This window comes from Poecilia reticulata, chromosome 4 (assembly GCF_904066995.2).
Source record: "Poecilia reticulata chromosome 4, P_reticulata-male-v2, whole genome shotgun sequence".
In the NCBI taxonomy this organism is placed as follows: domain Eukaryota; kingdom Metazoa; phylum Chordata; class Actinopteri; order Cyprinodontiformes; family Poeciliidae; genus Poecilia; species Poecilia reticulata.
The window spans coordinates 29,264,750-29,336,838 of NC_088833.1; the positions used below are offsets into that span (position 1 = coordinate 29,264,750).

The 72,089-nt window shown below is 40.0% G+C and overlaps 3 protein-coding genes across 5 annotated transcripts; 2 read left to right on the forward strand and 1 right to left on the reverse strand.

Annotated features, from left to right (window-relative positions):
• Window positions 1-6,291: 6,291 nt before the first annotated feature.
• On the reverse strand, window positions 6,292-18,061 carry LOC103463971 (kynurenine--oxoglutarate transaminase 3). 2 transcript variants are annotated; one of them, XM_008407749.3, is made up of 14 exons: window positions 17,841-18,061; window positions 16,282-16,369; window positions 15,999-16,060; window positions 15,318-15,462; window positions 14,355-14,504; window positions 14,189-14,275; window positions 13,540-13,662; window positions 13,351-13,471; window positions 13,158-13,234; window positions 12,991-13,080; window positions 11,095-11,281; window positions 10,875-10,948; window positions 10,707-10,793; window positions 6,292-10,456 (listed from the first exon to the last, which is right to left on the reverse strand). In XM_008407749.3, the coding sequence occupies exons 2-14, from the start codon at window positions 16,366-16,368 to the stop codon at window positions 10,400-10,402; spliced, it is 1,347 nt and encodes a 448-aa protein (XP_008405971.1). In that variant the 5' UTR covers window position 16,369; window positions 17,841-18,061; the 3' UTR covers window positions 6,292-10,399. The 2 variants fall into 2 exon arrangements, with proteins under 2 accessions (XP_008405971.1, XP_008405972.1); XM_008407750.3 differs by having other exon boundaries at window positions 17,837-18,061.
• An 878-nt stretch (window positions 18,062-18,939) lies between these two features.
• lrrc8c (leucine rich repeat containing 8 VRAC subunit C) lies at window positions 18,940-37,119 on the forward strand. Of its 2 annotated transcripts, none has more exons than XM_008407752.3 (3): window positions 18,940-19,261; window positions 30,510-30,652; window positions 33,096-37,119. In XM_008407752.3, the coding sequence occupies exons 2-3, from the start codon at window positions 30,515-30,517 to the stop codon at window positions 35,346-35,348; spliced, it is 2,391 nt and encodes a 796-aa protein (XP_008405974.1). In that variant the 5' UTR covers window positions 18,940-19,261; window positions 30,510-30,514; the 3' UTR covers window positions 35,349-37,119. The 2 variants fall into 2 exon arrangements, with proteins under 2 accessions (XP_008405974.1, XP_008405973.1); XM_008407751.3 differs by having other exon boundaries at window positions 18,944-19,261; window positions 30,507-30,652.
• A 531-nt stretch (window positions 37,120-37,650) lies between these two features.
• Window positions 37,651-44,532, forward strand: lrrc8db (leucine rich repeat containing 8 VRAC subunit Db). The gene is made up of 2 exons (XM_008407753.3): window positions 37,651-38,628; window positions 40,445-44,532. The coding sequence occupies exon 2, from the start codon at window positions 40,447-40,449 to the stop codon at window positions 43,000-43,002; it is 2,556 nt and encodes an 851-aa protein (XP_008405975.1). The 5' UTR covers window positions 37,651-38,628; window positions 40,445-40,446; the 3' UTR covers window positions 43,003-44,532.
• The last annotated feature ends 27,557 nt before the right edge of the window (window positions 44,533-72,089 follow it).

A 72,089-nucleotide genomic window follows, 5' to 3' on the forward strand; every position in this document is an offset into this window, starting at 1 on the left:
GCGTAGCAACAAAAATTCTTATTGATAAAAAAAAAACATTTTTTCGCTCTTTTGAAATACCACTTAATTTACACTAGAAGGATTGTGCAGTGGGTGAATTTTGCAGAAAAGGTCTTTTTTTTGTCATTAATGGCAAATGTATCAAACACACATTCAACACAAAAGTAAAAATCTCGATTTATACTTCGTGGAAGTTCGTTACCAGAAAAAAACCCACTTATCTCTTAAAACCAAATTAATAACAAGTTGTTTATAAAACAAAAGCTCTTTCGAAATAACGCTTACCTGATTAGATACAAGACATTTACCGTTGGCAAATTACGCTAAAGTAAAAATCTGAAGTTCACTAAGTGGCTCTTGGTTACCAGTAAACACACTGAACTCTTAGCAACAGATTTGCAACAAAAATTGTTATTGTTCAAAAAACATTGGATTTCTTCTGCTTTGTCTCAGACGTTTACTTTATGGAACTTTGTGGAACTTGGTTACCAGAAAACGCGATCATCTCTAAGCAACAGATTAACAGCATAGCAACAAAAATTCTTATTGATAAAAAAATATAATGTTTCTCCCGCTCTTTTGAAATACCACTTATTTTACCCTAACAAGAATTGTGCAGTTGGTCAATTTTGCAGAAAACTAATTTTTTTTGTCATTAATGGCAAATGTATCAAACACACATTCAACACAAAAGCAAAAATCTCGATTTATACTTCGTGGCAGTTCGTTACCAGAAAAAAACCCGCTTATCTCTTAAAACCAAATTAATAACAAGTAGTTTATAAAACAAAAGCTCTTTCGAAATAACGCTTACCTGATTAGATACAAGACATTTACCGTTGGCAAATTACGCTAAAGTAAAAATCTTAAGTTCACTTCGTGGCTCTTGGTTACCAGTAAACACACTCATCTCTTAGCAACAAAAATGGTTATTGTTCAAAAAACATAACATTTGTTCTGCTCTTTTGAATTGGAGTGGAGCGGCAAAGTGAGAAGGATGGAAAAAAGAGAGAAAGGAAAAGCCAAAAACTGGACACATTTTGTTCGTCGTCTTGGAGATGAAGCGGAGTTTTTTGTTGGCAGCGATTCAGACCCGCCAAAACTGCCAGCCCAGCCAGGGAGCCAAGGTAGTTACAGGTAGCAACTCTAATGTTAATCACAATGTGTGAGTTAACTGATTATAAACTGTAGCAGCCCCAAGGTTTATAGTTAAGGTTTACATTGGAGCCGCCTGGGAGAGCGGCGCGCGAGATCCGCACCGAGTTGCAAAGATCCAGAGATGCACGAGGCGCTGCGACACGCTGCGCATGCGGCGGCGTCAGCTCGTGCCGCTGCGTGTCCGCTTCAACGCGCACAATGAACCGAGCTACGTGCTCATGATAAATTAAAACAAATTCAATCATTTCCATTGGCATGATTTATCACTTCTCTTTTTATTTCTCTTTCTTTCTACAAAAAACTGTATGATAAAAGCTTTCAGGTTGGTGCTTTGGTCTCAGCTAAACCTTTTTTTGAAGGAAAATTTTATTTACAAAGATTTCAAAATTCATTTTATTTGTCGTTTTGTTTATTTATTTTGGATATTTGAAATGCCTTCCAGTTGCAGTGCTAAATGTTCATTATAATTTTAAGTTTACTGATCTTCCAGATTGTGTTCTTGCATTATAATTTTCCCATTAACATTTATTGCTTAAAAATGGTCTAAAAACAACAATAATATTGTTTATCAAAAATCAAAATTTGTTATTGTGACAGGTCTACACACATATGATTTATAGTGTAGTTAGTTTATTGCCATGGATGGCATAGTTACTTTGAAAGAGTAATTTGATTAGTCAATGAAAAATTCATCCATCAGCTAGAAAATGTGCATCTCTTTTCCCTCCATCGTTTACGTTTGTGTCGCTGGTGTTACATATGAAACGTATCTCCCCAAGGAAAAAGAAGAAAGCAACAATATGTGTTTTCTAAAAATAATCACAAATACTTAACTTGGATACGTAATTTTAATCTGATTATTGGATTGTACATAGTAACACGTTAGATTACGCGTTACAAGGGGTCAGATTAGAGTAACAGTTGATGACACCATTGTTTGACATTTTTGCTCAAGCTATTTACGGATCTTTCAAGTTTCCGATATGTGTCCCCCCCAATGATAAACTTGTTCCTACGCCCTTGGCTCTGAGGACAACCACGGTAACTGTAGTAAAAGTGCTGATCCTTCGTGTCTGCTACTAGCATGTGCTAAATGAAAATGGGCGCCTTCTTCTTCTTCTTCTTCAGATTTCAACGGCAGCTTGCATCCATTATTGTTGCACTACTGCCATCTGTTGGATCCTAATATCTATACCTCAAATTCTCATAATGATCCCAGTATTATTTTTTTTTTAAAAAGAAGAAAAATCTGATTTTTCCCCTCAATGCTATTTAACTGATCAACAACATTCTCAAATTTCAATTCCCTATTAAAACCTAATTCCCTTTTAATGGGTGCTTTCTTCTTTTATTTCCAATTTTGACTTCCAATGATTCACTTCCTGCTAAAGAGCCCCCTGGTGGTTGAAGAAAAATCCACATATAAGCGGCTTATAGTCCGGAAAATACGGTATATGAAAAAAAATCAGAATGCTCTCTGGTGTTGGACTACTGCTTTAGACATTTTGATGCTGGATCAACAGAAATAAATGGGCTGAATTTACTACTGGCCCTCCTTGTGCATTGGGTGACGTCGGTGCTACGTCATCTGAAACCCAGCAAAAGCTGCTCGAGCTAAATTTGATATTGCTAACTCGAGATTAGCCTCATATAAGCACTTTCAGCATTCCATTTATGCACAAAAATCATTTACATCCAGTATTCACTCATCAGAAGATTGAACAGGCCAAAATAAAGATGTACACTCTGCATCCACAGATATGCTATGTCTGTTTCCCCTTAGCTTAGTTCTTTCAGGAAGCCTTCTAGAACAGCGTAGCAGAGGTATCATGACCTTTCACCTGCCTCACTTAGGTCCCGCCCTCATTTATGATGATACATTCGGTTTATATCTACCAATGAAATAAAAGAAAATACAACATTGGCAGCGTTGTGAACAGAACACTTTTTTTTAGATGTATGTTTGAAACAAACTGCGGCAAATAAATAGTATTTTTACCCCAAATAAATGACAAAGCCTCTGGCGGCTTAAAGCATTTTTAACAAAAACAACCATTAACAAACAAATGAACTAGATTTTACTGTGCTTTTAACCCGTGCTTCTAGTATGCTTATTCACACACTAGCAATTACTAATGCAATGTGTAATAGATTGAACATTTAGTAATTCTATTAATGGAGTTATCAAATACTATTGACTCCAGTAATAGTATTTATATTTTAGCCTCATTAGTCTGAAATGAATATTTTAGAGAGGGCTTCATGCTGTTACCAGCTAAAATAACAAACACAATTTAATACATTTTAAGAACTCTGGGGACCTATTCTATGGAGGGTTGAGGAAACCACAGCTAGCTTGCATTTATTGTAGGGTTAAAATTACTCATCATCAGTCCCTTACAAAATCTGTACCTCACAACAGATGGCATGTTTTCACTAAAGCAGTTTTAGCACCACACACATTGAAATACACAATCGAAAGAAGAACATTTAAGTTGTTTTATCCTAAACTAATTCCATCTCTGCACAGGCTCTAGGTATTACTTGAACTGTTCTTGTCAACAGGAAATATTTTTAATGTAATAAAACACACACATTCCAAAAAGATTCAGTTTTGTCTTGTTTGTCCTCAGAATATTTTCCCCGAGTTCTTGGGAGTCATCGAGACATTTTAGGGCAAAAATTGGATGCAGCATTGTGTTCTTTGATGCCCTTATAACTCAGTCTCTTTCTTATTGTTGAATTATGAACTTTGACCTTAACTGAGTCAAGTGAGGCCGGTTGCATTTTAGATGTTGCTTTAGGTTCTTTTCTGACCTCCTGGATGAGTTGATTGTCTCTTGAACTAATTTTGGTTGTCCAGTCATTGTTCCATGTTTCCCCATGTCCATGTGTGGATAATGTTTTTATAACACTTTTAACACATTTACACTGGTAATTACTTAAAGTAATTACCAAGGTCAGCCTTTGTCTGATATTTCAAACGTCTAAGTGTGACAAAACAGCAACAGTGGAAGAAATCAGAAAGGAGGCAACTTTTTCGCAGCGCCGTGTCTCGACTGTGACGTAAAGAAGTAACTGATAAACTGACACTAAACATTTCAGATCTTCCCCAGCTAATTATTTCACATGTGAGCATTCTGCCCGTTTTCATTATTCACAAAGGAAGAGCTGCGTTTAAACCTAATACAAACTGAAGACCTAGTTTATATTCAACATTTCTAATTAACAGTTTCTCTTGATGCACATTCTCTATCTCTCTGATCGCTCAGATAACAACTTTCATCATCATCTTTTGATGTTTACACAACACAAAAACCAGGCATTGAGGAGATTTATGCCGCACGCTCGCCTTCCTGATAACATTTGCATTTACTAGTCAATTAAGTTGATTAAATTCATATTCCAAGTGTGATTCACCACAGTTATTGCTTGGCAAATTAAAAGAAGGAGGGGAAAAAAAAGAGAAGAGATTGCCACAGAGAAAAGCAAGTGTCAGCTTGCATTAAGCTATAAACAACACAGGACAATAGAAATGACACGTTTTGACAGTGTAGCCTGGCATGTGAGTTCAAAGACGTGAGGCTCTCCTGCTCGGGCGCCGCGTCTCCTCCAAGTGACAATTCCCGTTTTAGTTCCCCGCCACGCGGCCACGCCGAGTTCTGTCCTCGGCGTCCGTATTCCCACAAGCCAGCTCTATCTTGTAAATCCCACGCAATTAGCAGCCTTAACATACCCAGTAACATTCGCACGATGATCCGAACCTCCTTTGTCCAATTAACAAAATGTAGGTTGGAAAATAAATGGCAGACGCTGAGGCAAATTAATTATGTGTCCACCAAGCTGTTAGCCTGCGCGCAAGAGAGAAGGGGCTGGCAGTAGGAGCGGGGCGCACACCCACCATATGGCCTGTGTGAGAGAGGAGAGAGGACATCATTTGTGGATGGAGGGGTAGGAGATGGGGGGGTCGGCGCGGTGGTGCACCCTTGATATTCTCACAGATATTTACGTCTCTGTCACAATGGGGCGTAATGTGCTGGGCGACGCAGCACAATTAGTCTACCAGAAATGTTTTAATGATGACGGCTTACGCGATTAGCACTTTATTTTTGATCCATCTGTAATCCCCTTGAGCGCATTTTATTTGTCCGTGGGAATTCTGCTGCTTTTGTTTCGGAAATGGTTCTCGACTCAATTTCGTTTCTTATCCGCAAGCTGCAGCAAAAAGGGCCTCTCAAGGCCCTGTACAGAGAGGAGAGCGAAATCAGTGTCCGGTGAAACGCTGTGCAGATCGCTCCAAAATACAATCCAAGCTCATAAGTCTGCTCCTTCAACCATCCCTTTAGCTTCCTTGGAACATTTGTGTTTTTGAAGGGGGGGTGGAGGGGCACTCCACCAAGTCTACAAATTGATTTCAGCTCGTGAAATCAGCCTTTTTGCAGTTCCTGATCATGTTACAGTGATGATTATCTTGGCCCAGGCTCTTTATAACACAGAGCTGAGGAGGCACCAAGGTCCTAATGAGGGATAGCAGAGTGCAACTCTGCCATTAAGAGGACAGATAATACTGGAGAGCTAATTGGGATGTATAGGGTTAAGTCATTTTTTACCCATAGTGCCTTACCACAGATGGAAAATCAGGGTAACTGTACCTTTGCTGCAACAACTTCATTGGTTGTAAAAATGTAAGTTTGTTAAGCACCTATTGACTTTTTTACACTGAAATACATTTTGGAGGGCATTAGATATTAGCCATTAAAATGATTTTAACTATAATCAGCCATGTTGGTTTGTAAATGTAATGATTGTTAATCCAACTACCTAAAGGCTATGAACAGAATTTACCTGAAGATGTTGGGTCAGTCAGTCATTAGTTATCCTTAGTTATCATGTCCAGGTTTCAACACAGAATGCTAAGGCTGGTATATTTATATGGAAAACTTTATTGTGCAAATTAATATATCAGCTAAGAAAACTACAATAGTGGTTAAGAAAGTAGGAGTAACAATATAAGTTTCTGCGTTTAGCGAGGTCAGCAATATTAATAGCATGCTGAGCTTTTTAACATCCATTTAATGCTTATTGTTTATTTCCTTTCAAATGGCAACTTGTGATAGAAAAGCCAGCACAGAACCTGTTGCGACTTTGATTTTATTCGGTCGAAACATTTCTGCAACATTCCATGCACAATGTGAGTGGCACTCACCAAATAGGAGAAGTAGCAGGGCCCCAGTATTAATGCTTACATAGAAGATATAATAAACTTGCTAGAATAACTTCCGGTTTAGCATACCTTCCATTGTGGCCTCTTGCTTTTGTGTTGAGGCTGCTGTTTGATACATTGCTTTAAAATTAAAGTTTTGTTGACCATAGAAAGGCATGACTGGACACACACAGAAGGAATATTGAAAACAAAACGTTACATGCAATACTAAAACAAAACAAAACTAAATGTTGAATAAAGGCAGATTTTCTCTCCAGCGACATCTACTGTATAAAATAAGAACTGCAGTGGATGTCGTCCACCTCAAGAGGCAACATGAACTTCAGCACGGAGCTGTCGAACTCATTTTCCTCTCGGGCCACATCAAGATCATGAATGACCTTAGAGGACCGGTTGTGGCAGAATCTATTCATAAAACTAACTATTAACAAGCTATTAAAACATTATGGCTATAGTTGCGTTCAATAAACTTACTTCTAAAAATAAATGAACATTCAACATTGAAGCAATTCGGCGCGACGCAAATAAAAACTGATTTGATTTGAGTGATAAAGTAATACTGAAGCACACGACTTGTTATTTTGACATTCTATTTCTGTGGCCCCAGAAATAGCAGCAGTGGGCTGGATTTGGCCTGGAGTTTGATTTTGATGTTGGAATTCCCTCAGGACATCTGTTGCGCCCTGCGGCCGGCGTTGCTATGAGCAGCCATCTTTACTTTGCTCGGTGTTATGCGCCACAAACAAAACGTGTGCAGACACCAACTCCCAACATTAAACTCTAGCAGTTCAGTTCAATACCAGAATATTTCCATCATTACTCTTATATATAGCATAAAGTTGTGAGTTTTGTGCACAGTTTGTGTCATGGCTCTATTAAACGACTCAAAGTAATACCTCCCCCCCCCCTCTCTCTCTCTCTGGCTACCCGAATGCATGACCAACAGAGCCACCTAGAGGCAACACGAGGTAGCACAAACATCTGGTGTGATTTTTAGGGCATCAGTAACCTAAATCCTGCTTCATAACGGGATTGTGACATTAGATTATTGGCACGGCAATCGTAATTAACATAAATTATGTGATGGTGTTCAACCTAATCCAGGAGAATCTGGGAAATGCACATTAAAAGATGTCTGATAACAGCAGCTCGCATGATAATCCCACTCCGGATTTTTCTCCTGCAGTGGTGTTTCCCAGCACCGGTTCTCACGCTGTATTAAGGGTGCAGACCGTTATTTGTATAGGCCCCGCTGGAGGAGAAGTTCACCAACACGTCAAGCTGACTGCGGACACTTGTAACCATGAGGCCTTGGACTCAGGACTGAGCAGCAAAAGAAACATATCTTTACGGCATGTGGTTATTTATACCCTCCCTTTGGTTTCCGGTTCACTCAGTCCCGACATGCTGATATTAATCTCCGGGGGGTCTGAAGCTGGGGCACCTCCTCACTTTCCAAACATTTGTCTAGCAGAACACAACACCTTCCTCCCTCCCAGCGGCACAATTTCACGCCAAGTAGCTTGGAACGCTAACTATTAACTCTGAAGCTACAATTAAAAGCATTTCATCAGATAACGCTTCCTCCACCGGATTAAGGCCAGGCATGCTGCTGCTGACTGTGACAGCTGGAAATGGCTTGAAGTTGGCTATTTACTACTGCAAATTTACAGAGCACACATTCCACGCTTCAGGCACGGAACACCTTCATTATTTGTCTGCGTTCCCGTCAGGCAGCACAGGCCGCACGCCAAAGAGAAAGATCCATGTTCCTCATTACTGACTGACAGAATGGAGCTTTTATTTGTGGCTGCTAATAAAATGTTAACATCTTGATGTCTGCCGTAGGTACGTTTTCAGTGCAATCACTGGGTCTTCAAAAACCGAGCAGCAAACTGGTTTACATATTTCACTGTGGTTTTGGATCAGGGATTCCTAAACTTTTTCAGGTCATGGGCTCTCAAACCAGCACACAATGCTACAAAATATGTAAGGAAACATCAACTTGTCACTTTCATTCACAATTCAATAAGTATCACATTCACTTAGCATAAATGCTGCCTCATACTTTCTGATTTTAGTCATGAGTTCTTAGCATTTTTTTGTAGCGGTGTCCTCTACAGCAGGGCTGCTGCACAGTTGTTTTCTGCTCGCTGTGCTAGTTATGTGAATATTATGTGTTCAAATAATGAATCTAGGCCTAAATCTAACTGATGTCCAAAGATGTTCTCCATTTAGCCTGAGCTAAGTGGAGAACAGGTTTTCCATGAATGTGCAAAGCTGGTAGAAACATACCACTGAAGACTTGCTGCTGTAATTGGTGGCAAGGATTGTCCAATTCAAATAGAATTAACCCTTAAGCCTGAACACGAGCACCTGCCACACTTTTCAGAAATATATTTGTAAAATTTTGAATCATTTTCTTCCTCTTCACTATTATGCACTACTTTGGTTTAGCTCTGACACATAAAAATGTAGTAAAATCATTTGTGACCTTAACATGACAGGTTGAGGTACTCATTCTTTTGGCAATGTAATTTTAAACGATATATATTTTATTAAATCAACATAATCTTAGTTCTACTGTAAATTTGGAGCATCTTCTGCTGTAAACAAATAGGTTTTTTTCATTATTAAAAGTCTCTCTGATGCTTCTGTGCTGTTTTTCCATCCAACAGCCGCAAACAGACAACTGAATGCAAAAGTAGATTTCAGTTTGTTTTAAATCCACTAAATGGTTTTCGTCCTGTTGTTTCCTTTGCTGCAGGATTTCAGCAAAACAAACCCTGTGCCACAGGACGACGGAGTTCTGCCGCAGTGCTGTGTACTTTGTCTCCCTCTAGTGGTTCAACACAGCAGTTAACTTTGCACCAGCTCTGGTAGAAAATATGACAGTATACATTCATTTCTAATTCAGAAATGTTTAGATTTAATTTTATGAAAACGTGATTTAGCTTTACAATACATTTCCTAGTTTGGTTTATTTATATAATTGGGTTAATAAGATATGCTTCTCCTTTTTAACCATATCAGAGGTTTTTATTTCAACTTTTTCAGTTATTTTCCCACCAACCAGTTTTTGAAGCCCTTACGAATCTTTTAAATAATTATGCCTCCACTTGTAGCTTTTGGTTAGGACATTTAGATGAATTCTAATTATGAACCTTTTTCTCTTCACCTTTAGCCTTTTCAACACTAGCTTTTAAAATCTTGTTGGCGTTTTCTATACCAATCCTTAACCTATTTCTACCCTTTGTGCTATTGTACCTTTTTCTTTTTTACAGCCAACTTTTAAATGGCTCCATGCCATGTAAAACAGAGCTTCCTACTGGTTCATGTTGAAGGTTTACTGGGCCTCTAAAATGAGCAATTTTCATACCTTCAAGTCAATGTCAGTGGAAAACAAGCTCTGCAGCTTACAATAAAACTGCTTAGAGAAAGATATTTAAGAATTCAACTTACAGAACTTTGCTAACATTCTATGAACAGTTTTTTTTCTTAACATTTTTCAAGTGGTAGCCGTATTTTACTACATTTACAGCTGCACGTCTCAACCAGCTTCGCAAAATAGCACAAACTCAGACTGAATGGAGAGAACCTGTGAACATCGTTTTCCTAGTCCTGCTGCCACAAGTGAAAAAAATGTTACCCAAAGCAACCTGCCCCTGAGAGAAAGTTATTTGCCTCTAAACCTAGTAACTGGTGATGCCACTATTTATCTTTTTTTTTTTTACATTTAATGTCCCGAGTTTAAGTCATGACCTGATGGTCGGCCATTCAGTTTGAAAGCCTACTTCACGTTGTCAGAAAGGTTCTACTTTATACATCTCTTAACCCAACAGGTCTGACAGAAATCATAGTCAAACTGAAATTAATTTAAAAAAAAACAAAACAAACCCAGACAGTATTAAGATGTCATTGTAGTTAGTTTGAGTATTTCTTTTTCTAATATGGCAATTGCCTCTAAAAATGTTCTCATTTCTGGTTAATTCCCATTTGTTCAAACTCTACATCCTGCTAAACGTTCCTCCAGTTTTTTAAGATGTCCCCTGCTGCTTCCAGAGTGCCGTCTTCCTGTAAAACAAAGAGAACAAAAACCTCAGGTTAGAAAACCTTCCACTGCTCTGTGTAACAACGCTGACCAGTCACATTTTATATTTTTCCTTCAGATTTTTAAAGATAAAGCAGTCTAGATCTAATCCTTCTATTGATCCACAGAACTAAGTTTCTAACTTTAAAATGTAATAAGGCTGGTCTCCATGGTAGCAAACCAGAAAGAAATGAATGGTGGGACATTCTGCCCCATGGACATTTTACAGTCTACCTTTATGAAGCACAGGCGAATATATTTCTCAAACTGCTCCTTGGACTCCTCTCCGACAAACGCTGTGACAGGAATAGCAGCTAATTTCTGTGGGAAATCACTTATCAGGACTTTGATTTATGATAAACAATTTCCAGCATGAGTAATCTCACCAATAACTATTCCTACCTTTTCTTTAATCATCCACTTAACAAACTTGTAGTCGTAGGCTTCATCGTCGCCCATGTGGGACAGGTCCTGATCTAAAATAAATCCAATTTAGGGTTAGAAACGTTGCTTAGTGAAGTAAGAACGAGGAAAAGCTACAGAGCTGTGGTCTGTGATGAGGAAGTCTGACTTCATGTTATTGTAGGGACTGATGCTGGAGTCAGTTTGGTCAGTAACTCACTGAGAGGCGTGACGTCTACCAGCATGAAGTAGCCTCCCTCTGGGATGACTGGACTCATCCCAGCCTCCTGCAGGATGGCGGCCAGGCGGTCCCGCTTTCCCTCCAGTTCCTCAGCCAGTGAAGAGAAGTAACAGTCGGGCTGACCCATCAGCTTATAGTTCAGCAGCAAACCCTGAGCCACTGCCTCCTGAACGGCAGCACAGAAAAACTATCAGGTCCTTCTAAAGTCTTGATATTATTTCACATTTAGTCAAATTACATCCACAAAATTTCATTTCTTGTATTACGACTTTATGTTCAACTGAGAACAAAACTGCTCTGCAGAGCAGAGAGGCAAGCAGGTCAGAGCCGGTGGTAGCCACCTCTAGCTAAAAACTTAGAGTAACGCTTAAGTGCTAATCAGAAATATTAAATCTGCTAATGCTAAAATGCTATACCAACATGATACAAAGTGGAAGCTAATGCTAAAGAATGCTAATGTCAACCATTTTGATTAGCACCATGTGTCAATTACATAATGTGTTTGATACAACAGGGTCAAACTTGGCATTGCACAGCTTTATGCACGGTTTATAAACGGCTTCGGTTTTTAGTTGTTGATTTTTGCTAAATCTGTTGCCGATTTTGCCCAAATGACCCCAGCATGGCTTCAGTCAGGCAGCACACAGGTCGTCATCTTGAAGCCTCACACGGTGTGGCTCATTTTCCACCCTCATGTTGTTTTTCTCATGTAACGACAGGGCAGTGCCTCCCATGGTGGCTGCAGCCTCAGGCTCCTGCCTACATCTTATGTTGTTCTCTTTGTCTTTATTTTTTCTTTATGGGTGACACTGAAACACTGAAACAAATTTGGTTGCATTTCTGTACAATGACAATAACGGCTGATTCTGACGTCGGAAGATGTACACGCTATAGTTCTACAGTGATGCATTCTGGGAACAGAATAAACGTAATTTGTTGCACCCACAAAAATTATCTCAAAATAATTCATATATGTTACACTTTGCATATTAATTTAACCCTCCTGTTGTCCTCATTTTCTGTGTTTAGGGAAAACACATACAAATCTCGGTCATTTTGACCCGAGGACAACAGGAGTTAACACCTCTGATTGATCTTTTATGTAATTGTATTTTTCTATGTACCTCATATGCTTGCTTCTTGCATACTTGCCACTTGCTCAATAAAAATAAAAAAGAGAACTTCAGAAGAGGAAATTGAACTGCGTTAACAGTCTTCATCCACTTCCAAATAGGAACATGAATATAAATGTCTAACTACTTGAAGTATTTTTAACAGTCGATAAAAACTTTCAACATAGTTGTCAAACTTTATTCAACTGAAAGTTTACATAACAGCTGAATAAATTAGTACTTTAGAATGTATCCGGAAAAAATTCTTTGTTGGAAGCTAAGTCTGCTAAATGTTTTCAGAGTTAGTGAAACACTAAAAAATGTGTTTCCCTATTAGCGGAAATGTGCCCAGAATTCTCCCATCAGCTCTGAATCATGTTTGTTAACCAGTTCAACCTCATTTCCTTCCGTAAAACATACTTTTACAATAAATATCTAATGTTTTTATTTCCCACCACATTTGCTTAAATATCCATCCACTTAACAAACTTGCATGCTTAAATATAAAATGTTAGTACATCCAGAGCAAACTGGAACCAAAGTGAAAGTCTTTGCATTCACAAACTCGGTCGGCGAAAACAACAAAGATTTGCTTCTGGAAAACAAAGCTTCCTTTTTCTTCCACTTTGAGACTTTGCAGCACCGTGTGACAGTCAATCACAAAAAGTCTTCCTAAAAAACATTGAGGTTTGTTGTTGTAACCAACAAAACATGAAACAATTCAAGAGCCGTGAGTTTTTGTAATTGGCTGTGTGTGACGTACCTGTAAAGGTGTAGGGCAGGTGTACAGAGTGTTCTGCATGACGGTCTGCAGGTGTTTTATCAAGTGCTCAGGTCCTATAGACCAACCCAGCTGGAACAAACAGGTAAACACAGGTAAACAATGGACAAGATGAAGGAAACCAAACTCTTGATGGAGCGTTTCCTCACCTTCCAACCGGTAACACTAAAGGTCTTCCCTGCGCTGCCGATGGTTATCGTTCTGTCCCACATTCCAGGCAGAGTGGCTGCAGAGAGATGATCCTGTTCCAGATTATTATTTACTTTTATTACAAAGCATACACCCGATTACTTTTTGTCTTTCCTAACTTCTGTCAGTAAGTGAACCAAAGTGGAAACGCACCAATCTTGACGTGCTGGTGTCCCTTATAGACGAGCCACTCGTAAACCTCGTCGCTGAAGCACAGCGTGTCGTGTTTAATGCAGAGGTCTGCGATCACCTGCAGCTCGCCTCTGGTAAAAACCTGTGGGAGAAGAAGTACGGTTGGCGCAACAAGTACCACCAACTGGTGGGGCTCATGCGGGTACTCACCTTCCCTATAGGATTGTTGGGCGTATTGATGATGATTGCTTTTGTCTTGGAGCTGAACTTTGCAGAGAGCTCGTCTGGGTCGAGATACCAGTCGGCACTAGAGACTGCCTTCTTTCCAGATTTCTGCAATATGGGAGAGAAAAATGTACATTATGAATCCAAACAACAACCCCAAAGAATAAAAGGAATCAGTTATGCATTTATCAATGAATATTTGCAAACTTTGCAGAAAAAAGGCTCTCTGCTGAAAAATTGTGGTAACTTTGCCACAAGAGAATATTATTGAAAAGACAACAACATACTGCTGCTGACTTTATATAGAAAAGGGCTCTGGATAAATCTGAATTTCATCTTTGTTTTCAACTTTTGGGCTTATGTACCCTTTTAGTATAGATCCTACGCAATATTTTATAGACGAGACCCCAGGACTGTCACTAAACATAGAACTGGCTCCCTCCTCCAGTGATGCTGTGGACCCCGTTTCTCTTCCAAAGCTCTTTGAAACATGTGAAGTGCGCAACGTGTCATAAGAACGTATAAACACCCAGAGATTAGTAGAAAAATTCTACTGTTTGGTGGGACAGAGAAGAAAGCAAGTCTAATTTCTAATTTTCAACAGTTTCTGGCATCGACTTCCAGATGAACTTACAGGCCGTAATGGGATCAACACAGGCTTGGCTCCGGCCATTCTGACCATCGGTACGTAGCAATCAAAGAAAGGTTCCACTATGATCACCTGTGGAAAGATTAGATGATGAATAAATCTACTATATTGTCACACATACATGGTTATAAATGTACATATGAAAGCTCACCTCATCTCCTTCATCCACCAGGCCCTGCATGATGCTAAATAAGGAACCATAACCCCCGACTGTGACCAGGATTTCTTTAAGAGGGTCAACCTGGCGACTGTAAACCTTCCCATACACCTGAGAAAGGGCCTTCACTAAGGATGGGTGACCCTGTTGAAACAATGGAGGGGAGAATATAAGACAGTTAATATTGAATCTATCAATATCAATAACTGATAACACAAAGAGTAAGGAGTTCTATCATAAAATATGTCCTGCCTGCAAAATCAGTGTACCTGCAGCTTTCAACAAATCAAATTTAAGGCTTGTTAATGCCACCTGGAATGAAATTTACGACTGAAAAAACTAAATATGGAGAATAGAAAGGGTGGATCTTGCTGCATTACAATATTCATTACAATATGCATTACAAAATTCTGTAAAATTTCTGGGGTCTGTTTGTGGATCTTGGCAGCAGCTTTGAGCTTCTCATACTGCATATGGCGCTAGACAGCCTTAACCCCCGTAGTGCCTATAGTTAAAACGTTTTTTTCTCTTTATATCGTATGTGTTGGCAGCTCAAGTGAGCCTGAGGCGAAAACAAATCTCATCCAGCCTACTGGAGATAAACTTGTACCGATTATAGATGCAAACAAAGCTAGCAGAGGTATGTTAGCAGCAAGTTAGCGGTAGCATCAACTGCCTCGAGTCACAGAACGGAATCAAGATGCTTGTACCAGAAAAGTCCCCAGAGGAAAAAAAACAAAAAAAAAAAAAACATTAAACATACATGCATAAGAACAACTTATATAAAAAAAATAAATCACTTTAAGATATTATATTTTAAGACCTTAATTTTCTACACACAGTTTAATACTTTTTAAGGAATGCTCGGACACGTCTTTGCGCCTCCGTTGTTTTTATATTTTAGATGTGAGCTTCTCTGTGACCACCACCAGGATTTCAGGAGTTCTGTAAACCTACAAAGCCTCTGGTGTACTGGTTCATGCGGTCCACTGACGCGGCCTTCGCCAAAGCATCCTTGACATAAGAAGGCGGGGGGATGTCTGGAAAGCCCTGGCCGAGGTTGACGATAGATGGGTCGGCTGCTACCGACGTGAACGCCACCCTGTGGACAAGGGGACTCTGATTTAAGAGTAAAACACTGTGAAATACTGAATCTTTGAATCAAATTCCCATTCATTGACTCTGTTTATTTTTTGTTTTAATAAAATTTGCATAACCATACTCATCTGTTTGACATCCAAAAGATGGCATGTATTGTTTAGTGATATCAGTAACTAAAAATCACCAAATCCAGTTAAAAACCAACAACATGAATACATCTGAAGCTGTGGAACTGTTGACTTTCAGTGACAGACTGCTTCAGAGCTGAAGCTCTTCAGAGCTGAAGCAGCAACAGAAAAAGGTTCCACCTCTACTAAAAGGTCACAAACTGGAAGAAGAGGAGAGGAGTTCGCATAAATAATCAGGCATCAGCCAACAGGGCTTTAGAAAACAAGAAAGAGGAACATTTTAAACTGAAATCAAAACCAAACGGGTCAATGTATACCATAATAAGCTCTAAACAAGCGTTTTTTAATATGAACACAGTAAATAGTGCATGTAAAGTCGCTTAAATGCTTTTAATTCTTCTTCACTTACCAAACATTTTTGTCCAGTCCCTCAATTCTCTTAGCATGAGTGTGTCTTGACGCCATTACAGACTGTAAAAGAGAAACAAAATGCATCTCACTGCTCGAAGTGCTAACTACATTAACGTTTGGCGCATCCTGCGTAGAGACTCTTAGCCAGGCCACAGAGTGCACTCAGAGAGCAGCTCAAAGTGAGTTAATCATCAACTGCAGGAGTCGGCTACGGCTACAGCTTTGAGGAGAGTTTATTCCACGCCACCAATAGTGCGCTGGTTGTGTGAAGCGTTTCCTACCTGTGAAGTACAAAACCTCCGGCAGTTTGTGGGAAATGAACGACATGTGAACCTGAAGGCATTCAGGATCCGCCGTGTAAAGCTCATCCTGGAGGAACAGGGAACAAAAGCTCAACACAAAGCTGGAAAAATGAGGACTTCTTTTGGATACTCAACTAAAATGTCAATCTCTGATTAGATATTTCCAATTTTGTTTATTTTACATATTCAATAACTCAAAGTATTATTTATAAAACATGACTCAGTAAATGCCGTCTCCAATAAGTCAAGAAGATATGGGACAAGAAGAACATTAAAACAAGACATACTTGGATAACTACAAGGTTTCCCCCAGAAAACCTGCTAAGCCTGGTGGTTGGGCGTCATTCATCCAGCGGTCCGTTGTGTTTTTGAGTTACATTTTTTTTTTAAAGTTGATAGGAAATTTGAAAATATTACTTAATATTTATGTTACTGAAAGATTGGAATATTAACGCCTAAACACCAACTATAAAGTCTTTGAAAAAAATGGAAACATTTTAAAAAGACAAATAAATGAGCAATGTTTATCCTGGTCGGGGCACAAGTAAAGCCTGGTGCCCTGATCTAAGTTGCTGCAACGTTTCTTTGTTTTGTGCAGATTGTAACAAATATTTTTGTTTTCAACAATTCTGAAAAGAATAGGCGTCATGTTGTGGAAATTTTAAGGGATTTTGCCTTCATCTAATTTATTTTAATTATAATAACCTGCCACTTTAACAAGAATGTGTAGCTTTCAATTATGTATGGAATAAAACAGAAATTAAATAACAAAAAAAGTAGCCTTAAAGCAATTTATCAAATTCCTGAACATAGACAGCTAAATAAGGTGTAAAGTTAATTTAATTATGCATTTCATAATTTTTTTATGAAAATGTGGTATTTGTGGAGCACCATAAAAAATTACATATAGATTAAGTGAATCATTAATTTGTGGATAAATAATTAATAATTATGTGTTTTGGTTTTTTTTTTACAAATAAAATATGTAACTTGCAGTTTAAACATGAATGTTTCTGTCCCTTGGCTGTTGTTAAACTTTAAACACTAGTTGGCGCCAATGTGCGTTTTAACATTCAAGGGGGGGTTCATGAAAAAGGGTCAAAGTGTCAAGTCAAGTGCACTGAAACAAACCATCAGACTCACACAGATAAAAACCTCTGTGGAGTTTTTCACCAACATGCTTGCAGCACAGAGGCGTTTTCCGCCACTGGCTTGCATGCGCCACAGACAGACAACTGCTGATTGGAAAGCCAGTCAGGAAGCTAGCTAGCACTGGCTAATTCTAGTTAATGTTATGGCTGCAGGACCTATCCTCTGCATAGCTAACTCTGTGGAGTTAGCATAAACTCCACAGTTAGCATAGCTAACTGTGGAGGTAGCTATGCTAACATATCACAATATGCCTCTAACATATTGTGATATGTTAGAGGCATATCACAATAAATGCCTCTAACAACAGTAAGCCCATAAGATACGTGTTCCACACTCTGACAGAGCTTAAGTTAGCAGAGCAGCAGCAGCAGCAACAACTTACTTACAGTAGCTGTGCTGTTCAAACTGAGCTCCAGTGTTCCAGCAGGAGGACACTTTTCTCTTCACACGCTGGGGGAAAAAAATGCTGCCTTTGTAAACATCGGAAGTGGTGCTTAGGGGGGCGAAGTAAGCGTATGGTGAAATAGTCTCACGAAAAAAAAAAGTATTTAATGATGAGATTGTGAAGCAAATAGAAAGACAGTCGTGTTGACCGTTAATGTCACCGCAAAAAAAATAAAAATAAAAAAAGGTCGCGTTTTTTCCTCGTCTTTTTAATTCTAAATGCAATATTGTACCTATTTCTGATATAGTGACCCGTAAAATAGAACCGAGCATAAAAGGAATCATACAAGTTAGTAACTGTAAGGGCGGTGAATCCTTTTTGAAAAGAAGTATTTATTTGACGTTTTAAAGGAGTCTAGGAGTGATTCTTGTATCGTCCATGAAGGCAACACTGCCCCGAATACTGACGCTCACTTCGTGTATTTTCGGAAAGACTCGGCGATGAACGCTTTAATCTACCAAAATGAATTTGTGTCGAGACTTAACTTAATAATATCAATTCTACTCTTGTTCTTAATAACAGCCCTGTTGTTTCAATGCTATATTTAAAAATTCTGTCAAAGTCAAACAACGCAGTCCACTGAACGTTTAATGGTGTTTCAAATTGACGTCGGGATATGTTGAATCTTTCTGGTAAAGTCTCTGGTTTTTACATTGTTTTACCTTTGTATGAATTTGCATGCTCTTGCTACTTTCTATTGCAAACCTGATGCCCCACTGTGGAATAATAAGGGTTGGTTATTCAAATTGAATTGAAGTATACATTATTTATCCCATAGGGAAATTAAATTGTGCTGTAACTCATATAATTTTCTTCATTATTGTTGTAGCAGTACACCATCTTGCCGCATTAAGAAGCAGGTGAGCTCTATTTACTAATATGTTGATAACCTCCAAAGGCAACTCTGGTTGGAATGCATTATATTCAAAGGTGTCAAAGTAATGTGAGCTGAATTAATGTGCATGCCACACTTCTCAGATGTTTCGTCTGTAAATAAAAAAGTTACAAAAACACCTACTTATGGCCCCTGATTTAAATGCGTACTTCATTTTTTATTAATAATAATAATAATAATAATAATAATAATAATAATAATTATTATTATTATTATTATTATTATTATTATTATTATTATTATTATTATTAAGATAGATCGTATCCCCACCCATCTGAGCGGTACGTGCATCATAAACTGTAACGTGAGCTCGGTTTCTTTTGAAGTCCACGCCCCTGCAGCTGACGGTCCATGCCCGCGCGCTCTGTCGGGACCGGGATCCAGGAAGGCTCATTGGTCAGCGGGGACAGAGGGAGCCCGAACCGCGTGAGGAACACACCGCGCTGAAGCTCGTCCCCAGAGAAAAGGTAAGCGTTTCAACCGCCGAACGACTATCATTTTTCCATCTCAGAAAGTCGCTCTAAGCTGCTGTAGTGTTTGTTGTCGGTGGAGTACGTAGTTGAACGGCGTTACCGTTAGTTTTCTCATCAGACATGTAGTGTAGGAGGGGGTGGGGGGAGCAGCGCAGAGAAAAGTGGCCGCCTGTCAGCCGCAGCAGGGGTCTCTCCTATATTTATCCTCAATGCTTTAAGGACTACTACGAGTTCCTACTCCCGAACTTTTCAGTGATTTCACTCTGAATCACCGCTTCTTTCCAACTTACTCAGCACTTTATGTGATGCCATGTTTTTGTAATGATGTATCCCACTTAGAAAAGAAGAGGAGGGAAAAAAACTACTCCTGCATTGCGGCTTGTTTTTTTCCACCTCTCTAGCGAGACAGTACTTTTGTAACGCTGGAAGTCTGGGTGTGTTCCTAACCATGTCTGTTTTTGGATATCTGGATATCTGGGATTCTGAGAAGTTTCCTGTCAGGAAGGGACCAGGATATGGCCTGGTCAGCTCAATTCAATGGCTGACTCATCCAGCAGGACAGTGTTTTTCCTCTACTGCCTACCTGAAACAAGCTGCATGGTCTGCTTATTACATGTCTGCACACACGTTCTGACTAAGTACTGTTCCCATTATTTCAGCCATGCTCCCCTTCACACATATGTACACCTTGTTATTAATCGGACATAAACTGAACATGCCTTTGTCATGTTCCAATAACCATACTGATATTACATGGAAATCTGAGTAGGTCTGACTTAGTAACATTAATAAATCAGAGAAATGATGTCCTCCAGACTGACATGAACATTACTGCAGAGTTCTGATTGGTGGTGCAGCTTCTCAACTGACCAATGACAGAGACTCAGGGAAGTCAGAATGCATCATTTTCTGTATTTTAACAACAAAGTTGAATCCAAACTTCAACACTAAACATATGACTGTATTAATGTGCATGCCACACTTCTCAGATGTTTCGTCTGTAAATAAAAAAGTTACAAAAACACCTACTTATGGCCCCTGATTTAAATCAGCTAAATATTATTTAGCTGATTTAAATCAGCTAAATATCTTGCCTGGATATTTAGTCCAGGCAAGATATTTAGCTTTTCATGTATATAGCACAAAATCATAACAGAAAGTTAGAGCTCAGGGCACTTTTAAAAATAAAAATGTTCCAGTTTAAATTCATGTGATCAATTAGTTGAGTCACACCAGTTCTCTTCACATTAAGCTAAACAAAGCGAAGATTGAAATTTAAGCAAATTAAATCGTAATTCCAATTAATCTGATTCAGTCCGCATAATAAAAAAGTTTTAGGGCTTTATTCACATGTAACCACTATATGAATCTGTTATAAAATAGGATTAAAATTTCATCATTATATGAAATTCTGATGTAACAGCAACAAAGTGACAGGCAATCAAAGCAAGTAGGTTCACACAAAGATGGAATATAAAATTAATAAAATTAGAATAAAGAATGAAAATGGTATACAGCAAGGGCACCATTTGAACACTATATTAGGATATATTAGGATTGATCTGAAACTTAGAGTTTATTTGTTTAGTCTAGATGTTGCCCTTCCGTTTCATATTTATCCCCCATGACTCATATTAAACCTTAAAAAGTTCCAGTTTCAAAACCACAAAAATATTCTGTAATAGTGTTATGAGGATAAAACGTTCCTCTACTGGGATGCCAGACAAAGTTCTGTTTTAAACAGTTTTCTCCAGTTGAATGGAACTAAAGCCGCTTCTCTAAGTGTCACTAACTGGTTGGGTTCTGCTCCAGTTTGGAATGTCTCCATTACGGTCTGTTCCTCACTGATGTGGCCGTAAATGTGGGCTAGAACGTGGGCGGGCCGTGAGCGCTCCTGATCTGTGGTCGTTGCTCCGGTGATATTTTTTGCAGCGACTCTGAGCAATGGCAAACCTCAAACCTGTGGTTTTCATGGACTCAAATGAACCCAGATATTTAATTTTGTCTTCTAAAAATTCATTGCTGGCCCGTGGAAACAATTCAGATTAGCTAATTAGTTTGCTACACATACAAATATACTGTGGCACTTTAAATTTAGTGTTTTAACCTTATCCAACCTTTTGGATTTAGGCAGTGGCGCAAAAAGTGGGTATGCAGGGTATGCAACGCATAGGGGCGCAGCACCAGAGGGGGCGCCAAAACCCCGTCTGGAGGGGGCGGCGCGCCGATGACGTTTTCCCATACACTTCAGCGCGCCTTACGCTCCTTCACCTCGCGCACATAACGAGGTGAATGTAGAGTTTTACCCTTCATGTATCGTCACCTCGGGGGGTGGTAGAGCGAGTGAGCGTCGCTCTTTCACCCTGACGTTCCTTCCCTCGGGGGGTGGGGGGGCGCCGATCTATGTTTTTGCATCCACCTGAATAATGTGTAGTTGCGCCACTGGATTTAGGTAATGCATTCAAAGGATTTACACCAATATCCACACATGAACTTCATTGAACAGAAAATTCCAAATAGGCTGAGCAATAAATCACCAACATATATTGCAATAGACAATTGATCAATATGAAAATACATTCTATACATTACTTTCACTGAACTCTGATCCAGAGCCACACAGCATTCTGAGGGATGTAGGCAGAGGAATGTCTTTAGCTTCTCAACCTCTGATAGCCAGCTAAGCATGGCTGGTGTCATCAACTAACTCACTTTTACATTGGTTGCCTAGCAACAACCTGTTGAGTAATTTGAGCAGCTGCTGCTTCAGGTTTCGCCACTGTGCCTCTTAAGAATAAGCAAAGACAGGGAGTGAAACCTATGAAGAGGACATGTCACTAGTAGTTCAGATATTTAAAACAAAAACTCAATCAATAATTATTAATATCGACTGATATAAATTGCTTATATTGTTATACGTTTTTCAGCCATATTGTCCAGCCCCAACCCCACACAAAGAATAAAATGCACATTATGACAAAGGCAGTTCTTACCTCCAGGGACCGTTTGGCATGAGGTAAGGTACAACCTGGACATGTCACCAATGCATCACAGAGCATACAGGAGAAATAACCATGCTCACACACTTACTTGTAAAAGCATTTTATAGGGCCCAGCAATCTTTTTGAGCCGTGTGAGGAAGCCAGAGTAGCAGGAAAGAGCCATGCATACAGATAAGAGTGAAAACATGGCAATTCCATGCAGAAAGTCAAAACCTTCTTTCTGCAGGGCAACAGTGCTATCAACTGCACCAGCAGCCAGGGAGATCATGTCACATTTTTGCTGAGTGAAAATGTCACGCATGACGACATCATACGAGACAATTATCGCACTGTGAGACAATGGGACTCAGAGTCACAGTAGACCAGGCATAGCAGCCTGCAGCCAAAATTTTTTTCTTATTCATCTTTACTGAGCATTAATCATACATTTTTATGAATGTCTTTCTATCTCATGGTCTCGCATTCCAAAAAAAAAAAAAAAACTCCACCACCACCACAGCTTCTGGCTTTCTGGTTGCTATTTTAGAAGATGAGTTTGCTACATAAGTTAGAGTTGCATGAAGAATTGACACCAAACTAAACAAAAAAAAAAGCTTAAGCTTATCTAAACTTAAACAACGAAAAAGTTGCGTTACCTTTTCAGTGTAGAAATGTGTCCAGAATCTGGCCTTTAAAATGTTATCAAAATGTCTTAGCAGACATAAGAGTTTCACGCATATTGAAAGGTTTTGTAAACTGATCAATTCTGGTTTTCATATGCAGATTTGTGGAAACCCTTGAGCAAGATATGTGATATTCTGAAAAATAAAGTCAGCTTTTTATGCAGTAGCTTAATCTCACACTGCAAAATGTTTCTTTGAAAATCCAACCTAAAATTTTTCATCTATTTTTGTGGTATATCTATATGTTAAGAAATTACTGTCTGTTGATGTGGTTCTGTGTATTTTGTGGTCGCCTTATTCAAGAGAGCATTTCTAATGTTGCCTCATTAAACTAGTGTGACAACAAACTATCACTATTATGTCTTGTGCTTGTCGCAAGCAGTGACGTCTTCTTTTTCCCCAATCAATGGATTGTGTTGTGTGTGATGCTAGTAGCTACGCCCTAACAGTACAATACCATTGTCCTTTGGACTTGCAACAAAGTGCTGAATTTAGTAGAAGTTTTTAAATAAGTGTGGTAATGACCCAAAGCATGCACACATCATAGGGTTCTGGACTTTATAGAGTAAAACTGGGAGTTTAACAATATTTGTTGGTTAATTGGTTGGCCCGTTGGCTTGTTTACAGTGCATCCAGAAAGTGGGTAAGATCAGCTACAGATAAATATGTGCTTTTTGATGCAGGTAGACACCCCATAGGTAATTTCCCCTGACGTAAAATAACCACAGCTCAAAATTTGAATGATATCTGGAGAACTGGATACTTACACCAAAAGATGATCCCAGGACAATTCATCCCTTATTTCATGCTAATCTGATCAAGGCAAAAAAAAAAAAAAATCCAGTTAAAGACCCTATAACGTTTAACAAAATCTACATGTCAACATTTGTGATTGTCGGACAGAAAAAACTTTTTTTTTTTACTGGCATCTCTTCCAACAAACCAGCTCAGATGTAGATATTTTATAGGGCGTTATGAAGACATGGAAACCTCAAGTAAGAAAGAAAAGCATTTTGTTACATTACAAAGTATTCATAAGATCCAGAGTAAATGTGTACTGGCTTTGAACATACTTCAACAATGTGTATCTTGATTGATGAGCAAATTGCTTCGAATCACTATGTAGAAAATTGTCCAAGCTTGATACTGGGAGGATGTTTGTATGAACCTGAATAATGTGATGAAACTTGGAATGTAATTATGGTGAGATAGCATCCTTGGCAAGCCAAAACTCCTCATGGCTATCTGCAGCAGGAGCTGTTAGACTTCCATGACCCATTACTGCGAGCCATCAGTGGACATTTGAGCACAAACATCTTCGTAATAGCTTTTCTAAACCCCTGCTGTCATTGTGATGCTGGGATGGAAGAATCAATACTGGCTTTCTAAGAGAAATGCTAATTGATGTCTGAAGAGCAAGATCTCCTAGGTAGCCCTTATGCTTTTAGAAAGCTACTCAGCAATTACAGCAAAAATGTATAAATAATAATAGCTGTACCAGTCAAATAATGATTATTTCTATGACTTTTAAACTCTCAGACATGCACACACATCGTGTATTTTTCAGGCCTTTGCAGATTAAAAAAAACTCTGCTTCTGAGATCTAACCCACTGGTAGGAGGAAACAGGATACCTACAGCCGCAGCGCTTTCCCTGAAGGTGACCAGAGACTCAGCGCATCAGATGTGCATGTCTTGCTCACACTCTCAACAAAGTCGAATTTTAACAGCCTCTAAAGAGATAAATAGCTCTGAGGCCACAGTTTGTGTACTCAAGCAAAGTGCTGAGGTCTGGTTTCTGTCCATTTTTCCATTATTGTGTTACAGGTGCAAAGACTCTTTACAAATAAGTGGGCTTCATAAGATATGGTGATAACTCATTACATCTTTCACTAGATCTCTAGGAAGAATATTTACATTTTCTATTGATGGCAACGAGTTTGAAATGATTACATTAGCAATGTTCTTGTGTATGAAGTCAATAGGTTTAACAAAAATGTAAATGTCATTAGTAGGCATTAGTTGGTATGACAGTTTTATGGCATTTGTACCATTACTGTAAAAACAACAACAAAGTTTTATGGTGCATTATTGCACTTCTGCATTCCAACTACATTTGCTTGGGTAAAAGCCAATTATCAGATTAGAAATGTACCCCAGAAATGGGTTCTAGGAAAGAGGTAGTAATTTGTTTGGATACATGGCTTATGTCCAAGTAAGGGGGAAGTGTACAAGTGTTCTTCAGCCACCTGTCTGGCAGAGTGCAGCTGCACACACTGACCTCCATAATGCCAGCAAAAAGTTGAGCCACTCCTGGACACTTTCCGGCATGTGATTAAGATATTTGAACCATAGCAAGAGTAATATGAAAACCATACGTTTTTAAAACCTTTGTATCTGTTTATGTTGCCAACTGCCCCTCGTCATTGGCTTACCAGCCAGTCACACCTGCAGCCCATTTACCCACACCATACTCAAACACAAAGGACTACCTGCACCACCATTGATATATCTACAACCCCTCCACTCTAAAGACCACTGAAGAAGATTTAGTACACGACAGCACCAGAACCTGACAGTGCTTCTCCATTCTGCCTGAAAGCCTGAGCTGTCCAAATAGCTCTCATCTTCACTTAGATCTCCACCTGTCTCTGGAACTGCGTGTGGCTCTTTACTGCTTCAAATGTGCCACAAATAATCCTGGTTCTCAAGAAACGCCTCATACCAGGAATGAATGAATACCAACCTGTCATACTGACCTTTGTGATCATGATATGCTTTGAGAGATTGGTGTTCAAGCATCCAAAGGACACCACAGCTTTGTGCTGGACTCCTTGCTTTTCATGTATGGGGCAATTAGGTCACCAGTTGATTTAATCCAAGTGGGACTTCTCTTCATCCTGTACCAGCTCAACCACCCAGGGTCCTGTTTGTGGACTTCAGTTAGATCTTCAAACCACCAACTGTGACATCCTCCACCAGAGGATATTCTTTTCCAACATTTTTTTCTCCCCTGTACACAAATGACTGCACCTCAGAGTTTTCAGCTATTAAACTCCTGATATTTGCAGATGACACCACTGTCATTGGTCTGATCAATAATAGCCCAATGGCAATTGGTCTGTCAGATGTCATTGACAGACCAATCAGTAGACACCAACACTGTCTACTGATAACTTCCGTTTTCATGGAACCAGCCTATCTTGGGACCTCAGATGATTCTCACACATCGACAATGTTCAGAACAAGGCCCAACAGACACTGTACTTCCTATGGCAACTCCAGATGTGCAACCTTTCACAGGAGCTGCTGGTTATCCTCTACATGGCCATTTTTAGTTCATCCAGTACACATCCATCAACATGTTGTTTGGCTCAGCAGCAGAACGGAACAAGACCAGACTGCAGCAAACATTCAGGTCTGCAAAGGAGGTTAACAAGGCTGACCTTCCCTTTACCCAAGACTTGTACAGGAGTAGGGTCAGGAAAAGGGCAGCTAACATCTCTAGACCCCACACATCCTTGATTCAAACGGTTTAGACTAGTGGTTCTCAACGTGGGCGGTACCAGGGGGGCGTTCAGAGGACGGCAGGGGGCGCTGGCGGACATTTTTACAAAGGGGGGGCGCTGGGATGCCTTTGGGGGGCGTTTGGTCGAAGGTAAACTTTACACCTTAAATGCACAACAATGCCAGTTTAAACTTTGAGCAACTTGGTAAAACTGTATTGTGTAACATTAAACCATACTTGGCTGCAACTGTATCGATGGCAGCTCTTCTATTCTATTTAGCTTCTGTTAGCTTCTTGGCGCAGCTCCGTTCTCCTGCTACTGGTAGCTAAAATCACGATACTCTCACTGTGTATCCTTCTGAAAAATGAACCCATTTAAATAAAGAAATCAAGAAATCCCTCCATGGGTGATACCACGATAAAGAGCGTTCATTTTATAGCGTTAACACCGGTGCTGTAAGAATTATGAATTATGGCATAAAAACAGAGAATCTGTCACCGAACAGTGAAAAAATCAACACATGATGTGAAACACATGACGATTAGGCGGCGCAGCAGGTGATGAGTGAAGATTGATGGTCAATAAATGATAAAATAAATCTAGCAACAGGAAATAAACAAAAGTGGACATAGCAATAAACCAAGAGAGGATAATATTAATCAAATGAAACTAAATGGAAATGACTGAAGAACAAAATGCAAGAATAAACTAAGAAACTAAAGTAAATACAGAAGAATAAGCTGGTATGGCAAGACCTTTCGAGCAATAATTAATACAGAGGACTGTATGGCAAGAATAAACGGACACTATTTCCAGATAAAAGGTAAAATAATATTGTTGAAATGTCATGAGTTTGTTGAGACCACATGTAGTACTGAGAATAAATAGATCTTACAGACCATAACAGTAAAGAACTGATCACTTATTTGTGTTTTTAATTAGATTTTATATATTCATTTCTTCAATATTATTTTTCATGTCAATGTTAATGTCATGAGCAGTGGCGCAACTACACATTATTCAGGTGGATGCGAAAACATAAATCGGCGCCCCCCCCCCCAGGGAAGGTACGTCAGGGTGAAGGAACGTAGAAAACAAAAGCTCTCTCTAACCTCCCCCCCCCCGAGACGAGGATACAGTGAAGGGTAAAGCTGCTAAAATCGCCTCGTTATGTGCGTAATGTGAAGGAGCGTAAGGCGCGCTGAAGTGTATGGGAAAACATCATCGGCGCGCCGCCCCCTCCAGACGGGGTTTTGGCGCCCCCTCTGGTGCTGCGCCCCTATGCGTTGCATACCCTGCATACCCCACTTTTTGCGCCACTGGTCATGAGGCTGATGAATCCATGACACTTTCAATTTGACTCATTAGGATTTGATTAAGAACCAGATTTGTTCTTTGTAATTTCTGTCCAGTAAAACTATTAACCTATAAATCAAGACAGGTCTACATAAAGATATAATCCATGTTTCTGTCTCATATTTGTATGGCATTAAAAGGATCTGGAACTTTTGTTTTTCCACTGAAAGCTCTGGTTTGCACAATAAATGCCATGTGGGTGAAGTTTTATGGATGATGCTCTGATGTCCCATTCTCCTGAAGGCAGCACAGAGCTGCACCACCAGAAACTGACAAACACTGAAGAGAAGAAGAGCTATGATTAATGTAGTTACAGTTCTATCCATGTTTTAATGTTGCAGAGTTCAGTCGTTATGCAAATAGATCAAAGTTTAAACTGGCATGTTGAACATCTTTTATCTGGTCATTTGTGCAAGATTTAACAACTAGAAAATGGCACAAAATAAGAATATTTTTTCCACTCTGATTGGCTGCTGTTAGGCCTACCAATTTTAACTTGAATGTTCATTGCATTTTTTGTAGACGCCTGTATTATTTTTATATTATATTATATGTATTATTTTTGATGACAAATACAGCAACAAGCATAAAAATCAAAACATCTACAGTAGTGATAGTGATATTAATGATAACATAATGGTCAGTGGAAAGTAGCCTGCAAATTCTTTGGTGGGGGGCCGTGAGGGACCTGGATAAAGGCTAGGGGGGCGCTGGCCCAAAAAAGTTTGAGAAACACTGGTTTAGACGTTTACCTTTGTCAGTGTTAGAGAGCGCTATTTGCGCACTAGTTTCTTCCCCCTGGCTGTCTGTGATATAACACGGCGAACACCTTACACAACTACTCTGATATGAAACTAAGCATAATTCACTATCACAACCTTCTTTCCTTTTGTCTTTTCCATTAAAAGAAAAATGGGTGTATATACACAAGTACGTGCTGATCTACTGTATTTTCTCTACTAAAGTTTATATACTGTGATTCCTTGAAAGTGAAGTCAAATTCTTTGTTTGCCCACATAATCTTGTCCAATAAAGCTAATTCTAATGAAGGGAAGCATTTTTTCCTTTTTTGTCCTTGAGGTAGAGTGAAAGCTAAGTCTTCATTCCAACACCAGTAGCTGTGAATTATAAATACATAAAATAGGTTTGAATTTTTTCAATTCAGATATTAGGTCTGTGTAGCTCAAGTTGTAGCAGTTATAGCAGTTGTAGTAGTTGTAGCTACTTTGGTATCTTGTTCTATAAAAAAAACACTATTACTGTGTTAATACAATGAAAAGCATAATCTGTGTTTGTAGATATATTTCTACAGTTAATATGAACTATTTCATGAAAAATCTCATGTAAAATCTAGTAAAAAAACAAACTGAACCCTGGGAGGTTCAGACCATCTCCCTGAGGAGTATCATTAGGATTTCTCAAAGTCTTTCCACAGCATTTCTCTTGGATTACGTTTGGGACCTTGATGGGATAGTGGATTTGTAAACATGGACATTCTTTTGTGATCTCGCCAAATGTTACATGCCTTCCTCTTAAAGGGATTTTTGGTGGATCGCCACTATTAGGGGAGTTAGCAAAAGTCTTGGATTTCCTTTATTTCTTTATTGCACTGCTTGTAACTTTCTACGTCCTGATGAGCATGACTAGATGCTATTTTAAGGTCAACCGTAATTCCTATTTTTCTTTTGTCATATTGCATTTCTGCTAACATAAGTAGTGAGGCCCGCAGTTTGATACATTGCTGTTGTTTTCAGAGGACAGGCATATAAGCTACAACAGTGAGGGAGACCTCCTGAAAACTCTCGAAGGGGGGCTACTGATATTGATTTCAGAGGACAAAAGAATCCTCAGAATTCATTTTGTTTTTCAGTAACCTTAATTCTCTTCCGTATATAACTAAGTGCATAAAGATTAATGTTACTAGTGTTCCTAGGTGTGTCAAGATAACACATTTTGCTGGATGATAAATTGTCCCAGAAGTTACAGAGATAAACGGTAATATTGTTTTGAGACCATTTTGAACTAATATATTGGTGATTGCATAGTGATGAACACATTCTCAAATTCTAATGTGCATTTAACATTGGGAGTGGAAGACAATTTAAATGACAAAAATAAACAATATAACAGAAACAACAAATAAAACAAATTATGAGTCTCAGTAAAAAAAAAAAACAACAAAAAAACTTGCCTTTCAAAATAAGGACTATTTGAGACCAGAGCACAAGACTGAAGGGCTATTTGTCATCCAGTTTTTGGTATAAAGAGAAAAATTATAGATCATTCAAATGGAAATTATTGAACTTGTTTTAATTTATTATGCAATTAATTGATTCAGTGTGACAGTTTTAAATCTTACATCAGACCAATAAAAATAAAAAATAAAAAAAAAAAACATTTCTGCCACAGAAAAATCTGGTCAATACCTAAGTAAAAGTTTTTATTTTCAAAAGGTACTTGTAATCTGACAAGCCAGCCTCAGAATAAGATTCTAATTTAGCAAATAAGACTATTGGGATTTGGGCTAAAATATTGGACTTTAATAATTCCATCTTGTAATAAACAGTTCATATACAAAAAGTTCATTTTTTTCCTGAATAAACCCTGAACAACGTTGCAAGCTATTGTAGCAATTAAATGATGCCAGTCTCAATCAACAACTTCTTTTAAAATGTAAAAAGATCGACTTTTCCTTTGTTGTTTCCTTTCAGCAGGCATCATGATTCCTGTGATGGAATTCCGGCAGTTCTCTGAACAGCAGCCAGCGTTCAGGGTCCTGAAGCCGTGGTGGGATGTGTTCACAGAGTACCTGTCTGTCATCATGCTGATGATTGGTGTGTTTGGATGCACTCTGCAGGTCAGTTGACACGTATTCATGTTGCCTCAATCTAAAGGTAGAACAGTTTCTGGGTTTTTTTTCTCTTCCATTCCAGCTAGAATGAATGAATTCCCAGGTAAAACTATCAGCTATTGGAACATAACTTCTCTGCCCTCTCCACTGGCACCAGTTCAAAAACACTGCTTGTGTTCTGCTCCAGTCTGGCCTGTGTGCTGCAAGGGAAGCATTGAGCCCATCAGGGGTTTAGCTGTGGAAACATTTCCCCACCCTGCCTCTTTTAGTAAACAGAAGATTCCAAACCCCCATGGCCTGGCCCATGACTTCTCACTCTGTTTGGGATGAGGGACATTTCTTGGCTGCTATTAGTCACCGTAGTGGAAATCCTGGAAATAGTACCAAAATATTTTATGTAAATCTCCTAACAGGATATTTGTCTGATGGTGAGCAGCCATTGTCTTCCCTCTCCTGCCCCAACTGTTTGGATTCATGCGGAGGTTTTCCAAATTGAGTGGGCAATTATTTGTACGGCCAAGTTTACTTTGTGGGTCGGAGCTGTATCAACATGCAGCTTTGCCTAATTACTTGTTATTACTATGCTTGTCAGTTAACTAACTAATTCAGACTTTGAAGTAGAAACAAAGATTTAAAAAAAATGGTGCATTTGATAGCTTATCAGATTTTGTCTGACTTGACATTTCATGGCAGTATTTCATGTTTTTTTTTGTTTTTTTTATCTACTTCATTACTTTTTCTATTATGCTGCACAGACATCCCTGACTATATGCATTTTAGAAAGCGAAGTAGAGTGCCCCCAAGGCCCGCCTCTCCTTTTAAAAGCCTGCTACCAGCAATTTAAGTGCCTATTTCCTGCTATTAGCATTGCAGTCCAACATCTGTTTTTTATTACTTGAATTTGAAGTAAACACCACAGACTTTTGTTCTGTTTACTGATGCTAGCTACCACTCAGTACAGCACTAGAGAAACCACGTTAAAGTCATAATCTACCCAACACGGGTAAGTAGGTGTCAATGTATGTTCATGCTTTGAAAAAGTACTTATACACTTTGACCTTTTCCACATTTTGTCACGTTTCATTCATTTAATTCTAAAGGTTAAGTTACGTTTTACTGTATCAATCCAGAGGGAGCTTTGTGGTAGTCTGTTGCATATGCATACGTAACCATGCAATAACATACTAAACTAAAATGCTTTAAAACATAACGAAATGCTGCAAGATGAATAAAAGCGACAACAAAGACAATAGAGGGAAACGAGTGGCAACATAGGAACATGTGTTTAGTATTAATCAGTGCTATTCACTTTTAACACATAACCCACTAATAGGGCTTCTGGTAGCATGACATATTGAATTCTATATAAATTATAAAATGCCAAACAAAACAGAGTAACACTACAAAAGACAAAAAAAATTCTTATTTTGTCCTTTCCTGACAATAAATTAGACTAAACCTTTCTTGTTTTTAGAGCATCTAGGATTAAAAATAAAATCTATTTGATATACATAGTAAGTATAAATAAATATCTAAAGAGGATTTATTTAGAAAATTTTTGCTTCATTTAATTTTTAAGTTGACATACATGTCCTTAGTATTTGATCTGTTTAGATCTGCCCAAACATTTTCCGCTAAACTGGGCTTTGTTACAGCGAGTGCAAAACATCGATTGTTTCTTCATAAGTCACTTTGTAATAGTTGTGGGTAAAAATATATACTATTCCTCAATGCATTGTAATTGATTTTTTTGCAATTTAATAGCAATTCAGAAAGCCATTTGAAGTGATTAGATTCCCTGGCCAGTGAGTGAGAAACATTTTTGAGAGCCGTGCTCACTGTCCAGAGACATTTGAGATTTCACCGTTGAGCATACCGCCTCCTACATTACCCACTATGTCTGCCAGCGGGATGAAGAAGGGGACTGGATACTTACAAGCTTATCAAGCTAGTGGAGCACCTACAGTAGCACCATTTCCTCTCCACCAGGCAGCCATTGCACATCTGTTAGTGCGGCGCAGACAGTGTCTGTTACACCAGGCATCCTCACAACTGCCCACTCTGTGAAGCACACTGTTTCAGCTTGGTTTCACATATAAAACACCTGGACGTGAATTTATCGTCTTCTTCTTCTTGAGTTTACTGGTGGTTGGCAAACAGCTAATATGTGGGCATTACCTGAGGAGAGAGACTCAGAATGGCAATATTGTTCAAATATGCTTAAAATTATAAAAAAAAAAAGATGTTATTCATCTCAGTTTCCATAAGGAGAATTATTCACATTTACATATACTTTACTTCAACTCTTAATAAAGTACTTTCATGTCTTAACTGTTGGTAGCAGAACTATTGCCGTGATAACAAACATTTTTATTTTTTATTTATTTATTTATTTTATGTATGTTTTTAAGTGCTTACATGTACCCCATTTTCTTACATCTTGTTGCAGGTAATGCAAGACAAAATCATATGCCTTCCTCACAAAATATCATCCGGCTCAGAGAACATTTGTGAAGTGAACAGGAGCTTCTTCCTGCAATTGCAGCCCAATTTCTCAAATGGGCCGAGAGAAATGAGAGGAGTGAAAAATGATCTGGATCTTCAGCAGTACAGTTTTATCAATCAGATGTGTTATGAGAAGGCTCTACATTGGTATGCCAAGTACTTTCCCTATTTGGTTCTCATGCACACACTGGTTTTCATGGTGTGTAGCAATTTCTGGTTTAAATTCCCCGGCTCAAGTTCAAAAATAGAGCATTTCATCTCAATGCTCAGCAAGTGCTTTGACTCCCCATGGACCACACGGGCATTGTCTGAGGTATCTGGAGAGAATCCAGAGGAAAAAGACCAGAAAAAGAGCGGAACATCTAGGTCCACTACTCCATTGTCTCCTGAAGAAAGCAGTCTGGAGAAGACGCAGTCCCTCAAGTCTATTCCGGAAAAGATTGTGGTGGACAAGCCGTCAGCAAGTGTCCTTGATAAAAAAGAAGGTGAGCAAGCCAAGGCTCTTTTTGAAAAAGTAAAGAAGTTTCGACTACATGTGGAAGAGGGAGATATTCTTTACCTAATGTATGTTCGTCAGACTGTATTTAAGGTCGTGAAATTCCTTGTGATCATTGCTTACAACAGCTTTCTAGTGAATAAAGTGCATAACAAAGTTTGTTGTGAAGTCAAGGAAATTCAAGACGTTACAGGATATACAGTGTTTGAATGTAATCACACCATGGCTCATCTGTTTTCCAAGCTGTCTTACTGTTACCTGTTTTTGGTGGCTATCTATGGATTAACAAGCCTCTACACTTCCTATTGGCTGTTTTACCGCTCACTTAAAGAGTATTCCTTTGAGTATGTGCGTCATGAAACCGGCATCAGTGACATCCCAGATGTTAAAAACGACTTTGCTTTCATGTTGCACATGATTGATCAGTATGACCCTCTCTATTCCAAGAGGTTTGCTGTTTTCCTCTCAGAAGTCAGTGAGAACAAACTGAAACAGCTCAATCTGAACCACGAGTGGACCCCAGATAAATTGCGTCAGAGACTCCAGACAAACCAAAACAACAGACTTGAACTTCAGCTTTTCATGCTCCCTGGTTTACCCGATACTGTCTTTGAGTTGACGGAGCTGCAGTCGCTCAAGCTTGAGATCATCAACAATGTCACCATCCCTGCATCAGTATCTCAGCTGGAAGACCTCCAGGAGCTGTCTCTCTACCAGAGCTCTTTGAAGCTGCACACAAGTGCTACATCCTTCCTAAAGGAGAACCTGAAAGTGCTTCGTGTCAAGTTTGATGACAATAAGGAACTTCCGAATTGGATGTACGTTCTGCGTAACCTAGAGGAGCTCTACCTGTCCGGATCACTAGGTCCTGATGCTTCAAAGAATATCGTTCTTGAGTCTCTTCGTGAGCTTAAGTGTCTGAAAACTCTCTACCTTAAGAGCAATTTGACAAAAATTCCACAATCAATCGTGGACGTGTCAAGTCATTTGCAGAGGCTGTACTTGCACAATGATGGAACAAAGCTTGTAATGCTCAACAATCTGAAAAAGATGACGAGCCTGATTGAGTTGGAGCTTGTGCGTTGTGATCTTGAACGCATTCCACATGCAATCTTCAGCCTGACAAGCCTACAGGAAGTTGACCTGAAAGAAAACAACCTTCGCTCCATTGAGGAGATTGTCAGCTTCCAGCATCTCCGAAAGCTCATTTGTCTCAAGCTGTGGCACAATGGCATCATGTACATCCCAGAGCATATCAAAAAGCTCAGCAGCCTGGAGCGTCTTTACTTCAGCCACAACAAGATTGAAATCTTACCCTCACATCTATTCTTGTGCAACAAGCTGCGCTACCTTGATGTATCCCACAATGACATCCGATTCATCCCTCCCGAAATCGGAGTACTTCAGAGTCTGCAGTACTTCTCCGTCACATGTAACAAACTAGAAAACCTTCCAGATGAACTGTTCTTTTGCAAAAAGCTCAAAACATTAAAGCTGGGCAAGAACTCACTGTCCATCCTCTCACCAAAGATTTCTTACCTCACTCTGCTGACCCACTTGGAGCTCAAAGGCAACCACTTTGAGTTCCTGCCACAGGAGCTGGGTGGCTGTTGTGCTTTGAAGCGTAGTGGCCTTATAGTGGAAGAGACACTGTTTGAAACTCTGCCTTCAGATGTAAGGGACCAAATGAAGGCTGAGTGAGATGCCTTACTACAGCCCCAGTGCCTGTTGTTTGCTCTATCAATTCAGAGCATTTGTTTTATATGAAACCATTCTAAACCCTAACTATTACTCTGCTTGTAAAAATACATATATCGCCGTATTAGTGTGGCAGCTACAGGGATTTTTCAGCCACCTGACATGGAAATAAGGGAAAACTAAACGTACTTCTTTTGCTGCAGTGGGAAATGTATGAATAATGTTGCTGTACATTGAACATTGATTAGTCACTAAAAGGGCTTGTGGTTTGCAGGTCAAGCAAACCCTCTAGTGTCTTATACATGTGTTATTGCAGTATTTATCTTCTGATTTGTGTCATTTACTGAATTAAGCATATTGTATTGTGTTGTTCTTCTATTGTCATGTCCACATACAGTTTTTGATAAGGAAATGTAAATCTAAAATGAAGAAATAATTTACTGCAAATGGAGTAAATGGAAGCTAAAAACCCACAGTCCTTTAACTATTTTGTAACTTTTGGAAAATTATTGTGTTCAATTGAAGTATTTTTCAGCGCTGGATAAGTATGGAAAAAGAAAGTTGATGGAAAATATTTTATGACCTTTTATTTGTGCCATGTTCTACATGATAAATATCCAAACCATTTTATAGTTAAATTTTAAGTAAAAGATGCACATCCATCAACCTATCAGTTCGTCTATTCATTCATAAAACCATTTATCCATTCATGCACGCATCAGACTCTTCATTAGTTTTTCAATCCATCAGTCATCCATTCATTTCTTTATCCTTGCATAAATCCATCAGTTATTATATTCATTCATAGACTCATTCTATCCATCGTTGAACTGCATATTCATCAACTCACATGTCCGTTCATTCATTCATTTACCTATCAGGCAGGTCCATCTGCCCTCCATTGACCTTCAGTTTGTCCATCTGTTGGATTGTCCATTTATCAGTCTTTCAATCCACCCATAAACCCGTCTGTCTGTCCATATAATCATTTCTACATATCATCCACCTTGTTGTTCTTACGCTCATCTATCACCTACTAACCCTTAAATACATTCAACTTTCTCTCTGTCCATCAAGCCATCCATCCATGAGTCAGTCTGTCCATTCATGAAAAAAAAAATACTTTGGAAATATTGGGAATTTTAATTGAAGATGTACAAGAGCCCTGGTAGCCTTAAACCAACCCCAGTTCCAGAACGTTTTGCTAGTAAAAACCTATGTAACTTTTGTTAAATCCATCATGTTAGCTACTACTACTGAATAACCTCGGGACTTAAGGGGTCACATGAATACGTACAAAACATTAATGATTGGATAAAGTCTTCGTATTATTTAAAATACTCTCACTCAAACCTGCTTGCTAGTGATCTGTCGACTGCATAACTTTACATTTTATAGATATTTAAATTTTTCCTTCACCCTCTCAATTTTTCCACTATGTCTTTTTGGACTGATTTGCTGTCATCCATATCTAAATGTATTTATGTCTTCTATTGTGAATAGAACAAAAGGAGATGATTAATAAAGCAGGTTAAAGTGAATTCATTTGCTGTTGTCTCTGTTAAACAAGACTCAAACAGCTTGATATTAAGCTAATCCCATTTTAGGTCACTTGCTTTTCTGGAAATGGGGTTGGTCTTTTACAAACCTTTCGTGTGACTTATTTCACACTGGAGTAAAGCAAAGAAAATGGCATAAACTGGTCAGGACTTGGCTTCACTTTTTGCAATGTAGAAATTTGTCACTTAAAGTGCATTAAACTTGGCAAATTACACTGATGTCTTATTTTGTCTTCCTTGTTTTATAATTATGCATTAGCTTCTACTTCAAAACTAAAAAAATGATACACAAATTAAAATATCACAAAAGAGCAAAATTAGATCAGTTCAGTTCAAAAAGTAAAACCCACTTATCCAGTTTCATTAAAGTGAAGTTTTCATCTTTATTTCTGTTCATTTTGATGGATATAGCTTACAGCTGATGAAAACCTCCAATGTAATTTCTTTATATATTTTTAGAAATATAAATATTGCAGTTGTCCATGTTGCTTGTAAATACATGGGCAAACTTCTTTCTTCCACTAAACATTCAAATATTCTTACGTTGTAACTGAGGTTTTCCATGTTATCGCAATAACATAGCTTTTCTGTGTAAAAAATAAATAAATTTATTGGTCACTTATTGGTTTTTATTTGCAGTGTCAAACTCGTTTTCATTGAGTCATATTAAGATTATGAATATCCTCTAAGGATGGGTTGTGGCAGAATGATGGATAAAAGCTATTAGCAAACTGTAAAAATATTAATAAATAGCCATTTCTGCATTCATGAAATAGATGATATTGAACATCCTTTCGCATTGATGCAATTTGGCACGGTACAGATAAAACATGTTTTTTTTTAAGTTTGTTTTTTTTCATGTGGCCCTCTAAGCCTTGAATTTGGCCCCTGGGCCTTGAATTTAACACTTTTAACCATCACCATTGAAAGTAACAGAAATATGTGAAATACACAATACGGATGTTTTCTTTGTGAATTGAATTGCTAAAATGAGTCCATTCTTTCACTGTTTTATTAAGATCTATACAATCTTCTGTGTATGGACCCATTTGCTCATGTGTTATGGTATATTTGTTCGTTTTTGAGATCTCAGCGAATTTTGTGTGTGAAAGGCATAGAAGAAAAATGTAGTTCGTTTTTTAAAAATGAAGAATGACAAGAACATATCATTTTTCTTTTGGGTAGTTTACGAAGTAACATTTTTTACTAACATTTTACTATCACAGCATGTCTCCAAAGGAACCCAGTGGAGCTTTTATGTGATGAGTTAATGATCTGGGGATTTTACTTTAAATTCAGCGTTGACAATTTGCCGACCGTCCCTAGAGTCAGCAGGCCATCTCTGTCTTTACTGTCAATCGGAGCGGTGTTTCCACAGCGCTGCGTGCTGTACGATTGCGGATTAACTGCATTTTCTGCGCCACCATGTGAGATTTGCGGTCCTGACAGATCGTGCTGCGGGTCATCGGTGAATTCGGAAGGGACGCGTCCAGCCGGATCCACCTCCAGCAGCCGGTGCTGCGTCTACGGCAGAGGACCCGACCATCTGCGGCCGAGCGGGGGTAGTCTGCTAAGCCGCTTATGCAGCACCGCACACCGGGGGCCTGATGCGGGAAAAAATGCGAAGAAAGGACGACTTCATGGGCTCGGCGAGGAGTGAGATGTAAAATGGGGCGTTGTTCGGATCATCTGGAGTCCAAATAGCGGAATCAGCCCGCCTGAAGGTGAGTACCTGCCTGGACTGGAGGTCCTGATCTCTGTTTAGTAATGTCTATTTATGGCTCTGCAGCGGTAGAGAGACAGATGGGGCTGTTTATTACACAGGGTAAACAGTTACATTTAGAAATCAGATGCATTGATTATGTGAGCAGCGTGTTATTATAATAAGAGCTCCTCCTCCTTTTCTGCGTCCATGGATGCGCCTTCCTGATGGAGCCGGTCTCAGCCTGCTCTGCTGCCGCTGTGACAAATACTGACCTTGATGTGTTGCAGGATAAACAACCAACCAGATTTTATGGTTTTCTAAATTCTAATAAGTCTTTTCTTCTTCTTCTTCTTCTTCTGCATTTTAACCACAGTGAAACACTTCAATCTGCCAGCAGCATCCTCACTTGGCCTCCACTGTTGGGTTTGGGTTGAGGATTTACCGACCCATTCAATAAATTACAATATTATCGAAAAGTCCATGTCAGGAACTTTATCGTAAAGTGAAACACGTTATATAGATTAATTAAACACAGAAAATATTCATTTCTGTTAATCATAATTTTTCACTTAGTTAATAAACATTTAAAATTTCAATATTACATTAAATCAATAAAAAAAAAACTATTTTTAATACAGAAATGTGGGTTTAATGACATATATGTTATACCTCCCTTTTCATTTTTAAAAGGTATTTTTATTCTGATATACCATCGGAATGCATATTCTAATTTTTGGAATATCACAGATCTACATGCGGTAATGGCAGAGCCAGCCCAAGTAATAAGAAAACAAAGCTCCTCCTTCAGAACCCACATTCTTGCACAAAATAAATATTGCAAAACTCAAAATCTTTAATTTTAAGTTGCTTAGAATATTTGAATGTACCATTTAATATAACTAAAATGCTCAAGGAATAATCTTTTTTAAATTGCATAGTTCCTGCCTACTAAGCAATTTAAAAACATTTTCAATATGTTTGAGGTATTGCTGGCTTAGCTTAGAAGTCAGTAGTAGTAATGCATCATGCTGAGGGGACTGGATGTTCCAACAGGACTATGAGTCAAAATACACATTAAAACATAAAAAGTAGTTTTGGAATTTACTGTATACTGTTACATACTGGTAACAGTATGTAAACATTTGACCAAAACTGAATGAAATGCACAGATGGAGATTCAGATATAACAGTAAAATATTGAGTTGTGGCTCATACAAACACTCATCTGCCATGTGCTGCTCATATCCAAATGAGGCATCCTTTTTAAATTCTGTCTTCTTCAGGCCTTCTGATAGTTAAAGGAAAGTCTAATTTTCTCTCAGGATCTCTAAAAATGTGTAGTAAAAATTGTTTACCAAAACACAGTCAAACCTCACTCCAAAAGTATCATTGGATATCGGACAGCACAGTGCAGTGTGTGTTTAGTCCTATAAAAGGTGCCTATTTTAATATTCTCATTCATACAGGCCGTAATTATCTTGGTGATTAAATCTAAGGCTGATCTTGACTTAATCCCCTATTCCATAAACAAAGTTATTTTTACTCAGTTGCTGTTCCAAGAGCAAGCTCTTGGTGGTAAACATGGGAGAGGCTGCCACAACCTGTGATTAGGGGAAAAAAGCTGCAAGCAGCTCAGATGGTACTTGTGTCAAAGCCTATATAAAAAAAAAAACAAGGCAGCTGTGATATCCAGTCCTTTTTTTAGGTTCCAAATTGGGCTGGTGTTATGTACAATTCAGCTAGCAAGTGGAAAGTATCCAGTTTGAATAATCCTGATGCAAGTTTTCTTACCATTTTCTTCAAGCCAAGTTAACTTGCACTGCTTCTTTTCGCAGGAATGTTCACCCTCACAGAAGTAGCTTCTCTTAATGATATCCAGCCAACCTATCGGATTCTGAAACCATGGTGGGATGTCTTTATGGATTACCTTGGTATCGTCATGCTGATGTTGGCCATATTTTCTGGAACCATGCAGCTGACGAAGGACCAGGTCGTTTGTCTTCCCATCTTGGAGCAAGCGCAAGATGGGTCAGGGGGCTTCTTGGAAACCCACACACCTGAACCGAGTGATGGTTTCTGGAACAAGGAGAATGCAATCGGGGAGCAAGCCGCACCTTTAATGTCAAAACGACCTCCAAAAGGCATTGTACCTTCAAATCCCTTTCCACAGTCTTCTGCGTTCATGCAGCCACCGCCTACAGGGGTACGAACCAAACTGGATTTTCAGCAGTATGTTTTTGTCAATCAGATGTGCTACCATGTTGCCCTTCCTTGGTATTCTAAATATTTCCCTTACCTTGCTTTAATTCATACTATTGTATTGATGGTCAGTAGCAACTTCTGGTTCAAATACCCAAAGACAAGTTCAAAAGTTGAACATTTTGTTTCCATACTTGGAAAATGCTTTGAGTCACCTTGGACTACCAAAGCCCTATCTGAGACTGCATGCGAGGACTCGGAAGAGAATAAGCAGAGACTGGCTGGTGCTTCCACCCTCCTGAAACATCTGTCCACCAGCAGCGAGGAGGGCAGTCCAAACCAGTCAGCCCCAGTAGGAAACAAATCAGGAGTTGCCTTTTCTGCCGAAAAGCTTGTGAGTGAGGTTCCTTCCATGACCATTCTGGACAAGAAAGACGGTGAGCAGGCCAAGGCCCTGTTTGAGAAGGTCCGGAAATTTCGTGCACACGTTGAAGACAGTGATTTGATATACAGACTCTACGCCATTCAGACGGTCATCAAAACTGTGAAATTTATTCTGATCCTGTGCTACACAATGACATTTGTGGCATCTATTGACTTTGACCATGTGTGCGAACCGGAAATAAAGCATTTGACAGGATATACCAAGTTTCACTGCACCCATAACATGGCTTTTATGTTAAAGAAGCTCCTTGTCTGCTACATTGCACTCATATGCGTTTATGGCATTATCTGCATTTACACACTGTTTTGGCTCTTTCGCCGACCTCTGAAAGAGTATTCTTTTGAGAAGGTCAGAGAGGAGAGCAGTTTCAGTGACATCCCTGATGTTAAGAACGACTTTGCATTTCTCCTCCACATGGTTGATCAGTATGACCTGTTGTACTCGAAGCGCTTTGGTGTTTTTCTGTCTGAGGTGAGTGAGAACAAACTTCGAGAGATTAGCCTTAACCATGAGTGGACCTTTGAGAAGTTACGGCAGCATTTGACCCGCAATCCTCAAGATAAATTGGAGCTTCATCTTTTCATGCTGTCTGGTGTCCCCGATGCTGTGTTTGATCTTACAGACTTAGAAATCTTGAAGTTAGAATTAATTCCAGAGGCCAAGATAACGGCTAAGATCTCACAAATGATCAACCTTCAGGAGTTGCATTTTTACCACTGTCCGGCCAAAGTTGAGCAGACGGCTTTTATTTTCCTCTGTGATCACCTCCGGTGCCTTCATGTCAAGTTCACAGATGTTGCTGAGATTTCTAGCTGGGTGTACTTGTTGAAGAATTTACGAGAGCTGTATTTAGTTGGCAACCTGAATTCTGAAAACAACAAACTGATCGGACTCGAGTCTTTGCGAGATCTCCGGCACCTGAAGATTTTGCATCTTAAAAGCAATCTGACAAAGATCCCAACAAACATCACGGACCTCTCTCCACACCTGGTTAGATTAGTCATTCACAATGATGGCACTAAGCTCTTTGTTCTGAATACTTTAAAGAAAATGATTAATCTTGCAGAGCTCGAGTTGCATAACTGTGAGCTGGAGCGGATACCCCATGCCATCTTCAGTCTGAACAACCTTCAAGAACTTGATCTAAAATCAAACAACATCCGCACTATTGAAGAGGTCATCAGCTTCCAGCACCTCAAAAGACTAACTTGTCTCAAACTGTGGTACAACAAAATCATCAGTATTCCACTGTCAATTAGTCATGTGAAAAACCTGGAGTCTCTCTATCTGTCACACAACAAACTAGAGTCTCTGCCCTCGCCGTTGTTCACTCTCCTCAAGTTAAGGTACCTCGACCTTAGTCATAATTCCGTAGCGGTAATCCCACCAGAGGTTGGCTTCCTCCAAAACCTCCAACATTTTGCCATTACAGGCAACAAAGTCGAAGTAGTCCCCAAGCAGCTGTTCAAGTGTGTCAAGTTAAGGACATTATGTCTCGGAAACAACTGCATCACCTCCATCCCAGAGAAAATTGGTCATCTCTCGCAGCTCACGCACCTGGAATTGAAAGGAAACTGCCTGGATCGTCTACCGGTTCAGCTAGGTCACTGCAGCCTCCTCAACAGGAGCTGTCTGCTCGTAGAGGACCATCTTTTTGACTCCCTGCCTATTGAAGTCAAAGAGAGCATAAATCAGGAAGCTAGTGTTTCCTTCCCAAATGGGTGTAAATGTTTAGTGGAAGGGCGGTAATTTAGTGACATTTTATGCCTTTTTTCCTGTTGTTTCCAGCACACAAAAGAAATTGTAGTTTAACCTTGAGTGCACACTACAGATTAGCATAGCCCAAAACCTATAAGTGTGGTGTTATGAAGATAATTTTGTGAAAGCCCTAACAGTATTATAGCCTGTCTCATGTTTGGATATATTCTTCTTCTATTTTTATGTCTGGATCATGTGGAAACATATTGAGAATTGAAGCAGTCCTTTCCTAATCTTTTGCATGCCAACATATGCTTTGTGAATTTAGGGAAGTTTATAACCACAACACAAATCTCTTAATATCACTTGGTTTTAATTTACATTTTTGGTAGATTAGCTAGTTTTCCTAAGGCATGTTTTTTGGCACTATTTGTCAAAATGCACCAATGCACTAAATTTCAGTAAGTACCACATGTTTTGGTCAGTAAAAAGAATTGACCTTGGGGTTTTTCCTGTGCCCATGTACTGTATTCCACCTAAGCTTTGCAAACTTGCTAACAGTAGCTTTCTGGTTAACATACCTCAATCTTCTGATGTACATCCCTACAAAAATGACCCGTCTTCCCAATATGTCAAAGATTTCATTTTAACTCAAATATTTTTTCTGATTTTTCTTTAGGTCAATTTTTGATGATTTTTAGCATACCTCTCCACTGTCTGTTAAAAAAGACAGTGGACTTAAAAGTGTTAGTACACTTACTTTCACTTTTAAGTGTAAGTAAGTGTAAAAGCATTTACTTTCACTTTTAAGGAAAACATTTTTTTTTTCTGTTGGCAATTTTCATGAACAAACGTTTTATATTACTTGTAACTGCCTGTTCCAAAAGTAATGTGACACAAAACTAAGACTTTACAGATGGTTCAAGAGAACACTATTAACCAGTCTACTTTCTTTGTTCTTTGTTGATCCTTCACTCTAACCTTTATGTACATGTTTAACTGCAACACCAAGGAGCACAAGCAAAGAGTACTTTCTCATTAAATATGTTTTCCACTTTGTGTTTCGTGTTCCATAGGATTAATTAATAACTTCAATTTAACCATTTCAGTCTGTCATAATTTTGATTTTATTTTTATTTTGTCTCCTGCTGCAATGATGTGTTTTATTAATTGCCCATTTGCTTTTTTGTCAAGTAATTTTTAATGTAAAACTTTTTTTACTGTCTATTTTGAGAGGATTATATAATGTTAGAATTTTTCTGCTGCACTTTGCCTGGTTTTAGATCTTGCTACACAAATAAACAGATTCCTATTCTCCACAAATGTCGTTATTAAACTGCTATTATTTTCATTCCAAAACTTGTCTTTTTGTTGGAAATTATTAGCATAGTTTTAATTACTCGTTTCTTACTTAAACATGCAACTATTCTCTGTTAGCAAAGTATACAGAGTGGAAGTGATAAAATGTTCCTTCCTGTGTACTACAGACTGTGTGGGAGATTGAGGAAATGTATGAATAATGAAAACTGCATAAAATCTTCTTCAAAATATATTCTTCATTTTGTATAAATATATCTACAGAATGAATGTGTTTCTTGTAGATGCTCTGGCGCCTGTGGTTTTGATAGTGAGATGACAGTAGTTCAGCATTTTTCTCAGCAATAGGAAGACAATGTGACTTGTTTGTGACACTGAAAATCTGCTGATCACTGTACACATAACGGCTCCTTTTTATTGCTCTATCTCACTGTGAAAGTTGACCAAAACTTTCCCTCCCAACACTTAAAATCTCCAGCCATGACTACACTAAAAATGGACTAAATAAATAAGTTCTATAATGCATGCAACCACACAATATTATGAAAGGAGATTGAACAATGAAGGAAAACTTTAAGCAAATATTTTAGGCTATGTTGCCCTCTAGTGGACGGTAGATGCTACTGCAAGTGTGACTTCACATTGATACAAACAGTTGTAAAATTAAATTGTTAAACTCCTGCAGCAAATTCAATTGGTTTCTCAAGAGCAGATGGAATTAACTAATTTTAGTGGGGTTATGTCTAAATTCATCACTAAAATCTACTTTCCTACCCATCAAAGCACCTGATGCCACCAATCAAGGCCAAGGTTAGTGCTTCAAGGCCCTGAATATTCTTAGAGATACAGTTGGATGTCTAGTTTTTTGTTTTTTTTCCAAAGGTAAAGGAAGGGGAGCTACGTCACTGAGGTTTCTGTATTTGTGTTTCCATTACAAATGTGCACAAATTTGGTCAGTATTTTGCTAATATTGAAAAACACATCTTTGCAATTGCAATGTTTAAATTAAAATCACACATGAATAAGCTTGTTCATTTGATATGTCGCTGAAAAATCCTGGCAGCAATGGATCTAAACAGTTACATGAGATAAATCCATTATTTTAGTCTGCGATTTTGCAGAAGAGTTTTATGGACATGTTTTCTGGACATTAACATGTATGAATGACACACAACTTTCCATGAACTGGGCGATGCTGAGAGAACTCTGGTGGAGCCAGCTGCACATTATTACAAAAAAACAACAACAAAAAAATCATCATTTTCTGGTTGCCTTCTTCATTGTTTTCGCCAGTAGTAACATCTGGTTGTAGTAACTTTGGGCTGATATTGCTATCAAATTGGGACACCCCTAATTTTCAATACTGCTTTTATATCTTAGTAAGTATTAGCAGGCTGAAGCTTTCTAAAGGGGCAGTATCATGTATTTTCCAGGGGCATGGTATACCAGTTTAGAAAACAATGAAGAACCTATGTCAACTTCAGTTGTTATGAGCATGCTATATAACTAAAATATCTTAAAAATATATCTTAAAAGAAATTTGACTTTGTAAGTTAACGCTTTAAAAAAAAAAAAAAAGATCATTTCAGGTTGTTGAGAAAATGAAACTGAGCCTCTGTCTCTTTAAAATCTCCTGCTCTTTTTGAAACTTTGCCCTCAGGAAGCCATCACAGCATGGCTCCTCTAATAACCCTTTAACAATGTTTTTTTTTTTTTTTTTTACCAGCGTTGCACTGAGAAGTAGCTCGTATAATGAGCTCAGCAGATGGCACTTTCACAAGGTGTTTGCTAATTGCTGCTGGCTAGTCTGAAGGAGCTCAGTGGGTAGGTTGAGACGAAGGGCGGCTCTGTGAGACAGAACCTGGGAAGCTATAGGAAACAGCAGCTCAGAGGAGAAACTGTGTCCCGAAGGCGGTCCAAAGCAACATTCCAGGTATGTTTTTAATGAGGGAATAATATTATAACACAATATACAGCTCAAAACTGTCGAGTTTACAAAACCAGACATCAGAAGTCCGGTTTTAAGGCACCAAATTCAGGTTGGTGCCTAGTTTGCAGCACGTGTAGCAGCATTTCACCATTAGATGGATTTCTGCGCATGGCTCATGTTTTATAGCACCACTCAAAACAGTGTCGCTAAACTGATGGACTATTTTCACCAACCTTCTCCACCCCAGCTCTCAGCAGGGGGTGGGGGGTGAACGTGTTGCTTGATAAGTCTGGGCAGAGGAGCACCGAGAGGAACGGTGACTTTAAGCCGTTATGACACCGGGGTCGTTATGAGTCTGCCGTCAGGTGACGGACAAACCGGCGCGGCCCTCGGCTCAAGCCTTCGTTACTTCCTTGGGATCAAGCTGTGGCCTTCGCGGTCGTCATAAACACTTAGCACGCGCCGCGCCTCCGGTAGAAACTACATGAAGTGGTCATCACAGCCAGGCCTCACCGCATCCTGGGGGGCGACTCCCCCATAACATCCTGCCACTTTTTAAAGACTGACTCAATCTGTTTATCCGAGTCCCGCATTGAGCTTTTGACACATCAGTCGGAGAAGCGAGTTATCGCTTTAACGACCCATGGAGCACGTGAGCAAGTCTCATTTTAGGCCCGTTTCATCGTTGGCAGGAAACAGATTTTTAACAAAAGCCAGGTGCCAAGTGAGGATAACAAAGCGCTCTAAATTTTAATTGCAAGAGAAACGCGGCTCATTCCCAACGCCGCCCCTCCTCCTGGTATTATCTGGTAATAAGATGCTTTCTCTTATCCTCCTGCACATGGCACGCGCTGCGAATTTCTGGATCTGCACGCGGCCTTCCACTCCCGCCGATGACCCCGAGGAAAGCGGCGGAACAGCGACAGCGCTTTGCAGAGCTCTCGCGCGGCTGATGAGCTGTAATTATGCTTTTAATTATTTCTGCGGGGCGATATGCTCTGTCGACGTGAAATGCTCCCCACCCGACCCCCCCACGCATGTCCTCCATCCTCCGTGCAAATTAAGTCGTCGGGTATTTTGAAAACATTCGGTGATGAAACTCTCCAGTGAAGTCCGCTAATTACTGCGCAGCCTCGTGTCAGCGCCCTGAGAAGGGAGCTTTGATGTCTCCTTAACCAGGCTGGTAATCAAGGCTGCGCATCGCGTGTGATTGGCTGTAATTGGGACAAGTTGTTTAGATTTTAAAAAAAGAGAGAGACAGAGAACGAGAGAGGGAGAGAAAAAGAGGAAAAAACACGTTGGTTGTGTGAGGGTTGGTAGGTTGCTGCTGGATGACTTTGACGGCTGCTTCGAACAGCCACAGCTCCCAGACACCACCACCACCACCACCACCTCCACCCCCCCATCCTGTGCCCACGGGGTGAGGAAGCCTTGTCACTTATTAAGGAGGCTGTTGCCATGAAGTGACAGATGTCCTGATGTGATCTGTCTGCATCTTTGGCCTCCATCTGTCTTGTTAGTACACATAGTTAAGGATGGTGTGAGGAGACAGAGCTGTTCTTCTTTCATATATGCTAAATGCATTGGAAGCCCAAGCCGGCTCCCTTGGCAAACTCTTTGACAACAAGCTCGCAGCTCTTCTTTTTCTTCCACCTCCTTCATTTTCAAGGCTTCCTTTCCCTCCACTACTGTATGACCCTCTAGTTCAGGGTTCGTTGCCACTGAAACGTCTCCAGAACTCGGGTTTTTTTTTTTTTTTTTGCTTGGTCTTTTGCTCCCTGCTTGGCAGAGGAAGCGGATTACACTGGTAAAACAAACTGTTGCAATTCAACCATTAAATTCACTGAAATAATTCATTTGACGAGAGTTTAGTCAATATTTCGGCAGAGCTTTAACAGCTAAAAAAAAATAAAAATAAACAAGACACCTTAAATTTGTTCAGTTTCATGTAATTATTTAGAGGGTCAGTATTCTGTGGAATCGACATTTTGGGTTTTACTTCAAGTTATAAAGTTATTCCCTCATCAGAAACATACCTGGAGTGTTGCTTTGATTCTTTTATACATGTTTGAGAAATCCTTTAATCTCCCATGGCAACCATTGAGCTTTACAAAATGCCTGGGTGGAGCTGCAGTTTCCATGCTTCTCTCCCCAATTTAGCTCCTTCAGACTAGCCAGCAGCAATTAGCAACACCTGGTGGACCTGTGTATCTGCTGAGCTCATAGGAGCTACTGCTCAGAGCAACGCTGGTAAAAACGTTGTTAAAAGGTTAATAGAGATGCCATGTCATGATGACTTCCTAAGGTGGAGTTTCAAAAAGAGAAGTTTTTAAAGAGACAGAGTCCCAATTACAAGGCATTAAATTACAAAGTAAAAGTTTTGTTGCTTGCATTAGTTGTAAACAACTGAAGATAGCAGCTACTTGACTGTGCTATAAAATGGGACCATATGCCTGGAGAATAGATAATGCTGTCCTTGTAAATAACAAATTCAACATTTATTTCCTTTTTAAAACCTCTCTGAATAATTTTATTCAAATTAATTAATATAATTACTCAACTAAATCAGGCTACAGCTGTTCTACACTAATTTCAGAGCAGGGATCTGCAAACTGTGGTGCAAGAGCAGCAGGCGGCCCTGTTGACCTTCATCCATGGCTCTTAATAACTTTGACTAAAAATGATAATGAACCATCTAATGACATATTTATAACAACAAAGGCTAGTTTTGGCAGTTTGTCTGCTTTTTTCTTAAATTACATTTAATGTCAACAGCAGAATAACATTGAAAGTGCCAGTAATATGTTCTTTAGATCTGTATTTCTTATTAGGTTGAAAAGTGTGTGCTTTATTTTTACATCATTTTTCACAAATGATGTGGATTCATTTTCCCAGTGAGAAAAAATAAAAAAAAATAATATATATATATATATATATATATATATATATATATATATATATATATATATTTTTTTTTTTTTTTTTTTTTTTTGCATACGTTTTGTTTCTCAGTATTTTAAAGCCTAAAAGTAGAAAGAAAAATGTGGCTCTCTAAAAACGGTAACAAATTTCCTATAGTAGATGCTTATCAAAAGTTATTGGTTGTTTTTCTTCATAAAGACGTTTGTGCCTCTAAACAACTTATTTAGCACAAGTCCATCCACTGTCTCTTCTCTCTAGTTCATCCTAAATTTTAGGAGTAAAAAATGGGAACTAATCGGTGATTTAAGGCATAAAAGTTACTGAAATCACACCAACCATTTGAAATGTTTTCCAGTAAGGTGGAGAGTAAAACCTTTTCCTCTGACAACCACAGATGGGATGTGTTGTTCCCAGGCAACAGTTGTTTAGCTTGCTGGCATAAGGTAAAGCAGTAATAGAGGTAACTACAGGCGGCCTTAAAAGATGCTGGAAGTTGTTAAATGATGTCATTGGATAATTTACGTTTTACGGCACTGCGAAACAAATGTCCTAATATACTCTAAAAATGTCTAGAAGCACAGATTTGTGTTAGTTTTAATTTATTTCATTTCCATTTGGTTTACTGGAGTTAGGTTTGTTTTTTAACCTTATGACCCAGTCAGGAGATTGCAACAGGTTACAGTAACACAAAATTGTGACTGGATGAAACTTCATGAGCACCAGGCGTTTGTCTGACCTGGTTTCCATCTGTGATGATTGCAGTTGGGTTGACTTCTGTGTGTAGAGAATAGAAATGAAAGCGCTGTGATCAGTCGAATGCGATAGTCTGAGCAGAAACTGCTTGTGTGTGTTGGTGTTGGGTAGGAAGAAAAAGAACGAAATGTACTTACACAAGTTTCCAGTAAAATCAGAAAAAAACTCACCATTTGTTGCTATTCACCATTTTGAAAAAAATAAAAAGTCAAAACAGGGGAGAGATTTTTAGAAAACAAAACCCCACTAAGTTGGAAACGCTGCATGCTGGCACGTGTTTCTTGTTTTGAAACCAGATAAAGCTGGATAAAACGTTGTAATTCTTGCTCCAAATCAGAAACAACTCATTTCTTAACTCTTACTAAGTTAATATATTGAGTCATAAAACAACCCATAAAATCATCTCCGCCTTCCTGTTCATAAAAACAACCGACTGAACAAAGATTTCAGTTCTAATTTAAATGTTTAGTTAGGATTTGATAACAAACAAACGACTCATATTTGGATTTAATCGCTAAATTACATTTCCAAACTAATATGCTTGATTAAAATAGCTAATATTTGAAACCCTGCAAAAATCCCTTTTTATAGTGCAGTGGCTCGGGTCCTAGGGTGCGCATCTCGTCCTCACCTTCCCCTCCTCCTCTCCTCCCCCCCTGCTCTCCTCCTCACCCATCCTAGGAGATTCAAATCCTTTTAGCTTCTTCCTCAGGTAAAATTGCCAAGGACCTTGTGAGCCCTGGGTTCCCCTGGAGGTAAAATCTATAATGGAGTTTTGATATGAGCAGGAACAGCCTTGAAAATGGACTTCTTTAACTAGCTGGCTGCCTCGCAGAAGGTCAGCAGTACTCCAGGTGGACACAACATGCCACAACTGTGTTAGAAAAAGGCAGAACAAAGGAACAGTTTTACTCCAAAGACAGTGACCTGCAGACACTGTTGTAAATAAAGAAGAAAAAAAATAATCAAACCGCTGTGCTGCTTTTCTGAGGGAATTATTTCGACATCACTTCCAGTATCACCACCAGGATGAACGCCCGTGTGCATCTCAGTGGGACAGACGGCCTCTCATTTAGGTTCATCTCCTTGTAGAAATGTTGGAAACAGTCAACAAAATGTTTCTGCAAAAAAAATAAATAAAAAGGTGAAGAAAGAAAAAGACCCGGGAAAAAAATATAAATAGATTATTACTTTACATTTGGTGAATATTCTTTCCTTCTTGTTTTAATACTTTCACCAACAGACAGAGGGCACCAAAGGCTCAGTTTTGAACCGAGGTCTGTTGAGACATGCTTGACAGATGATCTGAAGCTCTGTGTGTATTTAACAGTAGCTGTATATTGAAATGTTATGATAGCCTTTAACTTTAGCTACAGGGTAGGATTACACACACACGCACACACACGCACGCACGCACACACACACACACACACACACACACACACACACACACACACACACACACACACACACACACACAGAGAAATGTGGTTATTAAACATTTAAATGTTTTAGCTTGCAAGACATTGTGTATTAATAATGAGATAGCATCAATCTGTCCATAGCTGCCCAGCCCTGCTCAGGAGAGCAGTGTGTGCATCACAGTGAGCGCAGCGTGCAACACGTAAACGAATGGAGGGAAAAACGGCAATGCACCAGAGAAAACACCCCCCCCCCCCACACACACACACAAAATGCAAAAAAAGAGATGATCAGTTGGAGACTATTAATGATCCTGAAGTGGCAAAACAAACTAAACACAACAACAAACGCAGGAATTAAATTTAATATGTAATGTGGTTCCTAATTTTAAAAAAATACCTTGATTTTCCCTGTTAGTTCACTTCTAGAGTATCATAAATCTGATCATCTGATGTGGTCACTCAAGCTTCTTCAGCCCTGGCTAACTTGAGTCCATAATTTACATTAATGCCAAGATTCTGCACATTTGAGATCTTTGTATTGTTTGGAAAATTTCATTTAATATCTTTTATGGAATATAATTTGTTTTGACAAAAACAGACTGGAGGATTTTTCTAAATTACCTGGCTTTACTACGCTGTAGTCATAATATAAGTGGTATGCACTAAAGGACAAATAAAAAAAAAAGACCATAAGACATATGTTAATTAAAAATACACTGAAACTAAAGTAAGAAATGAGGCAACTCACTAAAAATACAACGTATGAATCATGGAGAACATGGAAACGGCACAAAAAGTTCCCATTGGAAGTGAAGACCACTGGAGTCTGAGTTGACATTTAGGAGGAAATCCACTGAATGGAAAACCTGTATGAGACCAAAAAAAGGTGAATAAATAAATATTTTTATGACACTATATGTCTCTTTTAGCGCAAAAAACCCCATCCAAACAAACCACCCTTACCGCTGGAAACGTATGTTTGATGATTTGCGTCAAGATGAAGTTACTGCCGTCGTATGTCAAGAAACGAGCGGCAGCTAATAGCAGAAACACTGAGATTTAGGAAAAACACACCTTCGGATGAAACCTTCCTGGATCCATGATGCAATGGCTCTGTGATACGAGGATAACTGAACAGTAATAATAATTAGATCAGGGATTGAGGTATGAAACATCCCATCTGAGCAGCATGATGTAACGATGGAAACAGCAGGCAATCAACCGCTAGGTGTAGGGCCAGTGAATGTCTGCTGCAGTGAAACATGGTTATAGATATATGTATAGTTTTGTTCCCATGAAAGTCATGATGAAGCAAGAATTAGAGATAATTTGAATGAAATAGTTGGGGTTAGCGCTAAGGTTAGCGCTAAGGTTAAGGTTGGTTTTGCAGTTTTTGTTCATTGAGATTCCCTTTAGCATCAGCAGCATGATGCATCACCTATTCTTCCTTGGGTCAGCTTACATAAAAAAAAGACAGATTACATTTACAAAAAATAAAACATATTACAGATGAAGTATTAAAATATCACATTGTATTTTCCATTGCTTAAAACAAACAAACAGACTTTAGTTTAAGATAGGGAGATATTTTAGATTTGTATAGTGTCATTTAGAGTGTAGTCTACATTGTCTTGTACTATAATACTCTAATACATAAAGTGCATATATGTACATACGTGTGCAATAATATCTCTACTTTCATAAATCCACAAGCCCCCACATAGTAGTAGTAGAGGATTTCGGTGAGGCTTTTAGACTCATTTCTTTCGGTGTGCTTAAAGACCACGGGATTAAATGAGGCTAAATAATTTTAAAAGATGAAGTTCAAAAAGGATATTTTTAAAGTAACATAACCTGATAGACTCTCTAACCTGTTACCCTAAATAAAAAAAATAAAAAAGAATTAATAAGCGTGGGAGGTCAGAAGCGTTCTGTTCTGTACTGAAGTATTTGCTAAACATGACTTTAAACTGGTGGTAATCTATGCTGTGGTGTTCTTTGAGTTTTGGTTCACTTAACAAAACATGTTTATGACATGAGGAGTTCGGTGGTTCATGATGGTGATAATAACATCAATATAAGCAGATAGGAGTGAAAGCAAAAGTATCATTAATGCATGCCGTACACTTCAAGAAGAGGGACAGAGTTTGAAAATTATTATTATTTTTTTTTGCACAAATATGCCTCATTACCACTTTATTGATGTACCCTCCGCTGACTTTCAATTATTCATCAGCCACTCAAAAAACTGTTTGCTCTGCCTCAACTGATGCTCCGTATTAAAACAGAAATCACATCCCTGCCGCAGCCGTAATCTTAGTTAATCAGCATCATTTAATGCACTTAGCCGCGCTGTTTCAAATTCAAATGAAACACTCGTGCAGAAAAGCAACCGGCGTCTGCCCCAGTTCTCATCGACGGGAGGGTTTGTCAAAAATGATGCAATTGGTCATTACGTCACGTCAGACGCCTCGGAGACATAATTCCGCCTGACAGTTGGATTCGCGCTCTGACAGCCTCAAACTTGTTGAGTTTTCTCTAAATACTTGCCACTGCAATGAGTTAAACATCCCCCGGAGGCAGCGCAGAGTTTTCCTTTTGAACAAACACCCGAGGGACGCCAAGCTGGGACTGCATGAGGAACTGGAGGTCTTACGGAGCGGGCTGTTTGGGTTTATCTGATGGTACAATGGGTAATTTCTTCTGCCACTGTAGAAGGAAAGGAGGGAGGGGGAGAAGGGGAAAGAGAGAGATGAAAAGTGAGAGGAGAGTATGTTTAAGAGAGAATCTTTATCTGGGCTTAATTTCCCATGCTCAAGCAGAGTGGAGGATTTTTTTGCTGTACAGATCTCTTTTGTCAGATCCTACCTACCCATGGAAGACCCAGGGGCACTCTAAGAACATACGCATCACCTAGATTTGCCTCGCAGCCCAATCCTCTCCAGCGATCGCACCCTCTCCCCGCCGGCTTCTTTGTGTAGAGGAGATGAGCGAGCGTTTTGGAAATCAAATCTCAGTTTGTCGCAGCAATAACTGGAGCAGACTTCCAAATTTGAATGGTGGTGGTGGGGGGGGAGTGGGGGGTAGTCATCTCTGCATAATTGTTCCGAGCGCACACACACATCCTGTGATGGAAAAAAACGAGAGCTGAGAGCTTCCCAGGCAGACGCTGTGGAACCCTGCTCAGCCTCCCCCACTTGAGTCTCTCCACACTGGAACTATCTACTAGGCTTAATTTGGATAAGGAATAAAACTAGTGGAATTAGCGTCCCCCCTTCTTGACGACATCCCAGCCGGGCTCTTGATGCCCGGAGAGGCCCAGCCTGGCCAGTCTCTGAAGGCTGAACCACTTTGCAAAGGGAGAACTCGGGCAGGTACGATAGTCATCATTGTCAAAAAGGAAGTGCACAACACTTCTGGGACAATGGTAGGTGCGTGTGAAAACATGAGGTGAGTGGAACAGGCTGAGGTGGAGATGGAAAGGGTGGAGTGGGGTGTTGGGGCGGAGGGGGTGGTTGCTCAGAGTCCCAAAGCTCCCTGGCAGTGATGACCGGAGTGTCCATCAGCGAGGTCTCCCGGGTGCCCACTGAAACAGCAGCGCTGGCAGAACTAAAAAACACCCACCCTGGGAAAGTGCTTTTTCTCCCGCCAGACGCCTAGTGATGGATTGGGCCGGCCGCTCCGCACAATGCATTTGTAAGGAGAAATACAGTGGGGAGGTGGAGGGGGGGGGGTGAGGAGGAGAAGAGAGTTGTTGGGGCTCGGACAAGGTCTGTCAGAAAAACACTTCCACTTTACTCCTAGAATGCACTGAAATATTTAAGAGTTCGATATTTATTTCATTATTCCACACGTCGAATGTGTGAATGGACGTACACACAAATGGAAGCAGGCAACAAAAGGTTTAAAGTCACGCACAGTATTTTGCCTTCGCAACGAGGCAAAGGCAAAATACGATCTGGGATGCAGACCGTTGGCCACGTTCGGGTTTTTATTCCCGAAAAGTCGGAAATTGGACCCGATTAAACAAAAGGCGGGCGGCGGAGGCACTCGGAAAGCTGGGGGTGGATCTCCGCAGTGGCCACGTCGAGGTTTTCCTCCTGAATGATGGTTGTGCTGAGAGGTATGCGCCGCAACCACACCTGCCAACCTCAGGAGTCAACAGTATTGATTAAAATGCCGCATCCTCTCAAATCCATCCCCATTTCCTTTGAAGGCAGAAATCATCCTTGATGCCTGCCAACGGCTTACTTACTTAGGGATTTCTTCCTTTCCATCTAGGTTGAATTAATTAATACATGCTTTTTTTTTCTTAAATTAGCCCTCTGAGGAGCTATAACTCAAATTCCTGTATTTATGGAAGTAATGGGTTGGAGAAAAAAAAAAAAGCTAAACTGAAATAATTATGCAGCCCAACACTTTGCTTTGAGAATAAACCGCAAGAAACCTGATGAAATATGAATGTGATTGGGTGTAAAGATGGTTAAATATTTACAATCTTATGTTGGTCCACAACCCGAGTAAAGATGCTAGTCAACTGCAATAATTGCTTTACTACAAAATTTTGCGTTTGATTTGTGGATTCGCGGGGTGTCGTACAAGTTCAGAGCGCTTTCCTTTTGGAAAAAAAGTAAAAAAAATAAAAAAACTACACCCATTAAAAATATATATTTCTGAAACTGCGAGCACACCCTGCAATTGTGTATGCGTTCTATTTTACAGCTTAATGTAATCAGGCAGGTTAGTTGCATCCTAAGCAAGAGCCGATACTGCTGGTGAGAAAGGGCACAGAGCAGGGAGCTGCAGCCCCCCCTCGCCCCCCCAGAGGGACCGATCCTATATCAGGAGACTGGATTTTTCTACGCTAAAGAGGCTATTCAAACCCACCAATGCCTGAATTATTAAAGACACTGTATGTTTTTCAAAGCCTTGATTTAGCTTTTTAAGGGTTGGTATATGTGCTGTGCTGCTTGTGGTGTGGTTAGGGGCTGCGGGGTAGAGGGGGGTGGAGAGGGCATGAGGAAGCTGGTGGTGGGAGTCGCAGGCTATCAGGAGCCGGATAGTTTGGGGTCTCTCTGCCGCCCCCGCCCACCGCCGGGCCTCGTCCGCTAAAATGGCCTTTTACTTTCTAAGCATGCTTTTACTGCCTTTGAAGAGTTATTTTCGCTGATGAAAAAGATATGCCGCCTCAGTTTAGAGCGAACCTCGGCTATTCACAAGGTTGTTTAATACTTTCCCCTCAGTTTGGCTTATAAATTTATCATCAGTCGAGTAGCAGTGGTCTCATGCAGCAGTACAGGCTTCCAGCTAAGTGGCCGAGGCGGAGCGAGCCAGGGAGGAGAAGGTGAGGCGAAAAACAAAGAGCGAGACAGGATGCGAAATAATTCACCACCGGTCGATCCGGCGCTGGAATAGCAGAGTGTGTACTCGAAGGTTTTAAGACGGTAAAACGTCCTAAATTGGCGTTATCGATGCCTCCCTTGCTTCTTAGATACAGTACAGAGGCCTCACTTGTTAACAACTTGTATGTTAATGACTTGAATTAGAAGTGATCAATCTGCTTTGCATGCAAGAGTTTCTCATCGCTTTGAAGTGAAGGCATTGATTGGTGAGAATATAAGTGAATGAAAAGAATCGGTGGTGCTGTGGGCTCAGTGGGGCTGACTGCTGTGGAGTGGCCATTCTCCTTTCTGGTACCAGATCACAAAACAAAACTGTTGCCAGTACAACATATGTTGTGTGTTTGTGTTGTAAATTCATAGACGGCAGACATAAAAGCAAATGAAAGACATACAACAGCAAACATCAGTTCTTTCCGTTCGGCGCCTAGAAAGTATTCAAACCCCTTAACCTCTTATTGGTACAACCTCTAATTTAGCTTTGCTTTGCTTGCATTTCATGGTAGACCAACGGTAGAAATGTACACAAGTGCTTTGTGGATGAAAAATTAAGATTTACAAATAAGAATCTAAGAAAGTGTGACCATTTTATTCAGGCCCATAATACAGTTTTAACTCTTTTACAGCCTCTGACAGGTTTTTTCCCCCCAGGATTTTGTTCAGGTAAGAAAATTACAAATCTAGACCTAGAACATTATCTTTTTCAACTTGGAATTTCCTCACCATGTACCACCTGCCTCGATGTTCCTGATAAAAGTCTATGGAGGAACCAGCTGACTTGTGTTTTCTTAATCAAAGCGAATGTGTAAAGTTTTGTCCTTTACTTAACTTTCCATCTTCTTGTGGATTGTGAGCGCCATCTGTGGCCCTGTTGAGGATTACACCCCCATGTCACCAGGTTTCACCATGGGAGTGGTGATGCACAATATTAACTTTCAGTCACACATTGGATATTCTATGTAGGCTAAAAATACATATTACTTCCGCTTTCCCCCCTACATGAACCTTATTTGATTTGACTGATAAAATAATATCTAAGCACATTACCATTGTTTTGAAGTTCTATTTCTGAGGCTCAGTAGGATTCTACACTGTGGCTCCTCACACCCACTACTGAACATTCTTATGGAGAAACTTCATTTACACAAGTGAGCTCACACACAGGTAATTGGATTAAGTTGTTTACAGATATAATTGCACTGTGTTTGCCTCTGAATTTATATTGAATTAATGAGTATCATGTGCTTTTCAGTGACTGTTATGTTTGTGGTTTCTCACTTCTCTCTAATTTTTCTCTCTTTCTCCAAGTGTAGAAGCAGACTTCTATATTTTTTTCTTTCTGTATCCATCTAATTTCCTCACCTCTCTCATTTTCTTTTACATTTCTGTGTCAATATAAGTAAATTGTTCCATACAGCTATCAGCTCAGCTGCCAAGTAGAGAATTATAGCAAAAGCCACTTTGGAAAGTAAGTCTGTTGGGTTTCTCCTTGGCAATCGGAAAACAATTTAGAGTTCTACACTGCTGGATGTAACATGCTAAAAACAATCAAATAAAATTTAGAGAGTTTGTGGTTGCAATGTAAAAACTTTTTCATATTTATTGTTTAGTATTTATTTATTTTCATTCCAGCCTGGGTTATTTTATTATGCCAGTCCAGAATGAAATATGAACCATTATAGGCCTTGATTGATTTAACACTACAGGGTTGGGTTATGGTGCCAAATTGAAGGCCCGGGGGCCAAATACAGCCCGCCAAAGCCACATTAATATAACCTTCAAGATAACAGTGGTGTGCTTAAATATTATATTATCAGTCAAATGCAGTTGTTATGTCTGTACTGCCAAATTACATCAATGCAAAGATGTCCAATATAATAAAATTTTAGGAAGTACTTACTGAATGCAGACAGCTATTTATTAATATTGTAATGGTTTTATCAATCCATTCTGCCACAATCAGACCTTTGAGGGCAAAATGAAAATGAATTTGACACCCTTCATCTGGGAGTACGGATGAGTTTTTTGGCTGCACATTAATATAGGACAGTAAAATGCTTTTTTTCCAGCTATAAATGTTATAAATCAGAATTGATTTCAATAAGCTGGCACAAACCTCCTAGATAACCCCATCCCGCAAAAACACCCATCCAACACCGCCCCCTGCTTTGGCTCTGTGTTTTATGGAAATAATAACAGGAGGAAGCTGTTTATTATGATATTCCAGATGGAATGTAGCTGGTATGCTGCCCACCAACCAGTTGTCTCCTCTGAATTTGTTACCTCAGGATCCTACCTGCATATCAAATCTAGAAAAAAAAAAAAATCTCAAGTTGTACCCAGTTCTGATTTATTCCACCAGTCTGCACCTCCAGCCTAGACAACAACATGCAAATCAATTACATCTGTTACTCATTCATGGTATATACTATATAGCAGCATGCTAGCAGGATGCCTTATTGATTTGTTTCCTACAAGGTTATCGTGGATAAATAAATGATTCAGGCTCAAATTAAAGGTGCGGCGCCTGTTTCTGACGCCATCGTGCTTCTGGGATTTAAATGACTGGAAGGAAATCTTTGTGCCTCTACATAAAAATAAAAAGAAAAAAAAAAGAGGACGGTTGCAGACGAATTGCGGTGATATAACGCTCTGCTGAGCCATTTGTCTCCACGATCACAATTACATCATTTCCTCTCTTGAGGTGGGAGGGTAAAAAAGCAAGTGGGACCGGTGACATCGCCCCCTTATCCTTCTCCTCCTCCTTTGGCCCAGCGCTGGGCCTGGCCTTTCTTTATTGATAGAGGAACGCCTGACAAAGCAGGCTAATTAAAGCAATGGTGTCGGCCGGCTCCCATTGATAAAGATTGGAGCCGAAGCACCTCTCTGTGGTGTGTCAGCGCCACAGAGCACCCGTCCCCTGGATCCCTCCTTCGCCTTTCATCTCCCCCACTCAGCCATGAAAAATTCATCCAAGACCTCCAGAAATATTTATTGTAAAATCTTAGGGAGAAGTGGTAGCACTGAAAAATTCATGGCCTCATTCGCCTCCAACAGCTGTGGACCCCTTAATTAATTTGATTGCTCACATTACACAATAAATTCATTTATACAATATTTATTTGTTCTTCAGCTCAGGCTTGGTCTAACCACAAACACCCCCCCCCCCACACACACACACGCACGCACGCACACACACACACACACACACACACACACACACACACACACACACACGCACGCACACGCAGCTACACACACACACACACACACACAAGTCTCTGTAGTTTTCACTGTGTGTTTCAAACGCTCCACTCTGGTCTGGACATAATTTTAATTTTTATTAATTTATACTTTTTTTCTTTTTTTTTTCTCTCAGGATTTGCTGGTCAGTTAAAATGCAGACTGGTAATAACAATAACATGTTTTCTTATTGTGAATCTTCGGAGCTTTAAAGTTGAATAAAGAGGCATCTGACTAAAATGTCCCAGTATCAGCTTTGCTAACAGGGTGGGCTGCATAATTTACTCTCCTGCTAAATTAATCCGCAATACTTTAGATATGTGTCAATATATCCTCCATTTGTATGTAATTTATGTAAATTATGCTAAAGCGTCTCAGCAGTTAGCCAATAACGTCGCTTGATCTCGAATTCAAGTTTATTTTTAAAATAATAGGACAATGTGTATTAATGAACATTCACAAAATCATCCATTTAAATTATTAGTTAAAATTTATTTTATAAAGAGGCTGTTGATTTTGAATTTCTATAGTATTTTATGTCAGTTTGTCTTCCATTTGAATTGAGTTGGTATACTTTTGAGTTATGTCTTTTATGATATTGATTTTTAAAGTAAAGCACTTTGTAATGCTTGTTTTACAAATTATATACATGTAAAGTATTAATTTTATTATTATGACATATAACTACATGAGATTATAGTCAGGCATCTAATTTCCATCTCTAGTCCCATTGGTAGGTTGATGTTAAATCACAATAATAAATAGAGATTTTTTTTAAACATGATATGAAAAGTGGAAGGTCTCTTATGTTACTCAGAATTGTATTCCAAGCTGTTTAAGTGGAATTATGCAGTCATAACTAGAACCTGCCCTATCTCATGCTACACCATGCAGAAGCTCAGTCTGCACCGATGAATAGTCTCTCACTTTAGCTAGCAAAATGCTGAAAGTGTTTATCTGTTGGAATATCATAACCATTATGTGATTAATTCTAGTAGAACCTTGACTTCTTGGTGACACTCAGACTGAGCTACAGCTCTGAACTTACATCCCATGACAATCAGGTGATCAGCAACGGGTTTTTTTTTTTTCAGGTGATCATTAAGTTTTAAGTATCAGCAACAGCTAAATGTGCTGTTAACATATCCCACTGGACAACGTGGCCAGTGTTAGAAAATGTGTTAATAGTCACAACTACAATGTACCTGCAATTAGTTTGGCTAGCGTTAATTTCAAACACTGAAATCAATGTGTAATCTTATCATTATAACCATAATGTTAATTATGGGTAGTTAGCTAAAAAGTTACCGGGTTTATCAATTGTGGTAGCAATTTCAGTCCAACTCCTCTCCTTGTCATGTCAGTTATGATATGCTTAACACAAAACGTTGAGCAAAGAAATTTAATAACTACCCGACTGGGGAATAAATGTTAACATTGAAGAAATCTCTGAACAGCAACGCACTTAAAAACACGAGCGTCAGGCTTATGGCTTTATGGAGGCTGCATATTCCACAGAATGTTGACATCAAATATACTTCCCTCTCTTATGGTTTTTGCTATTTACAGTTCTTTACCTTTGTAATTCCTTTGCCTACTCTTCATGTAGTATTTTGTCTTTGAGACTTGGATATTGGTGTGCACCAAGGTGGGGGGAAGATATACCTGCAGATTAGATTTGTCATTTTTGTTTTTTCTATGAATTTCACATGCACAGCAACCAATCTGTAGGAAACCCTGACAGCCAGAAGCAGCGAGTACCAGCTCCATGTGACAGGTGCCTCAGCCTGGTTCATAATCACAGTGTGAGAACCCATGCTGTGCGAAACAGACAACAACAGTTTTTATAATGATGGAATATTCACCGTGTGCACAACCTGGTAATGACACACTGCCTTCCAGAGGCTGAATTTACAGTTACACAACTGCAGTAGATTAGAGATAATAGCGCTTCCCCGACATTTCATTACCTATGGGGGTTGGGGGGAGAATTCAGTTTTGCTGCCCACTGAGACTTGGTACCGGTCCAGTCTTGTACCAGGTGTAAGCCTTAGGGTGTGCTGGATCGGGGTTAATGGCTTTAGCGTGGTGTCATGTTCAGCTCTGCTGATGGCCATCCTCTCACTCCGCAAAGAGGGCAAAGAGGTCAAAGAGGTCAACGGGGAAATTAGTCTCAGCCCTCCTCTTCATTAGCCTTGCTAATTACAGGGCGTATCTGCAGGGAAGACAGCCCCTACCTGGGAAGAGGCTCATGTTCTTTCTGCTGCTTCTCTCTGCTGCCTGCCACCACGGGCCCTGCCTTATGCCAAGCTCTAATGTGCTTTGATAAAAGAGGTACCTATTCCCGACTCAGCAGCTTCTCCAGGCGGTTTAGACGTTCAGTATGTCAAGTCAACACATATCGAAACCCGAGGATCAGTCTGCAGTCTCCGACATGAAGACCTAGAATCTTGCACGCTGACAAGCTCTATTTTGTCCTGTGAGAGGGCTCTGTTCCAGGTCTTTTGCGCCGCTATTGATGGAGGGGCTGGCCTGTGACATTGCCTTTGGCCCCCATCGGCTGTTGTTGTTCTCTGTAAGATGGCTCTTCCAGTGCTGGCAGTGCTCTGCCGAGCCGGGCTGCCTGCTGGGTGAGGTGTCAGAGTGATGATTGCTTTCTGACCTTGGCCGGCTCTCCATAACATCCATAATGAAACTTGCACTTTCTCTACAGCTGCCTCTAAATGGTAAAAGGTGCCTCGCTGGATGTCTTTGCCTTTGATTTTACAAGGTTGCTGGCATTTAATCCTTTACTCATTTCTTCTCATTGTGACCATTGACCTCTGGCTTTGCCTCCGACTTGCCCCGGCGCTGTAGTTGGGGCCTCGGTTTTCATTCATCTCTGCACTGTTGGTAGCTCTTTGATTAAGCTAGGAGAACAAGTGCAGGGAACCTTTAAGATCACCAAATCCTTTATAACCGGATGTAAGCCCATGACCCAAACAGAGAAAACTAACCATGCCAAAGAATTTGCTCTCTGTACAAACTAATAAAAATGTCACTCATTGTAGGGGGTAGTAGATGAAAAGAAAACAGAAAAAAAAACTTCAGTCATATTGTCACCTTTCTAAAATAATGGCTAAAGTCATTTTTGCCAAAAACATATTTTAGAAAGAAAGAGGCGGTGAGTTTTTTGCTGTTGTTTTTGCCAAAATCACTTAAGGCAAAAAATGACTCAAGTTATTATTTTAGAAAGGTGACGATAATATATATTTTTAAAGACGTAATGAAAATATTATAGAAAATTACATTCAACATCTGAATATTAGTAACAATGTAGAAGATGATAAAGCTTAGTTCTTTTTGTGACGATCTGTGTTTTTGTGTATTTATTTCTTGGTTTTTCTGTGTTCTGTTCCCCTGTGAGTCTCTGTGATGTCTTGTCCTCCCTGTTGATTGATCCCAGCTGTGTCTAGTTCCCTGATTACCCTCCCTGTGTTTTTAAACTCACCTGTTGTCTTTGTCTCTTGTCGGATCCTCGTCTAACGTTGCACGTTGTCGTATGTCAGTCTGTCTGCTTTCCAGTAGAACTGTATAGTCCTGGTTTGCTAAGCTCGTGTCTGTTTCGTGTTAGCTGCTACCGGTTATTAGCTGTGTGCTAATTGTTCCTGCTGTGCTGCCTGACTTGGACTGTGTTGAGCTTGTGTTGAGCTTTTTCTGTATTAAATCTTCATTATTACAACCTGGGCTCGATTGCATTCACTCTCACCACCATCACCCACAAATCATGACACTGTTAGGTTGAATTCAGTTTGGTATGTGCCTTGGTTGTTCGGTGTGTTTTCATTCAGTACCAAGTTGGTCAAAGCACCAGCAGAAATAAAATGTGTTTCATCTCCAACCCTCCAGCGTTCTTAAGAAACAGGGTTCATTTGTCCCTACAAGCTTTTTATCCTGTGTGCGGTCTGGTGGGTTAGAGCTATTTTTCCTTTTTTATTGTGGTTTCGGGAACTGACAATCTGATGGGACGCCCTGTGACGTCTTCTGTGATCCTTCAAAGTGTTGCACTAAGACTGGGGAAAATTAAATGGGCGGTATTATGTATTTTTCAGGCATGTGCCTTAAGGTAGCATAGCTATTTAGCTGTGTTACCTTCAGTTGTTTTAAAAATGCTGTTAATATCAAACATAACTTGAATGATCTGAAAGATAAAGACATTCAAGAGTAAGTCATTAAATCCAAGTGGAGCCAAAGTTTGAAAATCCTCCAATTATTTGAGTAACTTATCATGGATACGACGCCTCAGGTGGAAGAGTTTCCTGTTCACGAGCACAAAAACATCTAATGAAAGAAGAAATATCCTGATTAGCATCATTAAAGTATTCAGCAACAGGAAAATCCCAGTTATTTCAACATGGGAAAAAATTTGTTATAATTAAAATTAAAAATTATATAATTACCTACTTAAAACAAGCTCCTACATCTTTCTGAAAAGTTACTTGTAAGTTAGTTTTGTCCTTTTTCAAGTCTACTAATTTATTTGCACTAGAAACTAGACCAAAAATATTTGGTGATATTTTGTGTTTTTGCAGTGTGCAAACTTCAGCAATTACTGTCCCTACATTAGCAGAGCAATTCAAAACATACATTATTAAGCCATCTTTTGAATCTTTTAACGGCACAGTTTTTCTAAATGAGCATGTTTTTGGTGATAAAAAGTGATCTGAGAAGACAGCCGCTCGCCGACTGCGAATGTAAATGATCAGCATGCTGCAGAAGACACTGGAAGTATGAAAGAAAACGGGTTAATAGCAAGCGAGACGGAAGAAAAAGGGAGCTTTTAGGCTGCACTCCTGTCTGAAAAGTTCCACTGATCAGCTCAGCATCTCTTGTTCGCCGCTAACCGCTATCCCTCATCCCAAACTGTCAAAAAGCCATCAAGATCAAATCCCCCATCTGCGGCCCAGAGAGAGAGTTTTCTCTGTGATACCGTACAACCCCAACAGACAAGGGAGCCATAGAAAGAGCCCAGCCGAAATCTAGAACTGCTGCCACATCTTCGGCAGCCATTACTGCCTGTCTTTTTTATTTTTTTTTTGTGACATGATTTTTTGATATGTCACCTTCTGATCCAATGAAGGTTTCTGCTGGTCTCGCCTCCAGGGGTCGTGGAGGGTTGGGAGGGGTGTAGGCGGCTGCGCTTGCAGAAAAAAAAAGAAAATTTTGCATTCAATTGCTCCCCGTTTGGTGCTTGTTTCCCAGCCACTTCTGAGGAGAGGAGCAGACAAACAGATATCCAGAGGAGCTTTCCCTCCTTTTTCATCCCTGTTGTCGAGTTAATCTACGGCAGATTCTTCCAGGATGCGGCGTGCCATGTGAGTTATTGATTAGATCCCGGCAGGCTCGTGCAGCCGTCATCTTCAGCCTCCATGGAACAATGAGGGGAGGGTTGGGGGGGGGCACCCCTATCCCCACCCCACCAACCCAGCCCCCCTCCAGAGGAGCCGTACCTACAACTCCGAACATGCCACTTTACACTTGTAGTCGCTGTCGGGAACATACAGCGGAATTCAATTTACGCCGCTTTTAGACAAACGTAAACAGAACGCGCGCAAAGTCACAGCTGCAAATCTCAGTAGTCCTGAATGCAACCGGCGAGGTGACACTCAACTTAAATTTACGGATGTGAAAATTAGAAAGGAATATGGAGATTTCTATATTCTAAATAGTGATAAAAATAATAAAAAGCTATGTAAGCATCTCCATGTGGACGGTTTTTACAGTAAGGAAAGCGATGTCTGGCATACTGAAGCATGCTGGTGTTGGTTTTAGAAGCACTTCAGACAGAGTCGGTGTTAATACAAAGACAAGTTAATTAATTGCAGGAGAATGTCTGATTGGCGAGTCTCTAAGGAAAGAGGTTTGAGAGTAAAAAGGAGGAGCTAGTGGAACAATGTCAGAAGGCCAGAAAGCCTCCCTGACTCCTGTAATCCCTTCCACTGTGACGTACGGCCACCTGTGATTAACTGGCAGAAAAGCTGCAATAAAACGGGTCAGGAAAACACGTCTCAGTCAGTCTGATGAAGTCTTTTTTTCCCCCAGTTCTTTCTTGACGTCCCTGGAGCCAAACTGCACGATCAGACAAAACAAACACATCCTCGGTTGGTTTAAAACATGCTGTCTTTCCTTCCTTCCTTTAATTTTTTTTTTTGTATATTTAAGTACAAAGCATGAAGTCACAGTCATATTCAGGTACGGTGTAGTGCAGCTGGATGTATGGCACCGCGCCTCTCCCCCTGCCCCGTGGTTGTTTGCTGACAGTCGACTCAATCAGTTATATACAGTGTCATCACAAGAAAATCAAACGGAGCGGTTGTTGCTTTTGATGTGAACAGATTAAACCATCAAAGATCTTAATTGTTCCTAAAACGCTTTCAGATCCTTAGTATTCCCTTTGCTGACGCCGTCTTCCATCTGTCTCCCAAATGCTGAAGCATCCTCACCATGCAGTGCCAGTGGGAACAATGTAAAGCCTACTAATTGTTCACAATTAAATCCTTATGAAAACGTATAAAACTGCTAAATACAATCCATTTTTAGCCATTGATACAAATATCACTGCTGTTATTATCAATGTCAGATATAATCCAGAACTAAATAATACAAAGAACTGATGTCAGACAAAAACACAAAGAAAAATCATCCTTCAACCCATTAGGAGATAAAAAGCCTCTAGCGAAATAGTGATTTGAGCTGCGTTTCCATTAAATACACACTTTGACATTTAAGAAAAAAATTAATTAGCTTCATGGAAACACTGCAATTTTGAAAAAAACTAGTTTTCTGCTAAAAGTTTTTGGCTCTAGGATGAGGTGGTTTTTTCCAGTCTGACTCTGAGGTCAATATCTTCGCTGGAAAGTGCAGAAAAATTGCAATTATGCAATTACATTTTTCCAATGTATTTCCAAACTACATATTTCTGGTTTGGTATGAAATATCTCCTAAAGGAGCAGTATTATGTGTTTCATATGACATTCAGCTCTCAGGCCTGCTTCCATGCGGTGGCTACCAGAGGAAGCCTTGGGTTGCAGTTCACGTTGGTGTCATCAGGCTGCAATGTTCTGTGTGTTCTGTTTGCATCATCAAAACTGTTTTGACAATAATCCAACGGGTTACAAATGCTTTTGTTTTACACTTCCACTACCGAAAACAAACAGTAACTGTGCTCTTAAAGACACTAAACAGTTCATATTTTGTGGAAAGACACAAAACGTATGCCATTCCTAGCCACTTCTCGTATATCAGAGGCAAATCGGGGCAATTAGGAGCGTAAAAGTTGCTGGAGTGGTAGAAGTGGCAGAACTTTACGCTGGCAGTAATCTTGGCTTCACAGTGGGTCTTGGCCTCAGCTTCAACCTCTGTCTTTTATCTTCCCTTTGTTGCCGTGGCGGAGTTGAAAAAGAGATTCCACACTCCTCCTCCTCCTCCCTCTTGGAGTGTGACTCCGTGAAGATGATTGCCTTCAAGTAACAAGCTCTCTCTGCCCAGCATCACTGCTACCAACAAGCACCACACCTCGCCCCACCTCTTGCACTCCCCTTTTCTTCTTCTTCTTCTTCTGCTTCTTCTTCTCCTTCTTCTTCCCTGTTCTCCAGCTCTGTGCTTAGCAAACATCAAAGGGACCTATCATACCCCAATGGTTTAAATCTTTTAACAGGGAATAACAGCCGGAGTACATCCAGACCCCATCGCGTCCCACAGTCATGTCGCCATGTGTTCTCGCAATGATTGCCAGGGGAGAGGCTCTGGCCGCGTGGAGAGCTCTTCTGGTGGTGCGTGTTTTCTCCGCAGGACTGCGAGGAGCCGGCCCCCCTGAACCCACTCCCCCCTCACGGCCCCACGCTGTGATCAGGGGCCAGCCCAAATTCTGTTTGAAATGTGAATGGGCTAATTTTCATCACCCTCCCTCACGCTAGGGGAAGGTCCCAGGTGCCACAGCATGCCAAGGGTCATCATTAGAGGGCGGCTTGCTCGCCTTCAAAAAACACACACACAAAAAAATATATACATAAATATATATATATAATCATAAAAACACTTGGCGGCGTCTTGTGGCAGTGTTTTCGCTTTCATTCTTTTATTACTTCTCTGTTAAATTCATAATCATTAATGAATAATAACAAAACTCACAGAGCCCACATGCTCCTGGCTCCCCCCAACTCATTTTCACTTGATTCTTTTTATTGCGCCCTCCTTCCCACCGCCCTCGCTGGCGAATAAACAAACAAAATAGTGACTGAAATGTGGAGACGACCTAGCTTGAGATATGGGGAGAGAGGGTGGTGTGTGTGTGTGTCTGCGTGTGTGTCTGCGTGTGTGTGTATGTGGGGGGGGATGCATTAGAAATTCAGACGGATTCCATGATCAAAGCGTGCTCAATATCTCTCAGCTGTTCAAAGGGACTTGTAGAAAACAAATGCGATGTGACCAAGTGAAGAGGAGCACTCATTAAGAGCTAAAGCATATAATGACAGGTAAGATGAGGAGACGGCGCCGCGCTCTAATTCTCTCCCCCCACTGAACAGGCATTTGTTTGCTTTCGCGCGTGTTCCTGTGTTTTCCTCGCGCCCGTGTTTTTTGTTGCGTTTGATATTGATTAGGGAGGGAATAGGAGAAGAGGTACGCTGGGGTTTGAGATGCCGCTATGGTGCTCCCTTCCCTTCCCTTTTTTTTTTTTTTTTTTGTCAGAGACAGCCCTTAACTTGGAGCTGTTGTTCTGAACCCAGGCGCCAAGCACGGGGAGTTTGGGTTGCTTTGCACGCAAAGTCACGAGGAGCTAAACGCCTCCCTTTTGGGTCTGCAGGGTATAAAAACCACCCCATTGTTTTCTCTTTTGTGCTGTCAGGAGAAGAGAGCACATGTGAGTTTGGCACCTAGCTCGCCATAATAAGAGCTGCTCTGTGCATTTAGATCTAGTAGACGAAATAATATTCTAATGAACGTCCTTGTCTCCAGAGTGCACGTTAAATACTTCTTGATGCGTGAATCCGAGCTGATAATCAGGGCAAAGAAGAAGCGCGCCAAGGCCCTGACGAACGGCGGTAGATGGATGATGCGTCTTTCGTCTTTCCCTATCTGCTTTCAGGTCTTGACCTTCTGCAGGCACACACCTCCAAATGAGCTGGCTCAGTTTTGCAGTCTTTTTGTGCTTAGAGGAGCCATGAAATATTCAGGCTTAGTGCTTCCCTGAGACCAGGCTGGTGGCTGTGGCTTTGTTAGCATCACCCACCACCACCTCCCACTACCTCCTAATGCCTGTCCGGAGTGACCACTCTCCACCTTGAACCACGCTTTGGAGAAGCTTGGATTCAGGAGCGCACCCCCTCCAAACATAATGTCCCGTTTTCTGCTCGTCTTCACCGAAGGTTTCTCCCTAACCCACTCGACGGGAATTTGTTGTGCCGTCATGCATTTCCTCCCCCCAGCCCCCATCTTCGCTTGATTGTAGCACATCTGCTTGTATGGCTATTTCCAGCAGGTAAGGGTGTGGGATATAGCTCTATGTGGACTTTGTCAATTCATGACCAATGGCGAGGTCCTGCATTATACACTAAGCTGAGCAGGAGAGCAGGCTTGTTTTATTCACAACCTCGTGGATTCAAACAGATTGCTCAGACTGGGGAATTGAAGCAGATACTATCATACAGGTCCAAGACATGGAGAGAGAACAGGTAGGAATAAACTATGTATAAAAGCACTGGTAAGCTTTAGCCTCGGGCAAACCTACACGGGCTACAATGTTACCCTCCCTAAAGCCACAATCAATTCTTGGCTTCACCATATCCAAATGTTTATTTTTTGCTCAGCTGAAATATGACAACAAGTCGTTCTGAGATACAATTGTACCCCTGGCTCACGCTTGTATTACAGGCGCCGTAGTTAGGTTTGCCGACCGTGACTTCAGAGCTGATCAGATCTAAGCAATTTCTAAGTACCGACAGTTTCCGTCTTCACTGTTCATCGCAGATTTGAGGAATGCGAGTGCTTCACGCCGTTCCCTTTTGTCCGCTTCAGAACCGAGCGAGCGGGCGGAACTAGCAGGTATCGACCGGTCTTAACAATTCAAATCCCTCCACACTCTAAATCCTGCATGTCAGAGCTAACAGCTGTAACATATTTCCGCTCTACCCCCCCAACCCGCCCCTTTCACTTTCAGAAACATTATCATCTAATTCAAATTCATAACTCTGATGGCTTTCAAGCATCATCTATATAATCCTGGAATAATTTTTTTTTTTTCTTCCAGCATGTCCGTCTACTTCTTGAGACGTAAATAACTATCCCATGGCAAATTCCTGGGTAAAAGGGCAGGATGTAGATGACATTGCCCACGTGGCCCGTCCGTCCCGTGTGATACATAAAGCTGGCTATCCGCTCCGTCAGGCCTGACATGCTCTTAATCCAGCCTGACGAAGGGATGTGCTCTGGTGGTTAGCGGGGGCTTCGCCGAGGCGACGAGTGCCAGCGCCGCCCTAAATCCCACCTCCACCTCAATCTTTCTGTCAGCCTCAATCACGCTACATCTATAAGCATTCCATTAACCCAGGAGTGAAGAGCTAAATTGGTAAAAGTGTGTGTGGGGTGTGTGTGTAGCTTTTCTCACCACCCTTTTAGGACCTGTCTTGGTAATAATCACTGCCCTTGTTGAGAAAGGCAGATCTTACGCCTAGTTCTGATGTGGCGGGGCACAGGTTTTAGGGTTAGGGGTTATGGTAGAGTTAGGGCTATAAGTGTATTGATTGATGTTAGGGTTATTTAACACAAATACATCAAAAACAGCACAATGTGCCAATAAAAATCAGTGTCTGAACCTTTCTTTTTTCATCATACATGAGGAAACATGACTACCTCCCTCCGTACCCTATTGGCACTTGGTGTACACAAAGGGAAGATCTAATTATAGTGTGCTTAGGCCACGGCTGCATGCTCTGTATAAGTAGCATTCCACTGCAGAGCCCCTTTCAGGCAGCAGTATCTTGGAAAGCAGCTCAGGGTCTCAGATTCGGGTTGGGGATGCTCACCCGTTTGGAAACGGTGCTACACCTGAGGGCTTGGAGTAGAAAGGAACCGCAGAAATCAATGCTCATGCTGAAATCTGTATGGCTGTGTAAATACCAGTAAACAGAACACTTGGCTTCTATTTATTTTGTGGCCCTACCCAGGTGAGTAATGAAGATATAGTGAATACAGTCAGTTTAGCAAGAATAAAAGCAGATGTAGGTTTTTTTTGTTTTTTTTTTTTGCATGACTCAGATAAACTAATTTAAGGAAGCTCCACTGTGGCTTTATTTGGTGTCATGCAATAAATTCTGGACAGTTCAATTCCTTCTCTGATTTATTACCACACTGTACCTCTAAAGACCAACAGACTCTCCCTGAAGATTGTCCACTGTTGTGCGGTAATACTGCACAACCCCACCAGGGGGCAGTATGTGACTTAAAAAGATGCTCTGATGGAGCCCCATGCTCTGACTGGGCCCTGTGGTCCAAAAAAACACACACAAAAAAACACAGAGAGAAAAGGAATACAAATCCTAATCAAAACAATGTTCTTTTCCACAAAAGCAGCCCTTACAGCAAACATTAGCAAGTCTCCAATGAGCCGTGGATGCAGCTTGGAAATTGAACAACTTCTAAACAATCAAGCCTTCTGTGTTCAAACTGCGTGTGTCGTTTCTAAGAGTCGGCTGGACCCTTCTTACTGTTAATTGTTTTCTTGGGATGTCCAATTTAACACAGCTAAATTGTTATGCTGGACACAATAATAGAAAGTATTAGTTTTTGTGTTAGATAAACTACATATCTGTTACTATATTTCTATGCCTCCGAGTTTGATTCTGCCGTCATATATTCAACATATGCACCCTAAAAAGCCAATCCAGTAACTGCCTTGTCATTTTGCTACAATGCCAAAAAAAAAAGAAAAGGTGAAGCACTTTGGTTTAAAGATTCTTGTCCGATGCGCTTGAAGAACCAAATAATGAATGTCACAAGACATCGGTTCTCATCAAAAATGCAGGTGAGCGTGACCACGGCCCTGACACGTGCAGCGGTCTATAAACAGAGTCAATTAGGAGCGGCTGTGGATTATTTGTTAATTAAATAGGGGGC

What these genes read in the sequence shown, in the direction of transcription:
- LOC103463971 (XM_008407749.3), bottom strand. Translation starts at nt 16,368, where the DNA reads ATGAGCTTTACACGGCGGATCCTGAATGCCTTCAGGTTCACATGTCGT. An exon ending in CCAACAATCCTATAGGGAAG is followed by an intron (nt 13,472 to 13,539) that starts GTGAGTACCCGC and finishes CTTCTCCCACAG; the next exon opens with GTTTTTACCAGAGGCGAGCT. An exon ending in TTCGCCTGTGCTTCATAAAG is followed by an intron (nt 10,457 to 10,706) that starts GTAGACTGTAAA and finishes TTTGTTTTACAG; the next exon opens with GAAGACGGCACTCTGGAAGC.
- lrrc8c (XM_008407752.3), top strand. Translation starts at nt 30,515, where the DNA reads ATGATTCCTGTGATGGAATTCCGGCAGTTCTCTGAACAGCAGCCAGCG. An exon ending in TGTTTGGATGCACTCTGCAG is followed by an intron (nt 30,653 to 33,095) that starts GTCAGTTGACAC and finishes ATCTTGTTGCAG; the next exon opens with GTAATGCAAGACAAAATCAT.
- lrrc8db (XM_008407753.3), top strand. Translation starts at nt 40,447, where the DNA reads ATGTTCACCCTCACAGAAGTAGCTTCTCTTAATGATATCCAGCCAACC.